Source organism: Muntiacus reevesi, chromosome 1 (genome assembly GCF_963930625.1).
Source record: "Muntiacus reevesi chromosome 1, mMunRee1.1, whole genome shotgun sequence".
Classification (NCBI taxonomy): Eukaryota; Metazoa; Chordata; class Mammalia; order Artiodactyla; family Cervidae; genus Muntiacus; species Muntiacus reevesi.
In genome coordinates, this window is record NC_089249.1 from 146,463,549 (window position 1) to 146,535,637 (window position 72,089).

At 38.6% G+C, this 72,089-nt stretch overlaps 1 protein-coding gene across 4 annotated transcripts; it reads left to right on the forward strand.

The window, feature by feature from the left end:
- Nucleotides 1-9,831: 9,831 nt before the first annotated feature.
- MYSM1 (Myb like, SWIRM and MPN domains 1) lies at nucleotides 9,832-49,179 on the forward strand. Of its 4 annotated transcripts, none has more exons than XM_065912085.1 (20): nucleotides 9,832-9,916; nucleotides 13,975-14,050; nucleotides 15,684-15,754; nucleotides 17,697-17,774; nucleotides 17,865-17,888; nucleotides 18,994-19,072; nucleotides 21,946-22,044; nucleotides 24,017-24,783; nucleotides 28,877-29,007; nucleotides 30,169-30,272; nucleotides 31,741-31,818; nucleotides 33,443-33,531; nucleotides 35,989-36,043; nucleotides 36,384-36,434; nucleotides 37,155-37,229; nucleotides 38,004-38,192; nucleotides 38,830-38,962; nucleotides 46,791-46,896; nucleotides 47,074-47,131; nucleotides 48,122-49,179. In XM_065912085.1, exons 1-20 carry the CDS (start codon nucleotides 9,852-9,854, stop codon nucleotides 48,287-48,289), a joined length of 2,496 nt encoding a protein of 831 aa, XP_065768157.1. In that variant the 5' UTR covers nucleotides 9,832-9,851; the 3' UTR covers nucleotides 48,290-49,179. The 4 variants fall into 4 exon arrangements, with proteins under 4 accessions (XP_065768157.1, XP_065768174.1, XP_065768184.1 ...); XM_065912102.1 differs by having other exon boundaries at nucleotides 47,077-47,131; XM_065912094.1 differs by having other exon boundaries at nucleotides 9,841-9,916; nucleotides 13,978-14,050.
- Nucleotides 49,180-72,089: the final 22,910 nt, after the last annotated feature.

Sequence of the window (72,089 nt, forward strand, 5' to 3'; positions counted from 1 at the left end):
TCAGATGGTAAAGAATCTGGCTGCAATGCAGGAGACCTGGGTTCGATCCCTGGGTCAGAAAGATCCCCTGGAGGAGGAAAAGGCAACCCACTCCAGTATCCTTGCCCAGGAAATCCCTTGGACAGAGGAGCATGATGGGCTTCAGTCCATGGGGTCGCAAAGAGTTGGACATGACTGAGCCACTAACATTTTGAGACAGCATGACACGATAAAAAGATAATAAGCTATATTTCCTGGATAAATTGGTTAACTATTCTGAACCTTAGTTACCACATCTGAACATGGAAATAACCATTTCCTTACCTCAAAGGGCTGTAAAGAAAGAATGCATGTAAAATGCCTGGCACACAGTAGGAGCTCATTAGTGTTGGCATCTTTTCTTTTCCTTCCAAATAATGTCAGATGGATGTAACACTACTGTAATTAAAGTGGAAGAAGTGCATTGGCAGACTTTCCTTACAACATATTGGGAACAGCTTTTTCAGTAGCTATCTTATGTGATTTCAGGGAATTGGGGAGGGAAAATAAAATAAAATGCAGCCTGCTTTCCTGGAATAATTCAAGCCATATCTAATGCTTGCCAAGTGTAGCCTATAATTCTATGTCTGCATTCATCTATTATCTCACCTCTATTTAGATAAAGTGGTTTTCCTCCCCACTAACTGCCCATTTTATTTTTAAAATGGGAGCTCTTTTGAATCCCTGGCAATCATTTAGCTGACAGTTTGGATCATAATGTAATAATAACATTAGTGAGCAGTTGTATGACACTTCCCGCTTTTAAAGCACTTTACAAATCTGAGCTAATTAGCATGGATATTAACATGCCAGCTTTTTTTTGTGGCTTAATATTGCCATTATACTCTGCTTTTTCAATAAAAAATGCAGTAATCTTTTTTCACCAGAAATGAGGGAAAAGGAAATGAATAAGCTGCCTCTCCAATGGACTCAAACACAATGTAGTGGAGATATGAGACAGACAGTTAATTGACTGAAAGTTCAGGAGGATTTACAAGTATGGTACCTCCTGCTAATTCTGTTTTAGGATCAACAAAGGGAATAGAGTGTATTAATGGGGGACAGAAAACTTGTAAACCCAAGACAGGTTTCCAGCCTTCAGAATACACTTTCTACTCATTTCTAGGCCTAAACACCTAAAAGAAGAACCTGATTGTGATTTATTCTTAAACCAAATGAGGAAAATATCAATTCACACAATATTGCAAAATATCCTATTCTTTCTATTGTAAATGAGAATGTAACAAAGTAAGTGTAGAGTGAGAAAGACTTGGCTTGGAATCCCAGCTCTGGCACTCAGCTATGTAACTGCATCTGAATCTTGGTTTCCTCATCTCTAAAATGAAAGTGACCATACTTATTTTGCAGGATTCCTATGAGGTCTAAAAAAGATCCTGCCTTTCGCACTCTTCGGGGTATAATAGGTTGTCATGTTAGCTTTGATTCACTGTTTGTCTGTAACTCATCTTCCTCCCTTTCCCCATCTAAAATTACTTTGACATTCATTCAGTTTATAGGAAAGCAGAGAGTCATGATAAATTAAAATGTTCTTTCCTATATTCATGTTATGTATTTTTAAACAAATAATTAAAATTTATTTTAATTATCAAAACCACAATGAGGTACCATTACACGCCAGTCAGGATGGCTGCTATCCAAAAGTCTACAAGCAATAAATGCTGGAGAGGGTGTGGAGAAAAGGGAACCCTCTTACACTGTTGGTGGGAATGCAAACTAGTACAACCACTATGGAAAACAGTGTGGAGATTTCTTAAAAATCTGGAAATAGAACTACCATATGACCCAGCAATACCACTTCTGGGCATACACACTGAGGAATCCAGATCTGAAAGAGACACGTGCACTCCAATGTTCATTGCAGCACTGTGTATAATAGCCAGGACATGGAAGCAACCTAGATGCCCATCAGCAGACGAATGGATAAGGAAGCCATGGTACATATACACAATGGAATATTACTCAGCCGTTAAAAAGAATTCATTTGAATCAGTTCTAATGAGATGGATGAAACTGGAGCCCATTATACAGAGTGAGGTGAGCCAGAAAGATAAAGAACATTACAGTATACTAACACATATATACGGAATTTAGAAAGATGGTAACGATGGCCCTATATGCAGGGCAGAAGAAGAGACGCAGAAGTACAGAACAGACTTTTGAACTCTGTGGGAGAAGGGGAGGGTGGGATGTTTCGAAAGAACAGCATGTATATTATCTGTGGTGAAATAGACCACCAGCCCAGGTGGGAGGCATGAGTCAAGTGCTCGGGCCTGTTGGGCTGGGAAGATCCAGGGGAATCGGGTGGAGAGGGAGGTGGGATGGGAGACCGGGATGGGGAATTCGTGTAACTCTATGGCTGATTCACATCAATGTATGACAAAACCCACTGAAAAATAAAAAAAAGAAAAAAAAAAATTTAAAGGGACCAGGAATAAATGAGTTCATTTTGATGGGAAAAATCTAAACATGATTACTTGAAAGCTTTTCTTTTAACATAGTATGAAAATGTAGAGATATCTCAGTTAAATTTGGTCATTTCATCCTGTGCTCTTTTCTCTCTCTCTCTCTCTTTTTTGGCCATGCTGCGAGGCCTCTGGGACATTAATTCCCTGACCAGGGATCAAACCTAGACCCTCTGCAGTGGAAGAGCAGAGTCCTAACCACTGGATCACCAGGGTATACCCCCAGAGTGTGTTCTTTGTATGAAATTAGTAAAAAGTAATGCAAAGAGGTGAGAGAGTGGGAAGGCTGCGTGGGACAGTTTTACCTGTCAAAGCTTCCTTGAGCCCACTTCAATGTCTGGCTTATCTTCTCAATGTGCAGAGTGGTCAGACCCGAGAAGCTGGCTCCCACTCCTAGGAAGGCTTGCAAGATTGATGTGGCCACCAGTCTGGGTAATTGTTCCTTCCGTTGAACAACTTATAGACTGTTGCACATCTATAAATCTCACATCAGCATAATCAATCCAATCTCTTGTTTCTGTGGGAAGATCATTCACAAAAGCTGAAGGTTGCTATCTGAGAGGAGAGTTAAGTATGTTTTCAATGTAATGGTTTTGTACTATTAGTCACGGCCTTGTGTGACCATTTACTCAACAGAAAATAAATGCCTGTAAACCTTTTCCTTTTATTGCTTAAGAAAATGATACAAATAACAAACAAATTTTCATTGTTAATGTTCAAACTTTGTTTTGTTATTATAGTGATTATTTTAGGGTTTATGCTATACAACCTTAATATGTAACAATGACAGAATATTCAAGTGATATTATATCACTTTATAAAATAACTTCACAATAACATACAGACAGACTTCATTCTATTGCACTTCACAAGCATTGTATTTTTTTACAAATTGAAGGTTTGTGTCAAGGCTGTGTCAAGCAAATCTATCTGTACCATTTTTCCAATAGCATTTGCTCACTTCATTTCTCTCTGCCACATTTTGATAATTCTCACAATATTTCAAACTTTTCAATATTATTATACATTTATTATAGTGATCAGTGATCTTTGATGTTACTATTGTAATAGTTTTTTGTTTTGTATTTTTTAAATTATATATTTTTAGACATAAAGCTATTACACACTTAATAGGCCACCATATGGTATAAGCAAAACTTATGTGCACTGGAAAACCAAAAAATTTGTGTACTCGCTTCACGTAATATTCTCTTTATTGTGGTGGTCTGGTACAGAACATGCAGTATCTTTGAGGTATGCCTGCACTTGCATCTCTCCCTTTTGAGATTTTATATTATTGTTCTCATATATTTCACTCATATATATGCTATTAATCTCACATTACATTGTAATTACTTTTGTTTAAACAGTCAAATCTCTTTTAAAGAGATTTAAATACTGATAGGAACAGACTGAAGGGACAAAACAGGCAATTAAATAGTTAATCCCACTAGGGGATTGTAAGTAGAAAAATACAGGAGATCCCTGTAAGTTAATAATTACTCAAGAAAGCAGATTGGCTTAACCACAAAACCAAGCAGGCTTGCGTAGCAACAAAACCTTGCAACAGAAGCAAAGGACATTCCCCCAAACAATAAAACAGTGGTTGCGTAAGACCCACATACTGTCCAGTGAGCTCAGTACATTAATGATTCCTAGAACATGCTCTCCACACACATAAAAAACAGTAATTTGTGGACCTAGATTGACCACAAAGGGACAAGAGAACTCCCCTTCTCAACCTGGAGGAGGAGCTGATGATGAAAACATTCAGTTCAGTTCCGTCGCTCTGCTGCTGATGTCAGTTGTGTCCGACTCTGTGTGACCCCGTAGACGGCAGCCCACCAGGCTCCCGTCCCTGGGATTCTCCAGGCAAGAATACTGGAGTGGGCTGCCATTTCCTTCTCCAGTGTGTGAAAGTGAAAAGTGAAAGTGAAGTCGCTCAGTCATGTCCAACTCTTCGCGATCCCATGGACTGCAGCACGCCAGGCCTCCCTGTCCATACCAACTCCTGGAGTTTACTCAAACTCATGTCCATTAAGTTGGTGATGCCATCCAATCATCTCATCCTCTGTCGTCCCCTTCTCCCGCCTTCAATCTTTCCTGCATCAGGGTCTTCTCCAATGAGTCAGTTCTTCACATCAGGTGGCCAATGTATTGGAGTTTCAGCTTCAACATCGGTCCTTCCAATGAATATTCTGGGTTGATCTCCTTTAGCATGGATTGGTTGAATCTCCTTGCAGCCCAAGGGACTCTCAAGAGTCTTCTCCAACACCACAGTTCAAAAGCATCAATTCGACACTCAGCTTTCTATATAGTCCAACTCTCACATCCATACATGACTACTGGAAAAACCATAGCCTTGACTAGACGAACCTTTGTTGGTAAAGTAATGTCTCTGCTTTTTAATATGTTGTCTAAGTTGGTCATAGCTTTTCTTCCAAGGAGTAAGCGTCTTTTCATTTCATGGCTGCAGTTGCCATATGCAATGATTTTGGAGCACCCCAAAAAAGAAAGATAAAGAAGGTCAAGAAAGACAAAGAAGGTCTTCTGCCTCTCTTTACTTTCTCTTTGATTGTAAAACTGTAGCCCAGTAAGTTCTCAGGGTGTGGCATTTCTAGCCACCCACGTGTAAGCCTTACAAGCTTCCTGTTCTAGTAAATCATTTTTTATATACCGCTTTGCTCTCATTCAATTCTTCTCTGCGCTGAGATATAAAGACAAGGGTATCAGAGCTCTTCAGAGACCCCTGAAATGACACTAATGGTTTTGATACAAAGAAAAAAATCTTATACATTTACCATGTCGTTACCATTCCCTGTACTCTTCCTTATTTTACATGGATTCAGATTTCCAACTATCATTTCTTTCTGCCATATCACTTCATTTCTTTCTATCATGTCTTTCTTTAACATTTTTTGTAGTAGATAGGTTGATGATGTGTTCTTTCAGATTTTGTATCTCAAAAAGGCTTAACATTGCCTTAATTTTTAAAAGACATTTTTACTAGATATATAGTTCTCTAAGTTGCCTCTTTCCTTTCAGTAATTTTAAAATGTTGGCTTACTTTCTTCCTGCTTCCTTGTTTCTGACAAGAAATTTATTGTCATTCTTATGTTTTTTCCTTTGTAGGGAATGTGCCTTTATTCTCTGAAAAGTTTGCTTTTCTATCACTGGTTTTGAGCAATTTGATTACAGTGGGCCTTAGTATAGTTTCTTTATGTTTTCTAACACCTAGAATTCTTTGATTTTCTTGGATATGTGAGTTTATAGTTTTCCTGAAATTTGGAAAATTTTTCCTTTTTTTCCTTCAAATACTTTTCCTGATCCCTACCATCCATTTTTCAGAGCCTTGAACTGAGTGTGAAGTTATCCTATAGCTCATTGACTTTTCTGCTTATTTAAAAGTGCTTTCATTTCTCTGTATGCTTCATTTTGGATAGCTCTTTGATTATATGCTCAAGTTCAGTAATCCTTTATTTTGCAGTGTCTAATTGTTACCTGTTTGATATCTAGTACTGTGTGTATGCTAACCTCCTAATTTATCCCTCCCCAACCATTCTGATTTGGTAACCATAGTTTGTTTTCTGTGTTTGTCTTTTTCTGTTTTTTAAATAGCTTCATTTATATCTTTTTAAAAATTCCACATATAAGCGATATCATATGATATTTGTCTTTGTCTGGCTTACTTATTTTTGTATTCTTATAACTACTCTTGAGCTTTTTTGTCGGGGGAAAGGAAGATATAGCTAAATTTACCAGAAACAGTTTCACCATTTCAGATCCTGTCTTTAAGCTCTGTGTGAGTATCAACTTCTTCTAATTTTTTCCTATTGGTTCTTTCTCCACATTAGCACAGGGTCTTCTGTTTTGTCGTCCCTAGAATCTAGAGCAATCCTTTCAAATTTTAACTAATCAATATCCTCAAAAATGTGGTATAGGAGAGTATTTATTCTGGGATAAGTGCCACCCCCTCTGATCCTAGAAGGATGGAGAATGTATTAATAGAACTTATTACATCATCTTGAAATTGCATGTTTGGTAGATTTTATGAGAGCAGTGAATGAGTCCATCTTGTTTAATGCCATTTCTCTAAAACTGAGTACAGTGGGAATATAAGTATTTGTGAATTCTGAATTTTTTATTCTATTTTCAAAAGGGTGAGAAAATAGGTCTTTAAACAAATTGCAGAGGTGTTTTTTTTTTTTTTTTTTTTTTTCAGAACTCTAGAACAAGGAATTTTAAATAATAGACGGGGCCTCAGGAATCCACTGAGGTTACATGTGGGGTTATAGCTGTATTTTGTAGGTGCATGCATGAGTGCTAAGTTGCTTCAGTTGTGTCTGACTCTTTGTGACTCCATGGACTGTAGCCCACCAGGCTCCTCTTTCAGTGGGATTCTCCAGGCAAGAATACTGGAGTGGGTTGCCATGCCCTTCTCTAGGAGATCTTCTGGACACATGGATCAAACTCATGTCTCCTGAAGCTCCTGAATTGCAGGTGGATTCTTTGGGGTTGGGCTAAAGCCTAACAGAACCTGTTTCACATAAGTCAGCAAAGTAGGAGCATAGTGTGGGTTATGTGTAGGGAGGCTTCAGGCTAGTCCCCCTATTTAGGAGGCCTTTACATCTAGAGGCCTTGGGGCATGTTTGCGTTCTGTGCAGGACTTCTTTTCCTTCTTTCCACGTATATTTTAATGCCTACTGATGGTGGCACTGGGCCAGAAAGCCTTCAGTTCCCTGTTGCAAGAGATGCTGTCCTTATGGTATTCTGTGTCATGGTCTACGTCATTTGATATCATGATTATCCAAGGTTCCCATCTGGCCTGCTATGTAAAGATCGATAAAAGGCATCTATATTCTTTTGATTATCTGGGCATGCCCATCTTTCTAACTTACCATAAATCACATCCAACAAATACCTCAGAATGCCTACTCTGTTACAAGCATGCCAGCTACCACTAGAACTGGTCACTGGATAAGTCCTTTGGCAACAGGTAAAGCATCCTCACATGCAGATGACACCACCCTTATGGCAGAAAGCGAAGAGGAACTAAACAACCTCTTGATGAAGGTAAAAGAGGAGAGTGGAAAAAACTGACCTAAAACTCAACATTCAAAAGAGAAGATCATGGCATCCGGTTCCATCACTTCATAGCAAATAGATGGGGAAATAATGGAAACAGTGACAGACTTTATTTTCTTGGGCTCCAAAATCACTGAAGATGGTGACAGCAGCCATGAAATTAAAAAACGCTTGCTCTTTGGAAGGAAAGCCATGACAAATCTACACAGCATATTAAAAAGCAGAGACATTACTTTGCCAACAAAGGTCCATCTAGTCAAGGCTATGGTTTTTCCAGTGGTCATGTATGGATGTGAGAGTTGGACTATAAAGAAGACTGAGCACCAAAAAATGGATGCTTTTGAACTGTGGTGTTGGAGAAGACTCTTGAGAGTCCCTTGGACTGCAAGGAGATCAAACCAGTCAATCCTAAAGGAAATCAACCCTGAATATTCATTGGAAGGACTGATGCTGAAGCTGAAGCCCCAGTACTTTGGCCACCTGAGGTGAAGAGTCAACTCATTAGAAAAGACCCTGTTGCTGGGAAAGAGTGAAGGCAGGAGGAGAAGGGGACAACAGAGGACGAGATTGTTGGATGGCATCACCGACTCAATGGACATGAGTTCATGCAAGCTCCAGGATGTAGTGAAGGGCAGGGAAGCCTGGCATGCAAAAGTCCATGGGGTCACAGAGTTGGACATGTCTGAGCAACTAAACAACAACAAAGCATCTGCAGGTTGACCTAAGGATGGGGCACTATACAGTTTCAGAGCACTGGACATCGGATCTTCCTCTTTGAAAAACTTTCCCTCATCTTCTGTCGTCACATTCATAATACAGCTCATCTATGGCTTGAGCATAAAGAAAAGTGAGATGGAAAAAACTCACGACAGTGTCGGAAGAGGACTCATTCCATGAATTGATTGACTCATTCATCAGTATAATATTTATTGAGCACCTACTGTGTGTCAGACACTTTGTTGAATGATGATAGGATAAGGACTAGTGCAAAGACTACTAGATACAGTGCTGTCCTTAGTGATTTCATCAACTAACAGTGGAGGCAGACAAGTGAATGAACAGCTACAATAATGCAAGTGATAGACGGTAAGGGAGAATAATACATAAGACCAATATCTAATTTCTTGTAAAACCATAAATTCTTTGAGAGAAATGGCATTTGTCTTTCACAGTTCCCAACTAAATGATGTATAGAGGGTAAGCACTCAGGAAAAAGTCCAAAGGCCTAGATTCTGCTCCCAGCTGTCTTTGACCAGCTATCTATCCTTTCCATTAGTCATTTCAGTTTTCTGAGCCTCAGGTTCCTCATCTGTAGAACTGTGACTGATAATATCAGTCCTGATTAACTCACTGTGTAATTGTGAAGATCAACGGTCATGAGAATGATATTTTAATTAATTGTAAAGATCTCTAAAAAATAAAATATGCAATCATAATTTATATCCTTAATTTTTAAAATAAAACAGATGCTCAGCACTTCAATAAGTACTGAATAATTCCTTAAAAAAGAAGAAAAAAGAAAGGAAAGAAAATCAGCAGGTAAGGATCACTGTTGCCACTTTCACAGTTCAAAGTAGGTCTAATTTGATATTTTCAGCACTCGAGATAAAAATTTTAGGTCTTCCCTGATGGCTCTGACGGTAAAGAAGATCCCCTGGAGGAGGGCATGGCAACCCACTCCAGTATTCTTGCCTGGAGAAATCCCCATGGACTGTAGCCCACCAGGCTCCTCTGTCCATGGGGTCGCAAAGAGTCAGACATAACTGAGGGACTAAGCAGCAGCAGATTATTATTTTTACATTTTACAAATCAGAGAAGTGAGGCGCCAAAGAATTTATGCAAGAGCAGAATCTCTTCAAATCCCAAGCCTGGGCTGCTTGCCAAGGCTTTTTTGAAGCTTAGTCTAAGTTGTGCCTGACTATTTCGGGTGACCCCATGGACTGTAGCCTGCCAGTTTCATCTGTCTATGGGATTTCTCAGCAAGAATACTGAAGTGGGTTGCCATTTCCTACTTCAGAGGATCCAATGTAGGGATCGAACTGGCCTATCGCAACCGGATTCTTTAGCACTGAGCTACTCCTCAACAAAAGCCAAAAGGATCGAACTCCAGAACTCCTTAGCCTCTTTTCTCTGAAACCCCGCTTCCCCAGCTTGGAAGGAGCTGGCCTAGGCGTCGACTCCGCCCCTTGACGTACATGGCCCCGCCTTCAGGCCCTCCACCTCTCGCGGGATCTCTCGGGAGGACGGCTGGGGTCAGGTCCCATCATGGCGGCTGAAGAGGCGGATGTGGATATCGAAGGGGACGTAGTGCCAGCGGCGGCACAGTCTGGGTGAGCGGTAGAGACTGGGCTTGCTGAGACCAGGGAGTGCACGGCTGTGAGGAGGTACCCTATAAAGGCCGCGGTTCCGGCAAGGGCCGGGGGAGTGGAAAACCATCCTCTGGGCCAGGGTCTCCTGCCGGCCAGAGAGGCGCGCCTCGCCCATCCCGTTTGTTGGCTCCTCTTGAACCCAGAGGGCGGGTACCGTAGACTAGCGTGGAACTTCCCTTTTAGCGAGATCCTGTGAGGGCGCTGATCGCGCCTGGCACATTGTATACTTTTAAGCGGTTAGATTGCTTCTTCCCTTACTGCCACCCCAGAACCCGCCCCTTTGTCACCGCCCAAAAAATAATTAGAACAAGGGCAGTCCCTGGACGGAATCGAGCTTAGGAATTCTTGTTCCCTCGCTTGCAGGCCGTGTGACCTTGGGCTTGTCGTTTTATCTCTACTAGCCTCTGGTTTCCTCATTTAGGTAGGGACAGTGGTGAAAAACTTCCCGACAGGCAGCGTGATCTAAAAGAAAGGAGTGGGACTTAAGAGTTGGACAGCTGTGTATTGACCCTGCTAGTTACTAGCAGTGTGACCTTGGGCCTCAGACAACTCATGTGTAAGCTGACTATCATGTTATGTACCTCATACGGTTATTGTGAAGATCAAATGAAATAATTTGGGGATGTGCTCTAGTGTAAGAGGTGCTCTGTAAGTGTTGTGTTCTTTACCGTCCCACCCACGGATGGTATTTTGAGGACCCAGTGCGAGGTCACCATTTAGTACCAGTTCCTGCAGAGCAGGCCAGTGTGATTTTTAGAAAGCAGCCTCCAGCTTGAGACATCTAGCTGTTTGACTCCTTGCTTGCAGAGAAAGAAATCGATACATGCGGTTTTAAAGATGTGCTTTCAGAATTCTCTTTTAGTAATAGAAGAGGCCTACATTGGTCAGGATCAGAAGACCTTAGTTCTCAACTCAGCCAGCTATGTTGCTTATAACTATGAACAGATTCATTAGAAGTCGCTACATTGAGCCAGGTTAAAATTGTGAGGCTTAGGCCATTTTTGACCTATAAAATAACAATTTCACATGATCCAACCTAATAATAGCACCTTTGTAAATTGTGAAGAAGAGCACCAACCCTGCCCATGAGGGACTGAAATAGAGCCCTTTAAAGTTTTCCTGAATTTAAAACACTATAAAAATGAGGAGTAACTAAGTCTCCTTCAAATGTTAGGCAAAACAGTACAAGTCTATACAAATGAACAGAAAGCCTTTGATAACAATCTTTCACATTTGTGTAGATTAAGTTAATCTTGACCAAGTGCTTTTGCATGCATGGTTTGGTTTACTTTCCACAATAAGTGTATGAAATAAGTGTGAGGGATTCTTACCTGAAGTTCAAGAGATGAACTCCCCTTGGAAACACTAAAGATTATCTGAGAGCACTGACTCTTCCCCTTTTTCCAAGGGTTTTTCTTTATTTTTACGATTGTGTTTTTTTTCTCTTTTTCTTTTTCCTTTCCTTTCTCTTATTATTCTGTCTAAGCCCAAAGTCTACTGGTGGCACTTATAGTCACATTAGTCTCATGAAACCAGTAACCAGTTGTTGGTTCCTCACGGTTGTTGTCATTGCCTCACACAGTTTTGTAGAGCAGCATGAACATTACAGTCTAGTGACAGTTGCTTCCTAGTGTTGGTACTCTAATCATGTGGAATTTGGTGTGAGTAAACACTTAGATGCCCCTCTGAATTGTTCATTTATAGCTGATCATGATATCTTGAAGATTAATTGAAAACACACTTTTAAATCCTTGGTAAGTGCTGGTTACCAAGGTTAGAAGATGCATTGAAATGTTTTGTTTCCCTTCTACCATTCTTTCTTATCCTCTGTTTCTTCTACTTGTTCTTTAAATCATAGCATTCCAAGGAATTTTTGTCATAAGACTCCTACTAACCATACATTCCATCTCTCAAGACTTAAATTTCTATCTGTTAAGTTGGACCATATGAAATTTTCCCAATGTTCCACCAATTTTGACCCACACAAATGAGAGTTAATCTTAAATTCCACCTAATAACAGGCCGATATTGCCCAAATCTGTCACCAGCTCAAATCTCTCTCCTGATCTTTAGATGCATTTATCCATTTTCCTGAATCTATTTTCCCTTGCGTGATCCACGAGCTCCTCAATCTCACTTTATAGAAACTTTCCTTACCCAGCCTAACTCTTCAAGTTCCCTAATTTAATAAATGGCACCATCCACCCAGTCATGCAGGGGAGAGACCTAGATTTTAACCTTTTTCCTTACCTCTCTCCTATCAGAGTCTGTTGATTCTGAGTATCCTCTCAGATGTGTTCACTTCTTTCTATTCACACTGCTTGTGTTTTAGGTCTAAGTTACTGTCACTTCTCTAGTATCTATGTAATCATTCCCTCTTAACTGCTTCTTGTCTCTTTGACCCTCTTCTAGTCTTCTCTGAGGTCTTTTCTTACATCCAGATCTGATGATGTTACTCTCAACTCCCTAGAGACCTGTGTGATCCATACCCCACCTACCTGTTCATTCAATCATTCAACAAATATTGATTATCATTTATATGCCTAGCTCTGGGTTTATAGCACTCATCCAAACTAAGTCCTTGCTCTTATGGAACTCACATTCTTATTGGATGAAACAGACAATAAACTTTATATTATAGCAGTTTCTAAGAGGTATAGCAGTTTGTAAGAAGTATAGACTGGGAAAAGTCACTAACTAGGAAACTTTTGTAACTTCAAAACATACAGAAGCAAATTTTAAATATAATTATATCACAGATTGGGCCTCCTCAAACTTTTCATATGAAGTAAACAGTGTGACTTTCAGTTCAGTTGCTCAGTCGTATCTGACTCTTTGCGACCCCATGGACTGTAGCACACCAGGATTCCCTGTCCATCACCAACTCCCGGAGTTTACTCAAACTCATGTCCGTTGAGTTGGTGATGCCATCCAGTCATCTTATCCTCTGTCATCCCCTTCTCCTCCTGCCCCCAATCCCTCCCAGCATCAGGGTCTTTTCCAATGAGTCAACTCTTCCATGAAGTAGCCAAAGTATTGCAGTTTCAGCTTCAGCTTCAGTCCTTCCAATGAACACCCAGGACTGATCTCCTTTAGGATGGACTGGCTGGATCTCCTTGCAGTCCAAGGGACTCTCAAGAGTCTTCTCCGACACCACAGTTCAAAAGCATCAATTTTTCGGCGCTCAACTTTCTTCACAGTCCAATTCTCACATCCGTACATGACCACTGGAAAAGCCATAGCCTTTACTAGATGGACATTTGTTGGCAAAGTAATGCCTCTGCTTTTTAATATGCTATCTAGGTTGGTCATAACTTTCCTTCCAAGGAGTAAGTATCTTTTAATTTCATGGCTGCATCCACCATCTGCAGTAATTTTGGAGCCCCCCAAAATAAAGTCTGACACTGCTTCCACTGTTTCCCCATCTATTTCCCTTGAAGTGATGTGACCAGATGCCATGATCTTAGTTTTCTGAATTTTGAGAGCTTTAAGCCAACTTTTTCACTCTCCTCTTTTCACTTTCATCAAGAGGCTTTTTAGTTCCTCTTCACTTTCTGCAATAAGGGTGGTGTCATCTGCATATCTGAGATTATTGATATTTCTCCAGGCAATCTTGATTCAAGCTTGTGCTTCCTCCAGCCCAGCATTTCTCATGATGTACTCTGCATGTAAGTTAAATAAGCAGGGTGACAATATACAGCCTTGACATAACCAAAAGAGTCAGAAAGTTGAATTCCTGTATAGATGTGCATATTCATCAAAAGAAATCTGAAGTGTTGGTTCAGAGCCACAGAATATGTTGTGTCTGGTTGCTGTTTGGAGGTAGTTTTTTCCTTATGGAGTTGTTTATTCTTGAGAAACAGAAGTAAACAAACTTGATGTTTAGCAATTGAAATAGGATGGAGAAAGGAACTAAATATTTGTTTAACGTATGAAAGCTATCAGTCACTGTGCTGTGTAAATTGTATTCATTAACTGGTATAATTTCACTTTCATACTTATTTTCTCAATTGTTACAGAAGTGATGAAAATACAGCATCTCTTTTACAAGATCATTATCTCGATTCTTCATGGAGAACTGAAAATGGTCTTATTGTAAGTATTTTATGGAAATGTCAGGGATATTAAGCTGTTACTCAGTGCCCAGAGTGTCTCTTTTTTTTTTTTTAACTTGGTGCTAGTTCTCAGTGGTCACAGAAGTAATATAGTGAAACCTTTTTCTTAACTTAAAAATAGAAGGAATTTATTCTTTTTTCTTTTGACTGAAAAAATGGCCTTCTGGGAAACAACTTTGGAGCCAGCTAGATTTCGGTACAAATTGGTGCTCTACCAGTTTTCAGATTTGTGAACCTCAGTTTCTTCATCTAAAATATGGGGATTGTTGCCTGGTTCGTTTCTTCATTTAACAGTTATTTATCGAGTACTTGGGCTTCCCTGGTGACTCGGTAAAGAACCCCCTGCCATTGTAGGAGATGCGGGTTTTATCCCTGGGCAGGAAGATCCCCTGGAGGAGGACATGGCGACCCACTCCAGTATTCTTGCTTGGGAAAGCCCATGGACAGAGGAGCCTGGCGGGCTACAGTCCATGGGTTCACAAGAGTCAGACACGACTTAGCGACTGAACAACTATTGAGTACTTACTATATGCCAGACACCAAGCCAGGTTTTGGGGAATACAATGATAATCGAGATAGACATGGTGAGGGAAACTGAAAAGGTGACATTTAAGTTGAAAATAGGAGTAGGAATGTGAAGAGTAGAGGAAAAATACTATATGCAGAAAGAACAGCAGCACAAAGGCTGTTGTTGAAACCCTGTATCTAGAATATAGTAGGAAAGGGGGAGAGGTGACAGCTGTGACAAGGTTGGGGAGGCAAATGATGGCCCTGTCATACTAGTAGGAAGCAGGAAGAAAATAAAAAAGACTAGTTAGGAAACATTTCTAGGGATCTAAGCAAGATTTGTTGATGGCGTGGCCTCAGGTTGTGGCACAAGTTGACAGATTTGAATTACGTTTTGGTGGTAGAAATTCTTGTTATATTAGGTTTGGGGATTGAGGGAAAAGGAAAGAATCCAGGATGATTCCTGGGTTTCAGGCTGGAATAGCTTGGTGACTAGTCATGCTGCTTACAGAATTGGGAGGGCAGGAGAGAAGTTGGTGAAAGTTATGTTTTGGTAAATTTTGTTTTGACTATGTGAAGTTTAAGAAGCCTGTTAGGTATCCAAGTGGAAATTTTGAGTGGGTAGTTAGTTATAACAGTCCAAATAGAGCTTGGAAAAGAGACTTGGCTGAAAATGTTTACTTTTTTTAAGAGTTGAAAAGAAGTATGGAGAGATTGTGGCTTAAGGGGAAAAAAGGAATTGTGGTGAGTTTTGGAAATATTAATAGGTGAGGTATCTAGCAAAATCTTAATAGTATCTTAATAGTTGCTCATACTGGATAGCCACTATTACTTTATCATGAGTAGGAGCCAGAGCCTAGGAATCTAAGGTTCAAGTCTTTTCTTTCTCGCTTGAAACGTTAGTGAGTGCTTCTATCAATGCATCTGTGAAATAGTGATGCCTATCTCATATCAAGTATCATGGGAGTCCAAAGATATGTCTGCATGCTCAGTAAATGGTAGCTTTATTATTTGTAATCATATTATTGTATATTTTCATTTAACAAAACAGAAGTTGGTTTCAAAAAGCAGTAAATAAAAAAAATTATTCTTGCTTTTTTTAATAGCCTTGGACTCTGGATAGCACCATCAGTGAAGAGAACAGAGCTGTCATTGAGAAAATGTTGTTGGAAGAAGAGTATCCTTTATTGACTATGAGGAAAGTAAAGATTTCAGCGTTAAAAATCCATTAATGCAAAACTTATCTAGCACTGTTAGTTGCTAGATAAAATGCTAGTATATAATGTTACACCTACTTATTCTGTTTTACCACTAAGTCTGAGATCTGACCCAATACTTTTGAGTTTCTGTTGTCAACCAACTCTTTTTATTACCTTAATATTGAACAGATATTACAGAGTTTTTTGTTGTTGTTTGTTTTTATTTTTCATCTTTTTGCCATGCCACATGACTTGTGGGATCTTAGTTCCCAGACCAGGGATTGAATCCATTCCCTCTTTAGGGGAAGTGTGGAGTCCTAACCGTGGAGCATCAGGGAGTTCCCATAGAGTGTTTTAAATCAGCTAGAATCCTTAGTTGGAGTCCAGATTTTCTAGTCCAGACCTCCCATTTTCAGTTATATGAGATACTAATTCGTCCAACGACTCAGAATTAGAATATGTAAAAGTTATCACTTCTTCTTCTACCAATTTATAGGTGTTATTGGGAGCAATCTAAGTAAAAAGCACAAAACTATAGAATGAAGATTTTTTTCTCCTAGAAGTTGTAGGTCATTATTCACAGTTCAGCCACTGGCTTCTTGCCCTGTTTCTTTCATCTATTTGTGATATTTACAACTTAAATTGTGGGGAATTCATATTTTTTACATGTAAAATAAAAGGATTGAATAAAAAGTTTTCTGACTTATAAAGGTTATTAATATAACTCTAATAAGTAGTGAGTGGTTTGTTTTCAACTCATCTGTGTTTCATGGATTTTTATCTCCTTTTTAAGCCAGAATTTCTGTCCCTTTTACTCCCAGTTATTGCTGTGTTGTTATCAGGGTGTCTGTGAACCTTTAATTATCATAGGTAAACCCCTTTTAGGCTTTCTTACTCTCCAACTCTCCTCAGTCATTACAGCTATAGCCTGGATCATTAGTGCAAGTCACATATGTCATTTACAGTTTTCTAGTAGCCATGTTTAAAACGGGAAATTAAGTATAATATTTTATTTGACCCAGTATATTTAAAATATGTTTCAACATTTAATATGTAAGCACTGAGATGTTTTGCATTCTTTGTTTTTTACTCTTTGAAACCCAGCGTGCATTTTATATACTTAGAATACATCTCAGTTTGTGCTAACCACATTTCAGGTATTCAGTAGCTACACATGTGGCTCTTGGCCAATGTGTTGAACAGTGTCATTGTAGATTAATGAATATTTAGGTAGTCAGTGGTTCACTTCCAGACTTGGGAACAAAATAATGATAGTAAAAGCTATGTGAGCTCTTGGATAAACAAGGATAATGTTTTCTTCTATCCTTCAGCACCTAGTATCTACCATGGTGCCTCATGTACATGATACACAGTCAATATTTGTTAAGTGAAGAATCTAAAAGTATAACAGTATAGGCTAGGTTTAATGAGTCTGAGAGGTAGATTTGACCCAAACATTCGTTTTATTTGTTAGGGTAGAGAACAATCCTAAACTCTTCTCTATTACCTTCAGAAACATGAAAACAGATACTCCTGAATTATCCTAGATGACCAATCAGATTCATCTGTTAATTCTCCGTATGTGTTAGGAAAAAAAGATTTAAATAAAATATTGAGGATATATCTTTTCTTAACCACTTCTAATACGGAAGAAAGAGAAACTAGCATTTAGGTAGTACACATTTTGTGCAGGTACTGTGTATGTGTGACTTCACATGTAATATTTAATCCAGATAAAAACCCTATAAGATATAAACATTTTTGTTATAATTATTACACACCTGGAAAACTTTTTTAGAATTGGTTTCACTTGAGTTTAAGTGTGACTTTCAGGATATGTGAGTGTCTGCTTTATACAGATTGCATAAGAACTTATAGGACTTTATTGTTGTTTTAAAAGTTTCTTTAATAATTATACAGATATTACTTATCCAGTAAGTCACTTCCAGGAAAATTCTGGCTTGATCAAAAGGAAGATGACAAAAATTACTTGAAGAGGTAAAATCAATTTATAATACTTTTAAAAGTCTGAATTGTATTTTTAAAAACTTCACAAACTTCCTTATTTTCTTTTTTCATGTGGTGCAGTCTGCAGAAAACAGCAAAAATCATGTATGTACTTATGTTTTATACTTTAAAATCTTCTTGATTAGTTAAAAATGGGAAAATTAAACAAGAAGTTATAGTTGGCCTGTGGAAAAATCCTCTTGACCTTGGATTTACAAAAATAGAAAATCAAAATTTCTTCTACAAATGTTGGAATATTACAAGATAATTTTGTTATATTATTTTTTTGTCAGAATCTTTATGGCCCTACATAGGCAATTTTATTAAACTATGGAAAAGGTGGTTTTCTAGGGATTTGTGGGGAAATTTTTTTAAGCTGCCCTCTCATAAATTATGAATTGACTTGACTTCTGTTGCCCTGTCAGTTAATTTTCATTTGTTTCAAATAAAACTTTAACCTGAATTTGTAGTTTTTAAAAATTATCTAGAGAAATTAAGACATCCTTTCCCTATAATTGAAGAAGGTTTGATGTTATTCAGTGTTTCTAAGTTTGCATGTTTATAATCCCTTAGAGGGTGGACTTGTAATTACTGAGAGTTTGAGCACTGAGTAGACTTTGGCTTTTGCATTTTGCTGAACAAGCAACAACAACTAAAAACTGAAGTTAAAGAAAAGATTAATGGTTCACGTCAATTAAATTAGTTGGCTTCATCTCAATTTTATTTTTAATTTCTTAATGTCCTGCATTTCAAAAGCAGTAATTATAATGTCATAGTACTTTTACCTCTTTTCCAGCTTGATATTTACACAGATTTACATAGAAGAATCAGATGATATTTCTGGAGCCAGTTTTATCTCTGACAAGCCTCTCAGGTTTTGGAGATGTGTTAACATTTGCTGCTTTGTGTCCAATCTAAAGACGCCAATTTGTTATCACACTGACTTCCTTTGATGTCTTTTAGTGTTATCTTCACTCCGAGCCAAGGATTATGTCTTTGGGGACTCCTGTCCTGAGCTAGAGAAGTATATAAGACAGGGTAAATCTGGTCCCCCAGGTGGAGGCTGAGGCCTGCTTTTTCTTCTCTTCTTTTTAATTCTTAGACTCAAAAAGTATTAAGTTTAGCCTATGACTATCTATAACCTTTAGCTGCATAAATATGGAATGTTCCATTTCAGAAATTTTTTTGCAATTCCTCTTTTTCCCCTCAGGGTACACTCTCCTACAAAACCAGCCAGTTACTCAGTAAAGTGGACGATAGAAGAAAAAGAGCTGTTTGAACAAGGGCTGGTAAATAGAGCAATTTTTAATTTATAGTGAAATAATTCTAGAAGCAAATATTGATAGAATTATAAGGTTAAATTAATTTATAGAGACTGAAAATTTCATTTTAATTACAGTAATCACATTTATAGTTTTTCTGTAGTTAAATGGTGTAGTTAGTTAGAATGGTTATGTTTAGTGTAGTATGAGAGAATTCCTTTTATCTCATACTTAAGTTACTAAAATATTAAAATATTAATAGACTTGACTCAATATTTTAGATAGTTTTTCACCCCTTTTTTGGTACTAATAAAACCCAAGAAATTGTACTGTATCTTTATACGTTTTACCAACCACCTGGATTGAAAGGCAAACTTATTTAATTACCTGATCTTTTCTCTTGGGGAAAAAACTTGTATATTTGGAACAATCTGGGTGATCAGCTGAGTTTTTTTCAATTCCGATTTTGGCACTTGGGCACACAATCTAAATATTTTAGTGGATATAGTTAAAGACCAGAAACATTCCTTTTGCATGAATGTTTCACTGAGATCTATTTAAATGTCCACAGTTGCATAATGGAAAAAAAAATATACACAAGTTTCTAATTATGAGGAAGTGCCTTAATATAATGAAACTTAACAAAATATGCAGGAATTTTTTTAACTGTCTATAGTAGATTATATTTTTTTCTTTAAGGTACATATTACCCAATATTATATTAATTAATTTTGAAATTATATATATTTATATATTATATATGTAGAATATTTATGTAATATTATGTAGTATTCATGAATGTAAATTGAAACATAGTTTAAAAACTACAGAAACTATTTTGAGGGTTATATCTCCTGAGATTTTTCTCCTTTACTTTTGATGCTTTCTATACTGATATTTTAGTCCGTTGTGTGATTATCATTTCTATAATCTGATTAGCCAGTCATATATTTAAGATTGCTGACAACTTTGGTGTTTGGTCCATTATCAAAGATCAGAATATACACACAAATGGATTGTGAATTTTGGGGTTGTTATTGTTGATACTGGTGGTAGTTATAGAGGCTTAGCTCCATGGTTCAAAACTCAAATGGCACCTAAAGTTGTAGGCTGTTAAGTCTCCTTCTGACTCCTATCTCACCTTTAGTTTTCTTTGCCTGTCACCTGTTCTTGTGAATCCTTCCACAGATAATTTGTCCCTATAAAAGCAAGTGTCTTTATTTAGGTACATATGTAGATATCTATATCTATCTATGTATATATAAAGAGATATTTTTAACCTAAAATATTTTCCCACAAAAATACATGGAAACATTGGTTGTATTTTCAGCCTTGGTAACCCATTAGTAACATTTGCTTGTAATCTGAATTCTCTCAGGCTTGAGAGTAGGAAATTATGTGGTACTGAATGATGGAAGATTTTTTCCTTCTTGTCCCTTTGCTCTATTTTTAAATTAATGAATGTTTTCTTTGCTTCTCTTGTTAGTGTCCCCTCTCCAATTTTCATAGTGCCCAAGCCCCTAGAGTCCTAACTAGTCACACATTATCCAGATCTTTCCTGTTTCCAAAAGTGCTTCATGCTACCAAATTACATGTTGGCCTTCATTACACAGTGTGTGCTCAGTCACTCAGCTGTGTCCGACTCTCTGCGACCCAATGGACTGTAGCCCGCCAGGCTTCTCTGTCCATGGGATTTTTCAGGCAACAGTACTGGAGCAGGTTGCCGTCCTTCTCCAGGAGATCTTCCTGACCCAGGGATCAAATCCGCTTCTCTTGCACCTCCTGTATTGGCAAGCAGATTGTTTACCACTGCGCCACCTTGGGAAGCCCTTAGCACATAATACAGATGACTAAATCTTCAGGAAGTTGATCTCAGGTGTTAGTTAAGAACTATCGTAAGTTATTAATTTATACTTACTGATTTTCTCAGAAGTACTTTCAGTTTTAAGAAATTGTCCATATGTCAGATTTTCTATTAAATACCAGAAATAAGTATGTACGTTAAGGTTTATCATTTAGGTCAGGACAATTTATTGCCATTAGTCATGATTCTCTGGCATGTAAATCTGGCCCTGAAATCAACTTCTCTGAGTTGTTATATTTTTTTTTTTTTTCTTTAGATAGTTTTAGGAAATCTCAAAAAAGATTGTTGAGCTTCTTTGGAAAATGGAGAGTATCTTGTGTTAGAGATAATGTAAAGGAGATTTATGTATCAAATGATAGCCTTGATAATTAAAAATACTGTCTAGTTTTAAAATTACACTGCATTCCTGTCTGTACTTGAAAACACACCAGAGCTCCCTCAAGTTCTCAGTTTTTCCCTTCACAGTTTCAATGTTAGTAGATACACAGCCTTTGAAAGTGAAGGGATGTAGGGAGGTGTTGGCTGAAGATCACTTTATTTGTGATTCAATCTTTTAAGTCAGTTTACTGTGATATCTGAACAGTGTAAAAGTTAGAATATGTAATAGATATTTTAATATGGAATCTGAGTAAGAAAATTTTTTTGAAATTAGTGTTGGAACATAGTCAATTGATTCTATAATTGGAAAATAAAAAATACAACCCATCTCCCTTTCAATGCACTTTTTTGTTGAGTTATCCTTAATTTTCTAACATCATAATGTAGAATACTAATACATACTGTAGAAGTACATAGAAGTGATGGATCTTCATTTAGATAGCTATAAAAAGAAATTTCTAAATCATCTGGCTTTCAGAAGGCAAGATTCAAAGAGAAGATTGTGGGCTTTGATTTTAAGGGTCTTAACTATATATGAGACTTGTGTGCTTCAGAAAACAAAAATAGATCATTTTAGTTTTTTTTTTTAATATGGCAGTAATTTGGAATGTTAATTAAGCTAATCAAAAGCAATTTCTTTTCCATTTTGATAACATAGGCTAAATTTGGCCGAAGGTGGACCAAAATTGCAAAGCTAATTGGAAGTCGCACTGTTTTACAAGTGAAGAGTTATGCCAGACAGTACTTTAAAAATAAGGTAAGCAGGATATAAATATCAATGTATTGAGTATTCCTGTTAAATTGGTATTATTATGTTACTCCACTTAATTTCATGCAGTTAAGTAGGGCAAATTTTAGTTGCTCAAAAACATCCTACAAAGCAAATAGTATTCCAAAGAGAACACTTTAGAGGTCATTGCTTCCTGGAAAATTTTTTTCCTTTTTAAATATTTGCATTAAACTTTTAAGAATTATTAGAACTTAGGGGCCAAAAATGCTAACATGATTCTAAAATCTTTTTAATAGCAATGAAACTTGTACAATTATTATGAAGAACTGTCTGAAAACTCTAATAAACTGCAGTGTTCGAAAATGTACAGTTACGGTCTAATTCCTTAGTCTTGAAAGTAATTTGTGCTGTATTCAACCATGTACTGCTGATGTTTAGAATTTCTCTAATATGTTCTGCTTGAGTACTGAAAGCATAATTATATAGAATTTGAAAGTGTCTTAAGTGAAATTTGGTGCTTTCTTTTCATGTAAATTGGGTTGACCCTTGAACAAAACAGGCTTGAACTGAGCTGATCCACTTATATGTGGATTTTTTTCAATAGTCAGTAATACAGCACTGCACAATCCACTGAGGTGGAATTGCAGATGTGGGACTGCAGATACTAAGGAACCACAAAAAGTGCAGGCCAACTTTAAGTTATATACAGATTTTCAACTGTATGGAGGGTTGGTGCCCCTAACCCTCTGTTTGTTCAAGAGTCAGCTGTATTGGGTTTTACCTTGTATACAAGACTTATCTAATTTAGTGTCATTTGGTCATAGGCAGTAAGTAATGGAATGAATTCATTGTAAATCAATCAGTCTGCTTCCTCTTTTAATCAGCAAAAGCATTTTCCAAACAGCCTACTAAGGTCAAGGTATTACGAGACAGAATAAGCCTAATTTAGTTACTCTTACCCATGCTTCTCAGGCTGGTATGTGTAGGACTTCTTGCAGTGTCAGTTTTATTCTGAGGCTTGAGATGAAAGGGTACATTTTAATATTAAAAGAAACATTGATATATAATGAAATAACAATGCAAAATTTTGTCTGAAATTTTAAGCTAAAAACAAGAGACTTCAAATAAATAGCCAGGTTGTTAAAGGCTATTTCAGGCTAAATGTCCAAATTTCCTTTTCCCTCCTGCTACCCTTTCCTTTTCCTCTACATAGTAAGCCAGTTAACTACAAATACAGTATCCTCGGAGTCTGTTGTGATAAAGGATCTATACATAATCTCTTTTCAGGAGCTGTTATATTTTGGGTGTGTTAGTCATTTGCATGATTTTTCAAAATTACATGTAACAAAAGATTTTATTTCAAATCATATGTACTCGTTAGCATTCATTTTCTTTTCCTTATTGCATTACAACATATTTATGTTTATAATAGCAGATATGATAGTGTCATGTCTTAAATTATAAGCTCTATAATATTAGAGCTATGTTAAATGAACATGCAAAAGCCAGTTTGTTTCTATTTGTATTTAAATGAAAGATGATTTTAATTTACTCAGTAAATATATGTGAGTTTAACTAAAAGGAGTTTTTAGCATTATAAAAAATGATCTGCTGAGGTATCAGATATTCTGAGAAATAAACCTTCGCAATATCTTAAAAATATCTTGTATGATGGTTTTTGGTTAATTCTCTATGGTTGATCTGAGGTAGATTCCCATTTTAAACTTCATACTGAAAATTAAGTATTAATAGTAGGTCATAATTATTTGATTAATCAAAGTCACCAGACCATGAGTGAGTCAAGTATATTTATGGAAATTTGAAATGATGATCTTTTACATTTAAAATGTAGTTGTAACCCCTTCAGAAAAAGCTCAGTAAAGATATACCATTGACATGTACTCAGTTTAATAACTTTGTATCTTATTTTTTGTGTGTGCCAGTGATGACATTTTAAAAATGTTAATATTATGGAGATTTTATCTTGATTTTTAATAAGGTAAAATTAGATGGTCCAGAAAAGGAAACACCAAACCAGAAGAATAGCAGTGGCTTCCAGATGAAAAATGAAAATGAAGGCACAAAGGCGTGGACACCATCAGGTTTAAGGGGACATGCTGATCCCAACTTGAATGCTGTAAAAATTGAAAAATTATCCGATGATGAAGAAGTAGACATCACAGATGAGACTGATGAGTTGACTTCACAAGGTCCCCAAAAGGATCTTAGCAGTGATCTCTTGTTAGACATCTCTAATAATAAAAGATCTGAAACCAGTAAAGGACTGGTTTCTGACAGCCAAGAAGATCCCATTTCTAAATCTTCCAAGGAGTATCTTCAGAATATAAAGCAAGGTGAGATGGAAACACTTTCAGGCTCAGGAATTAGACTTTGGGCTGAAAATTACAACACCGGTGACCAAAAATTAACTGAATTAAATGATGAGAAATGTGATAAGCTGATGAAGAACTGTGATAAACATGATGGGAATGGAATACTAGATGATGCCAGACAGTTGCCTTCTCCAGAGCCTTGTGAAATTCAGAAAGACTTGAGTGATAATGAATTGCTTTTTCATTCTTCCTGCCAAATGGAGGAGGAGAGCCAAGAGGAAGAAGAGCTTAAGCCACCAGAACAAGAAATAGAAGTTGATAGAAATATCATTCAAGAAGAAGAAAAACAAGCAATTCCTGAGTTTTTTGATGGGCGCCAAGCTAAAACACCAGAACGCTATTTGAAAATTAGGAATTATATTTTGGATCAGTGGTAAGGAAAAATTGTATTTTAGATGCTATTTTAAAGCTTATGATACTCTAAAGTATGTACATGTGCCTATGCGGAATTTAGTATTTTACAGTCCTAGTGTTCCAGAGAGCTTTAACATATTAATACATTTCAGTAGGCAAGACTTGGTTTCTTATAGTAAAACCGTTTGAAAGTTTTGGGCAGTGTTGTCATCTATAGCTATCTTAACCCATCTGTTACTTCATTAGAGTCAGTGGTCCTAAAAGAAAAGGGATAAATCATTACCTTAAAAAGCAGTTTCGTAGGACAATGTTAGGAAGATATAGAAAACACTACTGAACTGGAAGAGGGGAAGAATGTCTATCTTAGTGTATGGTTTACTTTGGAGTACAAAGAGAAAACTTTGGTGTTAAGGATAGTATCACTTAATGTGGCTTGATTTCAGAAACTATTCTAAAAATCTGCCTTAAATGCTTTTGACTTTGAACTTGTGACATAATGTGTTAATAATTCCTTTATCAGAATATAGGAGTTTTTTTATATATTCAGTATACCCTCTAAATTGTCAGTACCTTTTATTTGAGTTACTTAGTGAGGGATGGGGAACAAGCCAAAAAACTTTCCACCTTATTGGCTTAAGTGCTCTGAAAGTGATTTGCATTTTTCGTAATAGTTTAATTAAGACATCATCAAACATTCATGATTGTTACTGCTTCAGGAGCTATGAAATTGTGTAGAGCCATCTTTACAGAGGGCTTCTGTTCTGACCTAGGAAGATTACCAAAGGAAAAAACCAGTAACTTTCATTTTACCCACATAATATTAAGCATTTTGACATCTAAAGAAAACCCTATTCTAAAAGAAAAAAATTTTTTTTCTCACTCTTAACTCTTAGTTATTTTGCAAATGATTGAGGTTGGGAAAATGCTAAGTGAGGGTGGTATCAAAATAAAAGAATACCTATAAGGAACCACTCCTGACATTTACATAGTGTTTTATAGTTTACAGAGAGCTTTTCTGTATCTGAGTGCTCACAAAATCCTGTAAACTAGGCAGGTGGTGTTTTCTCTCTAATATAATGAACTTGAGACCAGGAGAGGTTTAGGGACTGCCTTGGATTATACAGACGGGTTGTTGACAAAAGAAGGACTTCAATGCAAGTCTCGACTCTGTAAATCACTCTTTCCATTATTCTACATTACCTAGTTCACATTTAAAACAGACAAATTAAATTAAATCTCCCCTGGTATCTAATTTTGTTTTTGGAAATAAGAGCATGAATGGCCAAAATTGAAGTACTTGAAAATAATGGCTAAATCAAAAGTGTCTATGTAAATTATCAAAGACAATTTAATGTTACTTTAATCAAATTTCATTTGTTACTTTGAATTTTGGATTTACAAGGCAGAATAATTTATATGGGTAGCATAAATTATATGGCAATAGTTTCCTAATGTCATTGCCTTAGTTATGAAACCAGTTAAATATTGCTGTTTCAGTACAATGATTTAGCTGAACAGTATGAAAGCAAAAAGAAATGTTTTGAACAGGAACTCAAACCTATTCTCTTCAGAAATAGAACAGAGTATTTAGAGACTGGAGGCGGTGTTAAAAAAAAAAAAATTGAAGTGTTCAAGTTTTAAAGATAAAAAAAGCCCTGCTAGATTTGTTTGTAGCTAGAAGATCCTTTCCATAAAAGCACATGCAATTGACTCCCTGTTTAGGGGACTATTTTATTAAAATAGTAACCAGTATCATTGAATACTTACTAAATGCCCTACATTGTATTTATCTCTAGTCCTCTTTGACAGCCTTGTTCTCATGTTACAGATGAGAGAAATGAAGTTGAGAGAGGGAACAGAGCTTGTTCCAGGTCACATTAGGTGGAGGTGATTCCAGAGAATGCAGTCTTGACCTATTATTTTCACACTTAACCACTCTGGGCCTTGACTGACTTTTCACACTGCCTGGAATGCTTTTCCCCACTGGATTTTGGTGAATCTCACTTCCTCTTCTCTTTCAGTTCTGCTCAAGGGAGATTAGACGCCACCTTTCTCTACCCTGAGTCTACAATAGCTCACATATCTCCTCCCTCTCATTCTCTTACCCTGTATTTTATATATCTTATAGAACTTTCTTACCAGTGAAAATATTATGTTTTTATTTGTGTTTTGTCTCGCCTCTCCCCACCCCCCATGATAAATGTAGGCTCCATGTTCATTGTTAATTGTTTTGTCTCTTCTGCTTAGAACAATGCTTGGAATACAGAGATAGATTGAAAGAATGAATCATCATTATATCATAAACAGATATTTCTAGAGGCCTTACCATTTGTTCAGTGCTGCACTAATACTAAACTCTTTGTTGAAAGCCTTTTGATTTGTGTAATATTAATTAGACCAGTATGGTTTATAGATTGATGGTTTTTTGGTCTCTAGCATACCCTGCCCATTCCAGCTTTCCTGCCTTCCTTTGTGTAGTGTGTTTACTTTTCATTCAGGACACACTGAAGTCCCACCTTATTGGAACTTCTGGTATCCTCCCCCATCCCAGATGATCAGTACTTTTACCCTCACTGACCTTCAGAATTTATGATTTTAAACTTGGTTTCTGCTTAGGTCTTTCTTGACCACCCTATCTAAAATAGTCTGCACCTCTCTGCCCTACTGTATCCTCTTATCCTTCTTCTGTCTTGCTAGCACTGTTGCTGCCTGACAATACAGTATATGTTATTCATTCATTTATTGACTTACTAGAATGTAAGGTCTGAAACTTCAGAAACTTCAGATTCATCTCTGTATCTGTGCCTAGAACAGTGCCTGATACGTAGGACACAAAATACATATTTGTAGCATAAAGATTGAGGAATTCTATGTTGTGTAATATATCTGAACACTCAGTGTATAAAGTCTGTGTTTGAATCCTGTCACTTCCTTAACAAAGTGCTTCAATTTCTGTTACCTTCTTATTTCTTCATCTCAAAAGTGAGAATAGTACAATCTACTTTGTAGAGTTGTATATAACCCTGAGTCTGGCATCTGTTATAAGTACTCAGTAATTGCTTGCTACTCTTACTAAGTTCCATTACTAAGACTTTATGTTGTACCATCTAGCGTGGTGATTTAGTTGTTATTCAGTCGCTCAGTCGTGTCCAACTCTTTGCAACACCATGGACTGCAGCATGCCAGGCTTCCCTGTCCTTCACCATCTCCTGGAGCTTGCTCAGACTCATGTCCATGAGTCGGTGATGCCATCCAACCATCTTGTCCTTTGACCCCTTTTACTGCCTTCAGTCTTTCCCAGCATCAGTGAGGAATGTGAAAGTGAAAGTCACTCAGTTGAATCCAACTCTTTGTGACTCCGTGGACTGTATACTATATACAGGCCAGAATACTGGAGTGGATAGCCTTTCTCTTCTCCAGCCGATCTTCCTGACCCAGGAGTGAAACCGGGGTCTCATGCCTTGCAGGCGGATTCTTTACCAACTGAGCTATCTGGGAAGCCCTCCCAGCATCAGGGTCTTTTCTAATAAGTCTCCTCTTCATGTCAGGTGACCAAAGTATTTAGTAATTGTTTTATTATGTAAGCCTCTTCTTTCTTTCAGTCCTTGGGTGTTTCTTGATTCTTGAGCATGGAATATAGTATCTTTTCCACTGAGAGCACTTAACATTACTGGCATGATGATTAAAACTAATATATAACTTTTAAGCATTTATAACATAGCTTGTAATTAAAAGATGCTGTCCAGCAAAGTTAAAGTAGATGAGCCTAAGCAATGTATTAAAATTTGGAATGTCTAATACTAAGCATTTTCAACATATTATAAATGTGCCCTTTTTATTCAAAGATTGAGGCTTGCATTTGGAGTTTAATGTTGGGGAAGAAATGATACTTGTAAAAGTCACACTGTACTTGTTAATGAGTGTATCATTGAAAAGTATTTTATTTCAAAAAAAAGTACACTTGGGTATTATGTATTAGTGTTGTATTTACTACACATTTACATATTGAGAAGGGGGTACACTTTAAAAATATTTCAAGTATTAAAAGTTTCCCCCAGAAGTCTTCTTTTATGTTTTTATTCATCCAAAATAATTGTACTTCCATCTCTTAGGGAGATATGCAAACCGAAATACTTAAATAAGACCTCAGTACGTCCTGGCCTGAAGAACTGTGGGGATGTTAATTGTATTGGACGGATTCATACATACCTCGAGTTGATAGGAGCAATCAATTTTGGATGTGGTAAAAATAAAAACCCAACAACATCTTTTTACTCAACGTTTTTTATCCTTACAGCACCCATTAATTTCTTTGATAGTCAGAATTCAAGTAGATTTAGTATTGATAGAGAGTACAGAAAGTGTATAGAATAAATGTGTTTATACACATTTATAGAATAAATGTGTATAAAGGTGTTATAGAATAAATGTATTGAGATTTTGTTTTAAAACAGATTTTTGTTGATAAACCATATTTCCTTTTAACCTGCAGTCAAAATTGGTGATTTTAAAGGAAAAATATTAAGTTTAAGTAGTAGAAATGATTTACAGATGCACTTCTTTGTCAAGTAAAGGAAATTTTATAAAAAGTCCAATCAAAGCCCATTTAATTTGGAAATACTGTATTACTGCTAGACATATTGTCTAGCGGTATTTAAATAAAATAATTTATGTGCCTTTTTACTTAAATGTAATAAAAGTGCCAAAATATTTTTTGTGGTAGAAAGTTTCTTTCACCCTAGTTTTTCTCAAATGTAAAATCATGCATATTTTTAATGTATTCTGCCCTTTTATTGAATTAACATGACATAATTTTGAAGAAAGATAATAGTTATAATAGTTGGAAAGTGATAAGTTAATTAGAATGTTGTAATCCATGATTTGAGTGGAGTATATTCTGTGTTCTGTGTCTATGAAAAGACAACCAGAAAACTTCCTACCAGAGATTATTTCATTTCATGTAGAGATAGATAGAATTTACAGTCTGCCCTGGGATCTGTTCTTCATTTCAGTGTCTTTTCTTGCCTAAAACAAGGTACCAGGACTGGCTTTATAGGAAAACTAAGATGTCATAGCTTCCCTAGCCACGCAAAGAAAAGTGAAATCATGTTTACTGTATTAGAATACCAAAATTAGCAAAGTGGGCTTAGCACTCATTTAAACAGAAATTAAACAACTGACCCATTTCCTGAGTGTTTCATTTTATTGATATTTCCCTGTGAGAACAGCATTACTTTCATGTGAGAACTACCAGGAACACATCAGATGTGTACTGTGGAATAAGATAGAAACACAGATACGTAAAAAAACTTAGAAATTGGCTTATAATTGTAGATGTGTCTTCCCATTGGATAAATAATTCTATAAAATAATAGATTATTGTGTTTTTTCTGGATTCCAACAGAACAGGCTGTGTATAACAGGCCACAACCAGTTGACAAAGTACGAATCAGAGACAGAAAAGACACTGTAGAAGCGTACCAACTTGCCCAGCGTCTGCAGTCTATGGTAAGCAGTCCCGTGTCTCCCTAAATGATGGCTGAGTAAGCTGTGCCTACTTCTCTTCACCTGTCCAACAAATGGCCATCTAGTAGAAGATGTTTTCTTTCACCCAGGCCATTCACTTTTCTGTCTTCATTCAGTTTCATGTTAATTTGTAGGCAAAAAACAAAACCCCCAAATCTAAAAATCATTCACAAACTTTACACAGAAGTATGATGTTTTGCTTAAAGTGGTCTTAGACTGCTTCATTTTGATATCCATATCTAACATATCTTTTAAAACCATACATTTAAGCTCTTTTTTTTTTTTAAGCTCTTTTTTTCTTTCCATTTTCTTTTTGTTTGCTTAAAATTCTTGCCATAAGATTTAGCTTTTTGGAAGAGCTGTTCAAAATATTTTAGTCTTTTTTAATTCTTGAGGTTAATGAGTTTTACAGGCTTCCATGGTGGTTCAGTGGTAAAGAATCCGCCTGCCAATGCAGGAGCCGAAGATTCAATGCCTGGGCCAGGAAGATCCCCTGGAGAAGGAAAAGGCAACCCACTCCAGCATTCTTGCCTGGGAAATTCCATGGACAGAGAATCCTGGTGGGCTGCAGTCTGTGAGGTCACAGAAAAGTCAGACATGACTGAGCAGCTAAACGGCAACAAGTTTTACAGTGTTTTAAAATGCATGCATCTTATTTTAAAAATAGGTGATCCAACAAGTCTCCCAAAAGGCAGAGTCATGCTGTGGTCTTGTTGGCTTTTACTAATTGTTGCTGTTGTTTCGTTGGTAAGTTGTGTCTGACTCTTCTGCTACCCTATGGACTCTAACCTACCAGGCTCCTCTATGGGATTTCCCGGGCAGGAATACTGGAATGGGTTGCCATTTCCTTTTCCAGGGCTTTACTAATAAAATAAGTGAAATTGGTAATAGGTAAGGTAAATAGAAAAGAATAGAAGATGAAAGAGCAGGTTTTTTTCCTCAGAGTATTTAGGCTATAAAACATGTCTACCCTAGATTGTTTGTTTTTGTTTTTTTTTAAAGAAAGGATGTTTTCATGTACAGTTGCTGGAGTTGATGCTAGTCATACATATTCCTAAGTCTCAGATGCAATTATTTTGCTTCTAGTTTTCATTATTATACCTCTAGCTGTGTGCTCTTGCTAGTCTACTATGAAGTCATTTTTGTGGTGGTTCTTCTTGGCCCTAAAAAATATTCTTTTCCTATAGTGTAACTCCAATATGGTGAAAGGAAATGAAAATTAAAGGAGAAATCAGAATAAAATTTCAAAAATCATCACTTATTTTTGAGCAGAATGCTAATAACATTGAACATAATAAAATATAGTCAGGCATTGCTGATCAGGGATTACAATAATTTAATGGAGAAATTGATGTTTAGAAAATTATCGTTTTGGTTTTATATATTAATGTGCTGTGATTTCTCCAAGCTAATCTTGTTACCTTTTGCTTTATTTTTAATTTCATAACAGCGCACAAGGAGACGCAGAGTCCGAGACCCTTGGGGAAATTGGTGTGATGCAAAAGACTTGGAGGGACAGACGTTTGAGGTAACTTTGATCCCTTCAGGTGACTCAGAAGTAAAAATTGTTTTGTCAGTATACATTTGTGTATCTTCAACGTCACATATTACACTTGTTTTATATGTCTCCATGTATAGGTCTCTTTCCCATGTTAATTTGTTTGTCTAAAAGTCATCAATAAACAACAAAGAAAAAGATATTGAGGATGCAGTTAACTAGAAGTTTGACTGATTTTCAGAACTGTCATTATCTGTCCCAGTATTCTGGTCTTTAGCTCCAAAATATCTGTCAACATGCCAGGGAGTTGTGCCCTGTTCATTTCAGTGAACAGTTCTTGAATGATGTTCTGATATACCAATTAAAATGTCGTTCCGAGCATTAGACATAAATTGAATTACAAATATTGAAGTATTATATCTACTAACAAAACTTATAGTTCTATAAAGAAACATAGGCAGTGAATTATGTATATACATGCGTGCACACACACACCTTCTATTACTATATAATCTGTTTGTGAACAGCCAGTGCACGTTAAATGGGAAGAATGTATGAATGTGTATCACTGGCTTCGTTATATTGGGTAACTGTATTGAATCTCAGGGTTTCATTTATAATCCCCTCAAAGGTTGAATTAAATGAAATAAAATGTATGAAGGTCCTAATACTCAGTATCAGTAAGTCTTACATATACCAGGTATTCAATAAATGTTAGTTCTCTTCTTTCTCTCTTCCCTATTCCCTGCCCCCAGCCTCACACCTGAGCATTATTCTAGGCACAGCAATTGGTCACACATGGTCCCTGCCTTGAAGGAATTTACATTTCTAGTAGGAAAGATAAAACCTTTGGTGAGTTCCAACAAATTGGTTCCAAGAAATAAAAATTGACTTAACAGGTATGATCAGGGTAGGTTTCACAGAAGAAGTGATGTTTCATCTGTTACTTAGGGAATGAGCAAGAGAATCTCAAAATGTGTAAATGTAGATGAGGGACTCTTGGCTGAAAGAACGTCTAAGTAAAGGTATAGACATGTACCAGACTTGGGAAAATACCAGATATAGTCTGGAAACGGTATGTAGTTCACATGAGCTGGAGTATAAGACTGATACACGAGTGTGTGCTTAGTCGTTTCAGTCGTGTCCGACTTTGCGACCCCATGGACTCTAGCCTACCAGGCTCTTCTGTCCATGGGTTGCTATGACCTGCTCCAGGAGATCTTCCCAACCCAGGGATCAAACCCATGACTCTTGTCTTCTGCACTGGTGGGTGGGTTCTGTACCACTAGTGCCACCTGGGAAACCCAATAAGACTGGTAGTAGATATGAAATGAGAGTCATTTTATTTTATATTTTTGTAGGATTTACTATGTTAGACACTACTCTCAGTGTTTCACAAGCATTAATTCATTTAGTCTTCACAGTAACATCATAGTGGTGTTATTATTATTGTTCCCATTTTAAAGATGAGGAAAACAAACACAGAAAGCTTCAGTAACTTGACCAGAGTCACCCAGCCAGTGTGAGGCAGAGCCAGGCGTTGTCTCTGCAGAATCTGTGCACATTAGCTTTATGCTGTGATGTCTCTTTATTAATTCTCCCTTCAGTGGTTGATGGATGCTTTGATCAAATGGTTGCATTTTTTTTTTTTTAGCATCTCTCTGCTGAGGAGTTGGCAAGAAGAAGAGAAGAGGAAAAATGCAAACCTGGTAAACCTTCAAAAGTACCAAGACCAACAAAAAGGTATAATGTGACAATATGCAAGTATGATTTTGTTAATAATCATAAATGATTAGAAAACATATGGAAGGACTATCTGATGTTGCAACATTATTTTGTTCACTTATTAAGTTTAAAAATACTGCTGAAATTTAAGAATTTTTTTATTTCACTGATTGTTAATTTGGGAGACCATAAGCAAAAGTTTTAATTTATTCATGTTCAATAAATATAGGATCCAACATATGTTGTGAGGGCCTTGTTTATGACAGGTGGTTATTTAACTCCTTAGACATTATAAACCAGTAACCTCATGAAATGACTAGTTCCCTCTTTGGTTGGTGCTGAATGTTAGTGAGGGTCTTTTTTTTTTTTTTAATATAAAATATGTAGTTTGTAACATTAAGGGTCGCTGTATAAATTAAATGCCTTGATTTTCTAGACCCTCACTTCTTGCAGATGACCCATGAAACAGACTAGTTTTGTCAGTGTCCCTTTTAAAACAAGATATCCAGGAACACCTCTTGGTTATTTTCAGTGGAAAGAGCCCTAATACTCAGCAGTTAGATGTTCCTGAGTAAGTTACATAATGCCTTTATAAGCCTAAGGTCCTCATTTATAAAATAATAACTTTAACAATTAGCACTGTTAGCTATGTTTTAAGCATATCATATATATTAACTCATTTAATCCTCATAACAACCCTATGAAGTAGTTAATATAATCATTCCCATTTTATAGATGAGGAAACTGAGAGGCACAGAGAGGTTATATAACTTGCCCATGCTTGTTAATAGTGGTGGTGTGATTTAACCCAGGCATTAAGGCTTAAGAATCTGTGCTCCTAACCATTACATTATATATCACTTCTCTAAAATTAAAGTCAAACTTTAGAATTGTTGTGAGAATAAATTAAATGAGATAAGCTATAGTCATCCATAAACTAGGACTCCTCATCTCATGTCCACACACTTGATTTTCTGAATCTAAATGTGAAACATACTTACTGTAATTTTCAAGTCATTCTTCCAGTTAGGATCTTTTGGAATCCAGATCCACTTTTTTTCATATTAGTCTTCGTAGCTTTGAATCATCAACATTTCAATAAGCTTGCCTTTTCCACCATTGATCACTGATTAAAATGTTTAACTGAAATAATGCGAACCTCTGACATCATTGTTGAATCAGTTATATATTACCACTTAACCCAATTAACTCATTCTTCATCTTATGCAGAAGAATAATCATAGCAGATGTCTTGCTTACATTTAATAACTGAGTCTTTATGAGTCTGCTAGTTTCTAGCTTATCATTGCTATCAAAAGTGAAATTTAGGTGTACCTCTCATGACTTATATTTTCATGAACCGATTATTCTTAGTCACCTCTTCACTTGCTAAAGGCTTGCAAGGCAGTTGTTAAATAACCTTTTCTAGAATTTTCCTCTGCTTCTTTTTTGGTGTTTTGAAAACAGGCCCAGTAATTGCCTATTCCTGATCCTCCAGTAATTTTCCATTCTCTGCAGTGCCTCAAAAAGGGTTGACGGTGGTTTCAGACGATGGTTCTTCAAAATGCTCTGGGATGTAAATGCTTTGTTTCTATTTTCCTAACTCTCTTGACCTTTTTTTTTCTCTTCATTTTATTTGTGTTGATTAAGCACTTTCTAATTTGAACATCTTCCTCATTCAGCAAACACTTTTTAAATGCCTACTGTTCTCAGTATTTGGAATACAGTATTCAGCAAAACTAAGTATCTCATCTAGCACTAAGTCTGGTAGAATAGGAACTAAATAGTTCTGCTCTTTTCCGGTTGATAACATCAACGTATTCCTTGTTTATTTGCTTTCTCTGGGTGTAGCCTAAGAGTTTTTATTTTTCTCAAACCTCAGTTCTTTATTGGTCAAAGCCTTTCTAATATTTCTCTCATATTTACACGTTTTTGTATCTAGCTTTGGTTAGGTGGCCCTTTTTCCATCTTTTATACTTCATTTTAAAAGATGGTTTACCACAGAACTTTGTATAGACATTAATTTCTTTAACAGAATTGTTTGTCATTTTTCATTCAGCAAAGATTTACTGAGTGCTTCCTTTATCCTGAACACATTGTACTGACAGAAATGTTTCTGAGAAACGTCTGTCTTTGAACTTCCTTTCCTATCTTATGTCAGAGTTAGGTTTTCATTGAAACCTGCTTTCAGTGTAGGACACGTCTGACCATTTATAATGTTCTCTTTGGGTGTTAAAAGAAATTAAGACAAGAAAATTACTTTCTCAAAGGTCCTGTTGTTTCTCAAATTTTTAGTCAAGTTCAAAAGAACCATGCTTCTTTCCAAAGGGTTATATCATAAATTCTCCTAGTTTATTATTTTCCACTTGAACAGAATTTAGGTTTAGATTATTGGTATACATTTTCAAATTTGTAAATAAATTATGTTATTGAAATTATATTAGGAATGATTTTCTTTTCTTTTTCCTTTTCCAGCTCATTTGATCCCTTCCAACTGATACCTTGTCATTTTTTCAGTGAAGAAAAGCAGGTACTATTCATTCATCACAGAATGACCATAAATAATACCCTCCTCTCTGACATGAAATATTCTTTTTCTATGTGTGCAAGGCTTGTGTATATGAAAGGTTGGATAAGGTAGGGTACACTAAGGGTCAGATGAGTGATACAGGTGGAAAATGAGAAAGAATTTCTCCATGCTAGGGCTTTGAATTATACATATATTTCTTTAAAAGTCTGATTTGTGCTGAGCCTTGGTTGGTAGTGAGAACTTGGTGTGATAGATAAAGGAGAAAAGGATGGACATTCCAGTTAGAAAGAATAAAATCTCTATTTTTATGCTCCCCCATTTTTTTTTTCTTATATTTCAGGAGCCATTTCAGGTGAAAGTAGCTTCAGAAGCACTTTTAATAATGGATTTGGTAAGGATATTACATTGTGTTTACTTAGTTATTCTGATTTCCATTCTTGTGTATTTTTATTGCAGGCATAAGAGAGAGTATGGAAGACGTGTATTTTGGATCTTAACTATCCTCTTTTACAAGGAATCTAAAAATAAGTCTTTTCTTTTGGAGAAAAGCCAAACAATTGCATGTTTCCATATTTTAGAGAAAATAAATTAATGTGAGTTTTTGCAGACTGTTTCTCATCATTAACCCTATTTTAATTTCCTAGTATCCTTGTCTGCTGCCTTCTAGATAACTGCAACAAAGCACAACTCTTATAATTTGGAGACTTCTTGTTTTGTACTAAACTACTGAGATCTCCAATAGTTGTGTGTGTGTTCATGGTATTTTTCTATAGGAGGACCCAGAGTAGTTTTACTTTGTATCCTTATGATACCTTTCCTGTGTAGGGAGAGCAAAACAGTATCTTCATTTTGTAAATGTAAAAAATGGCATCTTGGAGTGTTTGAATGTTTGGTTCAGTTTCTCAGCCAGCAGTAAAGATAGGTCTTAAATCCTAAGTCTGTGTATGCTGAGCCTAGCATCTGGTTCCTCTACTGTGTTAATTCATTTTAGAAAAGTATAATTATCATACTTGTAAATGACTCTCCTATGATGAGTGAGATTTGTTCTGGTATTTTGTCAGATGGATTTAGTTTGTATGTTTGGACTAAGTCTATCTTGTATTTCTTTTAGCATGCTCATGTTTCTATGGCAGAAGTGATTGGTCTGTTAGGAGGAAGATATTCAGAAGCTGATAAAATAGTTGAGGTAAGTTTTCTCTTAACATTTTAAAAATTATTTAGTCTTGCTGCTATACCAAGTGTTTTTATAGATTTCAGTGGATATAATTAACATATAAACTTTATGATATAAATGAGAATATGTAAATGTAGAAAGTTATTTCTTCCCTGGGACTTCCCTGGGGACCCAGTGGTTAAGAATCTGCCTTGCAATGCAGGGGATGCAGGTTCGATCCCGCATGCCACGGGGCAGCTAAGCCTATGCGCTGCGCCACGCACAGCCACGAAAGAGCCTGCGTGCCACAGCTAAGACCTGATGCAGCCAAATAAGTAGATATTTTTTTTTAAAGGAGAAAGAAAGTTATGTGTTCCTGGAGGTGACTGAACATTCCATGTATTGAGCACCTGTTTCCCTTCTCCACTGTGAAGGAGGGAACTCTCAGGCCTTGGTTCCATATTGCCTTCGCCAGTAAAAGCTTCAGCTCCTAAGAGGCCGCCTTATAATTGAAACTCAGTATACATCATTTGCTAGAAATTACCATAAATAATAGGGGTCATTGAATGACTTTTTACAAACATTAATATGAACTGACCAACACTTCACTTGTCTGAGTAGAAAAATGGATTTTGAGTTCCTAGCATATAGCCACACTTTTGGAGAGTAATTCATTTGCAAGTTAAAGGCTAGCTACGATAGAGACAAATAAAAGACTTGGCTTTAAAAAGTTTCTGTTCCTGTGTATGAATTCTGTGTAGAATTAACAGGATTTCAGTATAATCATTTAAGGATTAATCTTTATAGGTCTGTGCAGCAGAACCATGTAACAGTCTGAGTACGGGACTGCAGTGTGAGATGGATCCTGTCTCACAAACACAAGCCTCGGAAACCTTGGCTGTCAGGGGCTATAGTGTTATCGGATGGTACCATTCTCACCCTGCCTTTGACCCTAATCCTTCCTTACGAGATATTGACACTCAAGCCAAATACCAGGTGTGTTTATAGGTCTTTGTGTGTATAGTCTGTAAATAATTGCACATTCTCTCCCCTCTCATTATTTTCTATTAATTAAATACGCTTTTAACATTTCTAGCAAAGTAATTACAAGAGTAATATATGTATTTTGTTTAATACAGACAAACCATCATAGTAATGTTAATTCTTCCCAGAGCCTTTAAAAATGATGGGGCTGACTAGAACAGAGACTGGATACAACTGAAATAATTGGAAATATCATGTATTTTGCATCTCTGGAAAAAAGTTTTGTTTTATTCTGCAGTTTTGTTTGCTATCTGGGTGTTTTTGCTGTTGGCAACTGATTGTAACTTGTTACCATTTTGGTAAAGATTACAGCTGAGGGGTAGTGAATTTAATTTATAAATATATTCATGGAAAATGTCGATTATGTAAGCCAGGTGATCTTTTCGGGTTGGGTTGGACATGTTTTGGCCTGCAGAGTTTAGGGTATGGAATAAACTTCATCTAGTTGCTGTTTGGAAGTGAAGTTTCTAACACACCTTTGCATTCCCTTGTCCTCTATTGGGTGTGTAAAATGTTGGTATGGATAAATACTGATTTCTAAGTTTATGTAGTTGAAACTAATTACACTTTTTTTTTTTTTTAATTGTAGAGTTACTTCTCCAGAGGCGGTGCAAAGTTCATTGGGATGATTGTTAGTCCTTATAATCGAAATAATCCTTTACCTTATTCTCAGATTACCTGCCTGGTTATAAGTGATGAAATTAGCCCAGATGGCTCTTATCGTAAGTTTTCAACAAAAACAGTTCTACTTGTACTTTCAGTTTTTTGAATCTTACAAATCACAGAATTTATACCTAGGCAGAGCAATTTGATGGAAAAATTTGTGTCCTCAGCTAGGGAATCAGTGTTCACATACCATGTAGTACAGCCACCCTCTTTCCTTTTATGATTTCCTTCTACAGTAAAATCCCCACTGTGTTACCGTGGCCACTGGGCAAAAACATTACAATGTAAAGATAACTTATGGCCAAGTAGTGTGTATATGAGGTCCTGGAGACATTGCAGTAAGCAAAACAGATAAAATCTCTTCTGTTTTCTTGAACATTTTTTGATAAATACACTTTCTTTCTCTGCAATGGCATTCAAATGAATAAAAAGATAAAAAGAACAGTGACCACCCTACCACAAGTTCTCCATGATCTCCCAGTTTAGGCTCAACAGTGCTTATTTTTATATCTGTCTCAAAGAATTTGGTTGGTTTAGCCCATCATGACTTGGTTCCTTTGGGGCTTATGTCCACTGCTCTTCCAATCAGTTCTGGCTGGATAGGGAATTAGACCAAGAAAGTAGGAATGTTTAAGATGGGAATGCAGATAGAAGTGAAACATTAGAGGAAACAATTAACTTTTAGAGCATATTCTCTTTTCATCCTGATACCACTGCTCTAGTTGACTATACTCTATGGATGCTGTCACTCTACATTGTTTTCTTTCCCATTAGCTCATGAGCCCCTTGAAGATAGATACTATATATATATATATATATTTTTTTTTTTTTTTAGACGAAAGCCGTTTAATTGACAGTATACAACTTTCCAAAATATATTTTTGTAAGAAAATGGCAATAAGTAATAATTTTTACAAGCAGGTTTCTTAGTAAATTCCAGTGTACTTTAGACTCCTGTCCACTAAAACACAGCTCCCCCAGTCTCCTGAGCAAACTCTTTTAACATTCACTAATTTTTTAAAAAAGACATGGAGCAAATAGTAATCCCCTCCTGTGACTCAGGGTAGGGTTTTCACCAAACTTGAGTTAATCAGCTAATGACAATGATGAAAACCATTGCTTTACTTTTGCCCCCTCTGCCTTCCTATCTTGTTCCCTTTGATCCTTAGCCCTCTATGTAGAAACTATTCAAAACTATTCTTGGAAGAACATAATTGTTCATTTAAGTCTTAGACCTAAATAAGCCACAGACCAGTAAGGTTCCTGTTTTTGTCTTCATGCTCTCCCTACCCTTGCTGCAGATCTGTCCTTGGTATCACTCTGCTGCCTGCCCTTCATTAGCAGGCCTTAATTTGTTGGTTTCTTCCTGAGGCACACAGCACTGGACAGTTTTCCAGTCCAGGTTTTAAGTTTTCTGTCACTAAATATGTGAGTTTCGCCAGGTCACTTTATCTTTCTGGGCTTCAGACTCTTCTTCTGTTAAAAAAATAAAGATTGGACTGGGTTCTAAAACCCCTCTTCCCAACCAGGTTGTATATTGACTACAACCCTTATTGTAACATGCTGGGACTTTACAGGGAGGGGATGAGGACCATATTTAAAAATAAAAATGCCCAGTCTGCAAGACAAATACTTCATCATCAGCCTATCTCGTATTTCATTTTTCATTAAAGAAAAACAAAAGCTTGTTATTTCTAGTAAAATAGACATTTACATTCCTGTTTAGAGGGAAAAAAGCCTTCTCTCTTAACAAAGGTTTTTTTGAAGCATATTCACTCAAAGCAGTGCAGGGTGGATTAACATATGGCTGCTGTATTTACATTATCAAAAAATACGTATGTGTGTATCAGCTGGAACTGGTTTTTCAAAGTTTCTCCAGTATATTGTCAAAAAGATAAAAGCTCAAGAAGTGATTTAAATAAACTTTCTGCTAGCTTTCCTTATCAAGAAGGGAAAGAACAGTCTTGCGTCTAGACTAAACCCATATCTTGTCCTATGACGCAAAAGAATATTCTGTGCCCCCTTCATAAACATTGCTGCGTCTGTCCCCCCTGATATGACAGTGTGCTTCCCCCTGGATTTCGTCCAGTCATCAGATTCATGGTTTCTGGCCTTTCATGAAGTTTAGGGAAACCAGTGTGCCACCGAAATAAAAGAGTTTATAACCTCTGGCACAACTTGTTTCAAGTCAATGCTGAATTCTCAGCTTTCTTCTCTCTTCTCAGTCCCAGAATCTGAATAACCAGATAGCATCAGAGACCAGCAGAGATGTGGGAAGAAGATGACCACTACAGATGCATGGCGATATGGTCTTTGACATAAGTGGCAAGAGCAAGCCAGGGCAAGTTGCCCAGAAGGCTAGAACAATATGGTTCAGATGCACTCAAAGAAGGAGCCTCTGAGCCAGCCCAGAGTTTGTCAAGGCTGACTGGACAGAGCCACAGTCATTCCTCTTGACCAAGCCTCATTTTTACTCTCTGGTCCTTGCCAGTCACCTTCTCGCTCTCCAAGAGGCCTGTGGGTTATGGCCTTTGATTAGTTTCCAGAATGTATTTGCTGTCTCTGTCTAAACCTGGCTGGTGAAATGAGACTCAGAATCAGCAAAGGAGTAATCCAGGCTGGCCTGTCCCACGGTGGCCATGATAGAAACCCACTGGGTAGAAAGAACCAAATGTTGGGTAGGAAAGAAGCAAACAGATCTTTTCCCAGTGAGACAGCATTTTCCTTTGCTACTGCTGCTAAGTCACTTCAGTCATGTCCGACTCTGTGCGACCCCATAGACGGCAGCCCACCAGGCTCCCCGTCCCTTGGATTCTCCAGGCAAGAATACTGGAGTGGGTTGCCATTTCCTTCTCCGATAGATACTATATTGTACTCATTTTTCTACTCTCAGTTTCTAGCCCAGCGCCTGGCGTAATGTAGATTTAACAAATTAGTTTCTTCATTCTTAATGATGTCACTCAGATGCCCTCTCTCTGGTAAAGACCCCAGCACCACTACCCTCTATCTCATTTACTATTAGTTTCTGTTCTTTATGCACCTACAATACTTGTTTCCTGCCTTCATGGTTATTTTCATCTTTTATTATAATTTATTTAGCCTGTCTCACTAAACTGTGAGCCCCAAAGAGGAGGAACTACATCTTCGTGTCTCCTGTAACACCTAATCACTTGCCTTACATGTAAGGAGTGGTCAATACTCTATATAGTTTTATTGAATGAGTAATATTGACATTAACTTTTTCCAAAATGCCCATTTTGAACATAGCGCACGTGTGCGCGTGCACACACACACACACACACACACACACACACACACGTGTATATGTATCATTCTTTACCCCAGCATAATTTTATAGAAAGTTACAAAAGGAAGAATCACAGTAAAATTGTTCTCAGTTTAAATCATGTTTTAATATCGTATACTACTAGATTTGGGGAGTGAATCTCTACTGTGCTGTCTAATACATTCACCTGTGGCCTACATATGATGACTTAAATTAATTAGAATTAAATGAAATTTAAAATTTAGTTCCTAGAATCCTACTTCTGGGCGAAATGAAGTAACAAGGACCTGTCTGATACAACTGAAAAACTGGACAAAATATAGAAAACAATGGGATTTATAATATCAAGCAGTGAAGGATTTGATTGCTGAGAGATGGGAAGCATAAAAGTGAGCCCAAGTTACCCTGGCTTATTAACTTAAAAGAACTTCCAGGTATGGCACAAGGAGGAGAAACTCACCCAGAGTCTAGCTGACTCTGAGTTGACATGATTGAGATAAGACTAAGGAGACCAGGGCAACTAAATTTGTAGGACAGAGTACCAGAGAGTAGAATGCCACCTGGAGAAACTCCAGAGATGTGTAGAAGGTTCAAATTTAGTATTTAGCAAGATAAAGACCACTGCATGTGTGTGAAGAAACTACCCCAAATGAGAAGGAATCACCCAAAAGATTAGCAGGCCCAGTGCTGGAGGCTCACATAAGCTACTGTCAGACAGCACACAAGTGTCCATGTAAACATCACTGCAAGAAGTTCTCTTGAGTAGAGCCGCCTCTTCCATTGTTAACACTGCTTATTAGGTCTTAATCCTTGGTCCTTTGCTCCTCTTTGAAACTTTCTGGTTCAAGAGTTAATTAAAATTTCTCACAAGCCATGGGATACCTTGTATTACTTTGAACTGGGTGCTTGACATATTTATTTGTTTATTCATTTATTCATTAATTTATGTCTAATGGCTAATCATTTTCTCTACTTGTAATAGGCAGGAAATATACTTAGTGATTAGTTTTATTCTGACACTTAAGTGGATAAAAATAATCAGTGCATATATGTGTAATTGGATCATTTTGCTGTATACTTGAAAATAGCACATTATAAATTAATTATACCTCAATTTTAAAAAATAATAAGCCTATCAAAAGTAATCAGTACAAAAGGAAATTTTTACTGGTTTAGTGCCTTTTTTTAACTTATAAAATACTCATTACCTAATGGAGATGTAAAATGTGTGTGTGTGTGTATTTTCTTTTTTATGAGTACAGACTGAAAATGCATTTATTTATTTGCCTTTATTTTAGTCTCATTTTTTACTTCCATTAAGAATAAGAGTTGCTTACCTGAATTCAGATCCCAGCTCTGATATGTTTTTGTTATTTTACCTAGGGCAGGTTACTTAATATTGCTCATTCTCCTTTGCCACATCTGTAGAATGAGAAAAAATTATTACCTTGCTTACGAGGCATTGTAGAGACTGTCAGTAATGCATGTAAGTGCTTAGTAAATAATAAGTCTAAAGTAGGTAGGTAAAATTACTGCTGTAGCCTGTTCTTACTAGGTAATGAAAACATATCAAGTAAATGATTGTTATCACAAAAGGAGTTTCGGTAGTAGCTTATGTACTATAATGTGTCACTCTTCTTAAGTTCTTGGAGGGGGAAAATGAAATGGAAGAGAATTGAGAAATGAAAAAAATCAGCTATCATCATGCTGTTCCCTTCTCTCCTTCCATACACCTGGAAAAAAAAAGGGGAGAAAAAGCCATTTTAGAGCATACTGACAAATTATGTTTACATTGTATGGAAGTATAGTTATGATTTTTTTTCCCTAGTACCTTCTGATTTGCTGGCATTTTATTTACTTGAAAAGCTTTATGATGGCAAAAATGCAAGTTGAGAGGCAGTATGATGTAAAGGTTAAGAACATAAGCTTGAGCCAAACTGCCTGACTTCATATCCTGGCTCTCTTTCTTGTTAGTTATGTATTAATAAGTCCAAGAACAGATTATTTAATAGCCTCTCTGTGGCTCAGTGTCATCAAAAAAAAAGGGACTAATACTGGTAGCTAGTTCATGTGGTGTTGGTATTAGTTGCTCATTCATGTCCGACTCTGCAGTCCCATGGACTATAGCCTGCCAGACTCCTCTGTCCGTAGATTCTCCAGGCAAGAATACTGGAGTGGGTTGCCATTCCCTTCTCCAAGCTAGTTCATGTAAGTGGCCTTTATTGTTGTTATTTAGTCACTAAGTCAAGTCTGGCTCTTTGTGACCAGGTTCCGCTGTTCTCCATTGTCTCTCAGAGTTTGCTCAAATTCCTGTCCATTGAGTCAGTAATGCTATCTAACCTTCTCATACTTTGCCACCCTCTTCTCCTATTGCCTTCAGTCTTTCCCAGCATCATGGTCTTTTCCATTGAGTCAGTTCTTTTCATCAGGTGGCCAAAGTATTGGAGCTTCAACTTCAGCTCAGTCCTTCCAGTAAATATTCAGGACTTATTTCCTTTACAATTGGCTGGTTGGATCTCCTTGCAGTCCAAGGGACTCTCAAGATTCTCTACCAGGACCACAGTTTGAAAGCATCAGTTCTTTGGTGCTCAACCTTCTTTATGGTCCAGCTCTCATTTCCATACATGACTACTGGAAAAACCATAACTTTGACTAGACTGACCTTTGTTGGCAAAGTGATATCTCTGCTTTTGAATACGCTGTCTAGGTTTGTCATAGCTTTCCTTCCAAGGAGCAGGCATCGTCTGATTTCATGACTGCAGTCACCATTTGCAGTGATTTGGGAGCCGAAGAAAAGGAAATCTGTTACTGCTTTCACTTTTTCCCCTTGTATTTGCCATAAAGAAATTGGACCAGATGCCATGATTTTCATTTGAATGTCGAGTTTCAAGCCAGCCTTTTCACTCTCCTCTTTCACCTTCATCAAGAGGCTCTTTAGTTCCTCTTCACTTTTTGCCTAGTATGGTATCATCTGCATATCTGAGGTTGTTGAAATTTCTCCCGGCTGTCTTGATTCCAGCTTGTGATTTATCCTGCCCAGCATTTTGCATGGTATACTCTGCACAAAAGTAAAATAAGCAGGGTGACAGTATTTAGCCTTGTCATACTCCTTTTCCAATTTGGAACCAGTCCATTGTTCCATGTCCAGTTTTAACTATTCCTTCTTGACCCACATGAAAGTTTCTCTGGAGAAAGGTAGGGTTTTCTGGTACTGCCATCTCTAAGAATTTTCCACAATTTGTTGTGATCCACATAGTCAAAGACTTTAGTGTAGTCAATGAAGCAGAAGTATATATTTTTCTGGAACTCGCTTGTTTTCTCCATGATCCTATGCATGTTGGCAATTTGATCTTTCATTCTCTGCCTCTTTGAAACCCAATTTATACATCTGGAAGTTCTTGGTTTGTGTACTACTGAAATCTAGCTTGAAGGATTTTGAGCATAACCTTGCTAGCTTGTGAAATGGGCACAGTTGTACAGTAGCTTAAACATTCTTTGGCATTGCCTTTCTTAGGGATTGGAATGAAAACTGACCTTTTCTAGTCCTGTAGCCACTGTTGTGTAAGTAGCCTTACATCCATACAAAATGTACCTCTGGGGACTTTTCTCGTGGTCCAGTGGCTAGAACTCCATGCTCCCAATGCAGGGGGCTCAGTTCCAATCCCTTGTCAGGGAACTGTATCTTGCATGCCATAGCTAAGACCCAGTACAGCCAAATTAATTAATTAATTAATTATAATACCTTTATATAAAGCCTGGCACATAGTAAGCATTATACTATTGTTACTATTATTGTATTGGCCTTTGGTAATGAATCACCTGAGCTTTTTAAATATATCGCAAATATAACTACACGGGGATTTTGAAGGATATATGAGAAATTTCTAAGTAGGCTCATTTCTTTGTATTTTTTCCTTTCTAACTTATGTAAGTGATATATATCCTTTGGACTTGTTTCCTCCAGAGTTTATTGTGACCCGAGTGTACTGCCTCTCCAGAATTAAATCTAGTCCCTCCCTGGCTAGTCTTAGGTCAGCACACACAGTCAGGCAAGAATGCTGGAGGCTGAAATCCAAGCTCTTCGCTTTACCAGCAGAAACAGCTTGTTCAACCCATCCCAGCCTCAGTTTTTTGTGTTAAATAGGAATAATGCTACCTATCTTATAGCACTGTGTTGATAACCTGTGTTTTAAAAAAAGTCAGTGGGATGGAACATAGCTTGGTTTGCTTAGGTCAATTCCTGTTTAAGCCTGTGGTTCTGGCACAAGTGTATATAAGTGCCCGCTTTCCCTCCAGAAGCCTCGTGGTTTGGATGATGATTTATATGATCATCTTACCTGTCACAGTTCCCTGCATAGAATTGTCATGCAAATGGCACTATTACTTTTCTTTATTAATTGTTTGGCATTAATAGGGTTTATGGACCAAGTTCAGCCAGGCAGTGCATAATTAATGAATGCCTCTTATATTTAAAGTGCTGCTTAGCTGCTATGCCAAATTGCGGTTGTGAAAAGACTGATGGGAATTGTAAGTAATTAAAAGGAGATTGGAGATTCAAGGAATAGTTGGTAAAAATATGCTTCTTTATGCTTTTCTAGGTTTACCTTATAAATTTGAAGTACAACAGATGTTAGAAGAACCTCGGTGGGAATTAGTGTTTGAAAAGACAAGATGGATAATAGAAAAATACAGGCTATCCCGGAGGTATGTGCTGTGGTTTGAAAGGGTTGCACATCTGCAGTGTTCTCATTAAATTATGTTTTAGGGAAAGCCCAAGTTAAATATAAAATTGTGATGTATGGCATCAGTGATAGTTTATTACAAAACTAATGTGTTTATAGTGTTTGTTTCACTGGTCTGTTTTCATATTTCTTCCAACAGCAGTGTCCCCATGGATAAGATCTTTCGCCGAGATTCTGACCTGACTTGTTTGCAGAAAGTAAGCCTCCTTCAGTTTAATTGGTTTCATTGTTCATAGACTCTAAAGCTGTTCATCTTGATGTGTTTTCCCATGATGCCTGATGCTTTGTGGATGCATTTTCTGTGTGTTTCTTTTATTGCTTTTTCCTTTCTAAAGTTAATTTCTAGGAGATAATTAGTAATGTGTTTTGTTGCTCATGCTTGCATATAGAAATAATATTGTTTTAGAACAAAATTTGTCAATGTTGGCTGATTATTATTGTACACAATGGAGAGCATTTTTCTTATTTTATTAAATTCAAAAGCACCATGTTTCCATTTAGCTTTAACAATTGATCATTTTTAAAAGTGGTAGTGTAAATCTAACAAATTTAAATGGTCATTTTACTTAACTTCTGGTAGAAAATAAGAGTCTTGAATTATTTTACTTCACTTCTAGTTTTGTTTCTATGAGTGTATTGAGAGATTGGCAAGATTGGCCTTTCTTTTTTTTCTTTTGGTAACAATTTGGAAATAGAAAATTTTAACTTATTAAGTTTCTTCTTTAATATTTTTTACCCCTTCCTATTGTAGTCACTTTCTCTTTGTTCTATCGGAAGATGAATATACACATTTCCCAGGAACTAGACTCTAGCATCCTGTATTTGAAATGGTAGAATCTTGTATTTTAATGTACATAGATTTTTATCCCATAGGATTCTTTGCTTTGTAAATGAAACTACTTTAAAAAGCAAATCCAGAAGTTTGTAGAAAGCATGATACATACAGGCTCAAGTTTATATCCTTATATAAAATCAGAAAGAACTAACCTAAGCATTCCTCAACAATGGTTTCCTACACTTCAGCTGTGTGATTATTAAACACAAATTTATCCTCAGCCTCTTTTAAGGAGAATGTTTCTAATTTAAGCACTATAAAATAGGAGATTTGGAAAGGGATAAAATGAGTAATGCAAACCCTCTTCTTGTACTTCTGTGTATTTAAATATAAAACTTTTCTTTTCAACTAGCTTTTGGAGTGTCTGAGGAAAACTCTGAGCAAAGTGACTAATTGCTTCATTGCTGAAGAATTCTTGACTCAAATAGAAAATTTATTCCTTTCCAGTTACCAAAGCAAGCCAGAGAATGGAGTGGCTGAAGAGAACTGTACTGTGGGGCAAAAGGAATTGTTAATGTAATTATCTTAAAGTAAGATATTTTAGTCTTGACATAGTAGATCCTACTTTCAGAGTTATAACATTGAAATTATTGTTTAACCGTGGTACAATTTGGTTTTTTTTTTTGCTAGTTCATGAAATCCAAACTTGGCCACATACACCATGTGGCAAGAGAGAGAGCTGGACTTGTTTTCATGTGTGGTGCTCAGAGTATTGTGTGAGGTGGGGTCGGCCGGCACGCTCAGTCCTCCACGGCCAGTCGGGGCCTGAACTGGAGGCCGCCTCCCTGCTGTCTGCAGGTTGAGAAATGGATTGTGTCTCGAATTTTTGCCTCCCCTGAACTAGTCGTTCCAGTTTTGCTGTCTCACGTCTCACTAGGAGCAGTTCCATCCTCTTCATGTGTTTTGTGAGGCTTGTTTATGGCTGCAGATGAGATACAGGTGGGTGGTCACTGAAGGAATGAACATGGTTGAGAACTGCTGGTTTAATGAATCTAACAACATGCTATGCGAGGCCAGGGGAGGCCTGGGGAAGGGACCTAAAGGAGAGAATCAAATTACCAGCTTTTTAATTACAGATTTGCTTCCATTTTACTTTATAACCGCACTGCTATAGGATATGCCATTTTGTCAACTGTAACATTTTGTCAGGCTTTCAGATACATAGTATAATTAGCTTCAAATATAGGTGCCACTTATACTAGTGTTTGTGATAAAACTTAGTTAACTAGAACACAGGTAATCATAACCCTTAAACTAGATTTTTTATATTTCCTCTTACTACCTGCTATGAGGAGAAAGAGGCAAATTACAATAAAGCTTAAATAAATCAGGTTTGATTTTAAAAACAAAAAATCCTTCCAGGACATATTATGTATTCAGCCCAGTTTTGTATACTTGCTGAATCCAGAACAGGGGTCAGTGGACCTTTTATGTAAAGGGGCAGTTAATAACAGGCTTGGCAGACTACATACCATCTCTGTCGGTCATTATTCTTTATATTTTTTAACAACTCTTTCAAAATGTAAAATCATTTTTAATTCACGAGCCTCACAAAAGACAGGTTGCTGGCTGTTGTCTTCCAAACCCTGCTCCAGAGGATTGCAGATATTTCGAGTTTATTTTCAAGTGCATTAGCCTGAGCCACTGAAAGGTCTTGCGTCATCTTCATCAGTTTTATTGCATCTAATCTGGGTATGATTCTATAATTTCGCCTTTTTTTGGTTTAATGAATATCCAAGGAAAATAAGTCAGTATTGGAAGGAGCAATGAGCTAGTTTTAGATGATCTGGGCCTTGACTCAGTCTTGTGAATTGGGGGAATATAGTCTGCCTTCTCTGGGCCTAAATTCATGTGTAACTGAGGTCTAAATTATCTTCCCTGCATCCTCCCAGGTCTAAAATCTTGTGATTCATTCTAATTGTGGGACTTACAAACCTGGAGCTTATATTTTGAGGTGGTACAGTTCCAAAATTAATTTTAAATGTTTTTTTAAGGAAAGTGGTAGTATTTTCCATTTTTCTATATGCGTTTAGGATAAACAGTGAAACATAACTTAAGAAAGCAGTTACTTTGGGGACCAGGGATATTAGAACTGTAGACCAGAAATAGGAAACCTGAATTCTTACCTAATTCTCTTACCAGCTTTGTTGTGTGACAATCACGTAACCTTCTGGACCTCAGGCTCCTCACCTGTAGTTCAGGGGCAGAAAGTGCGCTTCTGTAACAGGTAGTGCTTCATTCCTTCGTACTCTTCCTTCTGACATGTTTTCTTCATTATACCTCAGGAACAGATCCTAGAAAGTGGTATTAATTAGCTTTCTTAATTGACATTTCCCTGTTATATTGATGAATTGGGGTTGGAAAATAGTGAAAATTAAGAATTCTGTTCTCAGTCTGGGTCCTCTGCATGCTTGTGGGTTACTGCATTTAGTAACCTAAGCCATACTATGAGGAACTCAAACATGGTACTGTTCAGAGTTTAATGCTTTGAGAGCACAGTTTTTTTAAGTAATACTTACTGTTTTTTTCTGATGGTAAGAGTACATTTATCTTTTTAGAAGATAATTTTTAAAAAACAGAAACCATAGTTAACATTGTAGTATAAACCTTTCATTTTTTTTAACATCATGTAATTTTGATTATAATCTGTGATATTTTCCTCCCCTCCTCCCTCATTCATTCCTTTACATTTTTCTTATGATAGTCTTAAAACATTTTTGCAGCTCTCGGTGCCCACATTCCTATCACTGCCAACCTTGGCCTGCTGAGGGCAGTAGGAGTCAAGCCTTGAGAAGCACAGGAAGGCTCGGCCTGAGTGGCAGTGTGGAAGTTTAAGAGGCAGGGTCTCAGAGGGAAACCTATCTCTGGCAGTGTTTACAGAGTGGAGATAGGACTTGAAAACATCAGAGTCTCTTCATCCTGATTTGGTCCTTACTTTTGTGCAAAGACAATAAAATGATGAGCTTAGTTTTGTTTTGTTTTATTTTTTTCTTTTTCCAGCTTGCCTACTGGAAATTGACATTACAATTACTTCTCTTTTACAGTCTCATCCCAAAGTAATATTCAAAAACAGAAAAATCAGTGAAATCAGATCCACAAGATCAGAGGCTGTCCCCTGTTAATTTCAGCCTTGGGTCATTGGCCCTCAGTGCTGTGTTATAACTTTCGTGGGCCTTGGACACTTTTGCCTTTTTGACCGTCTTCTTCCACAGAAAAACTACTAAAAATTAGTGTTACAACTGCATTTGTATAAAATGAATTTAATATTGTATATGCATACATCCTTCCATCTGAAAGTGTTTTTTGTGTTATAAATTTAAAAGAAATTAAAACATTTGGGAGGGCCTCTAAATGTATTATAAACATGAGACCTGGTGCTTAATAGCTCAGTTGGCCCTACCTATATTCTGTTACCCCTCCCCTATAAACCGACCTCACAAACCGTAGCAGAGCTTTGCCACACAGCCAAAAACACTGCAGTTCCTGTGGCTTTAGATCCACAGACATGAACTTTGGTCTTTACTGACTCCATCAACATTCAGGACTTGGTTGGAACCATTCATTCCCCAAAGAAAGATGGGCTGCAATGGCTAATTTTAGGTTTCAGGTGGATATTTTGTTCTGATTCTTAATACTTAATAAGAGCCACGGCTCCTGCCACCTTTTTTTTCTTCCTGCATTTCCCTCAAGCTCTTTTTTTCCATCCCCATTCCCTCACTTGTCACCTGTCAGTGTGTAGGTATGAGATCCTTCATTGTCATGTGTTGAAAGCAAGGTCTGACGAATAGAGTTGAACAGAAGCATTCTTGTTTCCCAGAAGCGGACTAGTGCTGCCCCAGCCTTCTCTCCGTAACTTTCCTCCCCCACACGAGTGGGGCAAGGGCTGTGACGCGCAGATTGTTTGGGCAGCGAGGAGCCTGTGGCCTCGGCCGCCACCCTGAGTGGGCCTCCTGCTCCGCAGTTTACCTTCTTCCTGCTTCTCTTGCTGGGTCCTCCTGAACTGAGCTGGAGGACCTGGAGAAACCGATACAGGCAGGAGGCCCTGGGACTGATGCTCTCTCTGCCCCTACGCCACCTGGAAGGCAGCTCCCATCTCAGGACACACACAGTTGGTGTTACCTATACTCTTCTCCACCCAGAGCTAGAGGCTCAATCTAGAGTCACACATTATGACATTTAGGAAAACTTACTTCACACAAGCACAAAGATAAAAAGACATACATCTGTGTCATCATCTGTTCCATCAGAGTTAATACAGCATTTAACAAAGAAATTTGATCATTTCCAGTTTACAGCAGTTTAATAGCTTTCTTACAAGTTAATATCATATTTTGCAATATTTCCAGAAAACCACTGTGGAGAATAATGTAATATGCTTTAACTTAAATCCTTACCTTTTCTTAAATGGTTTTTAAGCATGCTCTTCCCCCAAACTCTGTTTTTTCATTTAACCTATAATTTGGGCTTTCTGGTATTTTATAAATCTTTTCTTTTAAGCTTCCTTAAATCTTTTCTAGAGCAAGGCAAAGAGTAAGTATGTTATCCCAGCTAAGTCAGGAGAAAGTCAAATATCCCAGAGAAGCTGTGATTATGCCAGGGGCTCTATACCAAACCAAATCTGAGAAGGTAAAATTAATTCATGATATGTGGGTTGTTTTATTCCTTTGACTGTATTTATGAATATATTCATAAGAACTCCTAATTTCTGCCAAAAAAAGAAGCCAGATCTTCCATCTTTGAGGTTTCCTGGAGTACTATCTTAGGAATTAAGAAGTATGTTAACTATGATCTTATAGTTTGTATTCCTGTTTCATAGGTTACCATAGAACATTTGTTTTATATGAATTATAAAATAATATTTAGATTCTAGCATGATTTAAATAGATGGGTCACATATATCTTTAAATTTATGGATTTGATGTGTAAATTGTGTATTATGTATAAGTTTACTATGATTATTGATAACCCTGTTGCTGTTGTTTTCCCCAAATGTTATTAATATCAGTGTTTATGGAATTTCTTTTATTAGTTTGAATCTTGGAATGTTCTGTACTAAAATATAATTTAAACCATTTTGTACATTTAAATATGATGCCATGTTGTGTATATCTGTATTAAAGAATATTGTAAATATTAATGTTTGTACAATTATGAAACCTTTTCCTCCAAATAAGTGAATTCTCCACCTTGTACTTAAATTGTGACATAAAATATCTGGTTTTAAACTTTGGGGTTTTATCTTATAAAAATTTAAGGGAAATATTGTAAAGATTCTATATAAAAATAATTTTGAAAATAAAGTGGTGAATCATTTGGTCTCTGTCTAAATTATTAGCAGCATACATGCTGATTACAAACAATGCCCCCATTAATTCAGCAAATATTTGTTGAGCCTTTTAGGGACACAAAGGTGAATAAGGTCTTGGTTCCTTTCCACAAGAATCCTACTACCTAATTCTACTACCTGAAAAATGAGAAACATATAGAACCTGACATAAGTAGGTAAGACACTAAGATAAAAACTGGAACTGATTATAAATGCCTGTAAGATTTCAAGGAAGGGTAAGAGGTGTGTAGATAAATGAGAATTCTTTAGAATGTAAGCAGTGAGATTGATTACCTGGAAGAGATCACCTTTAAACCTTAATGATATTTGGGGAAGATGTTCCAGGGAGAAGATGTTTCGGAGATAAGTGACCTTGGAGCATAGATAGATATGCTATGGGTTTAAGAGAAAAGTCTCACTGCGGAATTAACTCATTAACTAATCCTTAAATTTCCCAGTTCGTTCTTTCTGCAAAGCCTATCAATTTGAATAACAGAACAACAGGGTCAGACTTATGTATTCAGTACATACATATCTTCAATGTCTGTCCTTTTATTGAGGACTTCTTTCCATCTCAGCACATACACATCTACTCATTCTTTGCAAGCAGTGCATAGCACTGTATGTACAAGTTTGCCATTATCAGCTTTGAACTGATAAACTTCAAATGTTCCCATTTTTCTATGAAAAGTTATCTAAAACTTCTCTGAATAGATTCCTAGATACTTCACTGCTAGATGAAGATCTGTGTACCCTTTATATTTTGTTAGTAATAGAAAATTTTCAATTTCTACAAGTGAATTTTTCTCATAGTAGAACAGTTCATTATCTTATTTACAAAACCAATTTGAATTCAGGCTCCTAAATGAAAATAATTTAGGTAGTGAAGTATAATCTTAGGAGTTCTAATTCCATGAGGCATTTTATTTCATCAGATGTTCATTCCTGTGTACAGCTGTTACGGATTCCTGCTAATCAAGCATTTGCTATAGTTTTGATTGGCCAGCACCATAGTCTGTGTATGGTCCAGGCCAGAATGGTCCACAGACCTATTTGTACTGTAATAATGGTTTTTCTAACTGTTGCTGATGTGTTTCTACATCACTGATTCCCAATTATCTTCCCATAGAATGCTAGCTTTAAAGAAAATAGTATTTGCAGCTGCTTCTGCTAAGACACTTCAGTTGTCATGTCCGAGTCTGTGCGACCCCATAGACGGCAGCCCACCAGGCTCTGCCGTCCTTGGGATTCTCCAGGCAAGAACACTGGAGTGGGTTGCCATTTCCTTCTCCAATGCATGAAAGTGAAAAGTGAAAGTAAGTCACTCAGTTGTGTCTGGCTCGTAGCGACCCCATGGACTGCAGCCTACCAGGCTCCTCCATCCATGGGATTTTCCAGGCAAGAGTACTGGAGTGGGTTGCCATTGCCTTCTAGTATTTGCAGAGTTATAACTAAATAAAAAAAAACAGCTTTTGTCTTCTGTATTTTTTCTGCTATCAAAAACAAGCTTTTATCAGTTAATAACTCTGATACCTGTTACCAGGTATAATCAAGGATTCCTCGCCCACCTTCCTCCATTAACAAGTTAACCTCAAAATGTAGACTTGGATAGTTCTGAAAGCAAGTTAACCGCTTAGATTATTTTACCCAGATTAGTGATTACTGAACTTTCTTGTGTTCCAAAACACCTGTTAGCTAGAACTCAATAGTAATTATGGTATCTTTAACCATCAATAGGCTTCCCCGGTGGCTCAGATGGTAAAGAATCTGCCTGCAATGAGGGAGATTGGGGTTCGATCCCTGGGTTGAGAAGATCCCCTGGAGAAGGAAATGGCAACCCACTCTAGTCTTCTTGCCTGGAGAATTCTATGGACAGAGGCTACAGTCCATGGTGTCGCAAAGACTGAGCTTTGAACCATCGATAAATAGGAGATTGTCCACATCAGGCTCCCTTTGTGTAACAAAATAGTTTAAAGGAAATCTTGATAAGATGGTTTTCTAGAACAGAATTATCTTCCCAATCACAAAAAATGAGTGGACTAATCTTCCCTGCCTCTCCTCAAACACGCACCCTCCCCTCAAGATAGTTTCCTTTTGTGCAAAATCTAATTAGATTGCAACACAATAGAGTTGGAGGGTATGTTAGGAAAATTAAAACTAGCTGTTGTAACATCCTCCCCCCTAATTTTCAATGTCTTAACACAGTAGGTTTATTTCTCACACTGCAGGTTCTCTGCCTGGCTCCCCTGGGCAGCTCCCCTCCCATGGGTAATTCAGGTACCCAGATTCTTTCACACGTGGCTCTGTCCTTTGACTGTAAGTAGCCCAGGTGTCTTCCATTTGGGGACAAGTGGATAAGAAAGTCACACACGATAATTTACCTTGGCTTGGAGTATCCACATCATTTTTGCTTTCAGTTTTTTGATAAGAACTAGTCATATGGTTAGGTAGCTCAGACGGTAAAGTGTCTGCCTACAATGCGAGAGACCCGGGTTCGATCCCTGGGTTGGAAGATACCCTGGAGAAGGAAATGGCAACCCACTCCAGTAGTTTCGCCTGGAAAATCCCATGGACTGAGGATTCTGGTAGGCTAGAGCCCATGGGGTCACAAAGAGTCAGACACAACTGAACAACTTCACTTTATTCACTTTAGTCATGTGGTCCCACCCTGACACCAAGAGGGGCGGCTCAGTAGAGTCCTGACTCTGCCGCTGCTTCACAAAATTCTACACTGTGGAAGGAGAACATGAAGCTTTGTTAGTGACTAGCCATTTCTGTTACTCATGGCTAGGGTTGGTTTTTTAAAACATTATGAATCCATCTTCAAATGGGCTCTAAATTATCGTGCCAGAACCCTAATATTAAAGTAGAGGGCATTACCTGGTGGTCCAATGGTTAGGGTTCTGGGCTTCCACTGCAGGGACAGTGGGTTTGATCCCCAGTCAGGCAACTATGATCCCAAAAGCTGTGTGACATGGCCAAAAAATAGAGTGGGAGGGAGGGAGGAAGGAGGAAAAGAAATGGATGACTTACCCCCCTCAGATCAAAGTTCTTAAAAGTTAGAAAGGACCTTGGAAATGTCTGGGCTTAGATTCCTACTTCTAGTATGAATAAACCAAAGTTCACAGAAATGAAGCAACCTGTCCAGTCACACTGGTCAAGTTTGTAGCAAGGTTATTTCTAGGAAAACTCCAGTTTTGCTATTGCACCATCCTTTTGAGTGATTCCAAATTATTTTTAACTTCACAGCATAAAGTACTATTCTGAAGATTTTATGTGCAATTTAAATGTTCAATATAATTTATGTTTTAATTTAAAATATAATTTTGTCTTTTAGAACTGCAAATTCTAATAAACGCCCAGAATGTGAATTTTATGGAAAAGTTGACTAAAGAATTACGATTAGAAGTGATATAATTAATGACACTTTATTGGCTTTATGTAAGATTAGCTTTATTAACTTTATCTAAGATTAAAGAACACCAAATCTTTGCTGTTTGCTTATAATCCACAAAGCTACGTTTGTTCCATCATTTTAATGAGAATGTTAATATCTAAAACCACTAGAGGGCGCTCCATCACAGTCTATGAACTCGATAATCTCGGTCCTGTAGTGTTGATTGGCTTTGCAGTCAGGGAAAGTTGCACATCTGGCTAAACTTACAAACACTGTAAAGCATTCACTTGTCTAGTAGCTTGATCCTGGGGTGAGTGTCCTCGTTTCATGGTATCTCCAAGTAGCCATTTTCATTTTTGAAATTTTCATTTGGAAGGTATTACAGTAATAGCTTGCATCCTTCTAAATGCTATACATATAATATCACATTTATTACCCACAACATCCCTGCAAGAAGTTTTATTATTCCCATTTTAAACTTAACTTTAGGAAATTCCCTGGCGGTCCAGTGGTTAGATGGAGAAGGAAATGGCAACCCACTCCAATATTCTTGCCTGAAAAATCCCATGAACAGAGGAGCCTGGTGGGCTACAGTCTATGTATGGGGTCACAAAGAGTCAGACACAACTGAGCACACACACATGCCAGTGGTTATGACTTGGCACTTTCATGGTCAAAGGCCTGAGTTCAATCCCTGGGCAGGGAACTAAAATCCCACAAGCCGCATAGCACAGCCAAAAATAAATAAATAATAAACTTAGCTTTAGAATGTTTAGGTAACTTGTGCAAGGTGTTGCAATGAGAAGCAGCAAAAACAGAATTCAAACTGTTCAAAATCAGCTCACTAAACTATCATGTTACTGGTTTCAGAGCTGCAAGAAACCTAAGAAACAATTTAGTTCTTAATGAAGAATTAAATTTAGTTCTTTAGTTTTAGATGAGAGAAATAATACCTGAAGATGAAGAGTAACTTGTTCAAATCACAGATTCAGTCAAGGCCAGATTGAGAAATCAAGGTCTTCCCATTGTCAGGGTTCCTGGATCACATCATATGGGAATCCCTGCCTTCTCTAGGGCAGTCAAAGAAATCCTGTGCTCACAGACGCTGCACCATGCTGCACCCTAACATGGCAGATGAAGTCATTGGATTAAACATATAATTGTCTGTTGCCTAGACAATAGGGCTTCCCAGGTAGCTAAAGAATCCACCTGCAATTCAGGAGACTCGGGTTTGATCCCTGGGTTGAGAAGCTCCCCTGGAGAGGGAAAAAGCAACCCCCTCCAGTATTCTTGCCTTGAGAATCCTATGTACAGAGGAGCCTGGCAGGCTATGGTCCATGGGGTTGCAAAAGAGTCAGACATGACTTAGTAACTAAACAACAACCTAGACAAAAGAAATGGACCTCATGGATAGAAATTTGCTCTAGATGGTTCCCTGTCTTTCCTATTACAGCCAAGTCTGGAAGAAGCAAATTCATAAAAACACCTTGCATTTTCAAAAGTAATTAATCTCTCTGCCTCCAGTAGGTACCGCTACCTCCTCCGCACTCCAGAAGGATTTTCTTTCTCATAAAGCACGAATCTGAAGCATGTCCTTTCTCTGCTGAAAATTCCCCAGTGGCTCACCAAGCTTTCTGCACCAAGTCTAGCTCAGAAGACCCTTATCCATCTCACCTCTTACCAGTCCTCCTGCCCTTCCAGTCCAACACACAGACAGACAGACAGACAGACAGACAGACACACACACACACACACACACACACACACTCGCACTCTTTGCTGTAGTCATACTGAAGTGAAGTGAAGTGAAGTCACTCAGTCGTGTCCGACTCTTTGAGACCCCGTGGACTGCAGCCCACCAGGTTCCTCCATCCATGGGATTCTCCAGGCAAGAATACTGGAGTGGGTTGCCATTGCCTTCTCCAAGTCATATTGAACTATTGGACAAATCCATACACGCGCCAGCTCCCCTGCCCCCTGTCCATGCCGTTCCCCCTATGTGGGACACCTGCCCCTGGTCCCACTGTTGTCTTACTTCTGTGAAAACTTCAAACTCAGAAACCACTCCTGCCTAGACACCTGTTCTTCACTCTTCTACTCTTCCCTCCAGACTGGGCTGATCCTGTCCCCTGAGCCCCTCTGACATCCTGTTCTTACAGGCACGCTGGATCTCACTTGTCTCTGTACTTTTCTGCCACCTTTGCTGGCCTGTGAGCTTCTGAATAGCATGGACTTAACTTTTTAAACATTTTATCCCCAGTGCCTATTACGATACATAACATGGATTATCAAGGCACTGAGTGGCAGTCTGATGGATGAATAAATCAGTGAATGAATGAAAGAAAACCAGAAGCAAAAAAGGAAGGCAGATCTCTTGGTCGAGGGTGGAGGGGGAGTCAGTTCTTTAACACTCAGATACCAGGTGTTTTTGTTTCCTACTATAAGGAGGGGGAAAGAACAGGCAGGACTGTTTGTTCTGAAAAATGAGCCCCAGAATGGAGTTGGGGTTGGGGGTGGGGGGAGGAGCTGAGTGCCTGGGAGAAGCAGCATGTCTTCATTAGCCTAAGTGGCGCTGAGAGCTTCTGGAGACAAGAATCAACTGATTAGCGAGGGCCGCTTTCTCCAGAAGATGTATCCTCCTGCAGTTTCTTCAGAAACACAAAGACAGGTGAGATTATAATGCTATAAACATAATTGCATTTTCTAATCAAAAGTGCAACAGAACTTGGGTAATTATGAGCCTTCAGTAACTTAACCATTTTACATTCTGGGTATTTTCATCACTGAAAGCTGCTGGAGTGGGGTGGGGGGAGGTGGGATGGTGCTCAGGCATTTTGATCCATTACTTTGTGTTCTTTTCTGCAGCATCTCCATGGAGGAAACAACTCACAGGGGAAGAGCCAGCAACGAAGGTATCAACCATTTCAAGATGACAAAAGCACATGGGTAACTCGAGGCCAAGCAGTGAAGTGGGCTCCATGTTCTGGGGGCAACTGGTGTTTCTCTGTTGGGCCAATGGGGGCCACAAGGGCATCATCTCAGGCCATATGAGTGGAGCAGGAGAGGCAGTGCCAGCTAACATCCAAGCCCTTTCTCCACCTTGACGGAAGCCCTTTAACTGCACTATCTTCCCATCCAGGGACTCAGCACAGCGCTGGCAACAAATGGAGGGTGGAGTGTGCTCTGGGCAGACCCAGAATGGACTGATCTCTACTCTGCTGGAGAGAGAAGGGCGACAACAAAAACCAGAAGAACAAAAACACAAAACAGGCCTTTGTGGAACTGGAAGGCTCTTTTGATGGCTGTAGAAGGAAAAGAAAAGCATCCCGCTGAATTTTGCTGGTGGTCCAGTTGTTAGGACTCCATGCTGCCACGGCAGGGGGCATCGGTTTGATCCCTGGTTGGTCGGGCAACTAAGAGTCCATGTGCTGTGGGGTGTCGCCAAAAGATTTTTTATAAAAAAGAAGAAAAGGATCCTGCCAAGTCCAACTCCTCTCCCCAAGGTTTAGGTATGCAACAGCACTTCCTCCTGGCCCTCAGACACAGGACCCAACTGTGAGCCTTGCAAGGCTCCGCATAGCAGGCATTTTTTTGGTTTTGCAGAGAGGCAGGGCCACATGGAGGGAGCCCTGGAATTCCAATGAGATGTCTCTGTAAAATGGAGCACAGTCAGAGAAAGCCATTCTGGGCAGAAGGTACTGGGACAGCAGTGACATGGTGATAAAGAAGACAGTGCCATGTGGGGTGATGTGATGGTTCCATGCAGTTAGTACACACAGTGTGTAGGGCCATGACCCAAGATGTGGAAACGGGGTCATGTCTTGAGGATGTCAGATGCCATCCTAGAGAGAGGTGTATCTGTGATCCTCGTGAGAAAAGATTCAGGCCGTCAACAGTCACCATCTTCAAATCCCAAAATGAAAGGGTTCCCCTAAGTCAGTAGTGTTCAGGCATTTTTTTTTAGGTGGAGATGTTAAAATTTTCAGGCTTTCCAGGTGACTTAGTGGTAAAGAATCCACCTGCCAGTGCAGGAGATGCTGGTTCGATCCCCAGGTCAGGAAGATCCTCTGGAGAACGAAATGACAACCCACTCCAGTATTCTTGCCTGGAGAATTCCATGGACAGAGGAGCCTGGCGGGCTACAGTCCAGGGGGTCACAAAGTTGGACATGACTGAGGCAGTGAGCACACACACATTTGAAGGCTTACATAAAAACCAAGCTCAAAAGTAGAAATAATCAATTGGCCATCCACTGGAAAATGGATAAACAAAATGTGATCAATCCATACAATGAAATGATATTCAGCTATATAAAGGAACAAGATACCAGTAGACAGTACAACAGAGATAAGCCTTGAGAACGTTGTGTTCAGTGAAAGAAGCCCGTCATATTCATGCATATGAAATGTCCAGAAAAGGTCAATAACAGAAAGAGAAAGTAGATAGATGGCTGCTAGGGGCTCCAGGGAGGAAGGAATGGGGAATGGCTGTAACAGACACAGGGTTTCTTTCTGGAGTAATGAAAATGTTCTGGAATTAGATGGTGATGATGATGATGATGGTTGAACAACCTTGTGAATTTACTAAGAACCACTGAATGTACTAAATCCCGTACTTTAAAATGGTGAATTGTATGGTATGTGAATTTTTGTCTCAAAACCAAAACAAAACAAAAGCCAGATAAAACAGGACTGATGTGGGCGGAGGACAGCCTGTAGCCTTCACAGCTGCTTTGACCATTTTGTGTCTCTGCCCATCTCCCATCTAGAGCTTTCAAGCCTGGCTTTCAGTGCCCTGGGGAGCAAAGTAGGGGGAAAAGTGGGACTTGTAAAATTGAGAAAGGAAACTGTCACTTAATTTTCCTGTTTTCCTCCAATCCAAAGAAGTTCTGGTTACCTAGTCTGCTTTCTCCAGATGCCAAACAGGCAGTGACCTAGTAGGGCTGCGGAGGGTCAGTTCCCCACTGAGGAGGGAGCAGGAAGGCACCAGTGGGTAACTCTTCTTAAACGGCTTCTTCTTTTTATGTTTTTTAAGCTGGAGTGGATTCCCATTTCCTCCTCCAGGGGATCTTCCTGACCCAGGGAATGAATCCCTGTCTCCTGCATCTTCTGCATTGGCAGGCAGATTCTTCACCACTGAGCCACCTGGGAAGCCCCCTTAAACTGCTTCTTGAACTTCTCTGGTACTTCCTCCCTTCTCTTCTTAGCAGCCCCCCCACTTTTAGCCCCATCTCCATCCCCAATTCCAGGTGTGCTGGGTGCTGTAGATTCCTGACCCTTGAGGGGTTAGAGAAGTTCTACAGGTAAATGGGTTACTTCTTGCCTTTCTCTGACTTTCCCTGGTCTGCTAAGTCAGGCTTCTCCTATTTATCTTCTACATCACACCTGTCAGTACAAACCAACCACCACCACTTTGCTGTGCTTTTCTGATGTTCCAGGGGAGATCAGAGATAAACTGTGCACAGTCACACTTTCATCTTTAACCCAGAATTAAAGCCATGGCTTTCCATATTTCTTAAAGTCCTTTCAATTAACACACAATTTTATAGTTGAAAAAAAGAGAGAGGAGAAAGGTGAACATTTTGGAGGTCAATTTGAAAGCACTTGGAAACTGCAAACAGATTTGAGAGTGAGGCAGGAGTCCAGAAAGACAGGAAGGCAGAGGTACCATTAGCAGAGATGTGGAGTTAGATTCCAGAAACAGGTTTGATGCGATGAATCAGAGTTATGTTTCTCTGATCTTAAGGGAGGGATCCATTTTTGAGCTTTGACCACAGGACACATGGGGAAAGACCAGCTTTCCAGAAAAAGCACTTGGGTGTGCAATTCCCCAGCTACCCCTGACCTTGGAAGTTGGAGCCGTGTGACACCCTATAACCTTGAACACAGGCTCATCCCTTCCCTATATCCTGGAACTAGTTCTAACTCTAGTGGGGGTGGGTGAAATACAGGCCATCCTGGGCTCTGGAGCATTTAGCATCTGGGAAGCCCAGCCACAAATTCCCCTCCGAAAGTGAAGTCACTCAGGCATGTTCGACTCTTTGCAACCCCGTGGACTATAGCCTACCAGGTTCTTCCATCCAAGGGATTTTCCAGGCAAGAATACTGGAGTGGGTTGCCATTTCCTTCTCCATCTCCAACTCACACCTCAACTCTAATAACCATCCAGTGGAAAAGGCCCCAGCTCACAGCCCAGTTCTAGCACCAGCCTACCCAAACATATTTCCAAATCTGTATTATCTGGGCCTGCTACTAAGGACTAAAATCAAAGCCAGAACACATACCCTGTAGCTAGATCCTTGTTAACCTGCGGTCAATAGTCGCTGACACGCCCTTTGACGATTCTCAAGACCTCCTACCCAACTTCCATCCAGAACCAAAAGCTGCTTCACCCAGGCACATTCATGATCAGTTAGGCAGTTAAAGTAGCCAACATCATCTTCACCCCTGAAGCCTTGGGGTCAAGACTCAGGAGTAAGAGAAAGAAGCAAATCTTATCTCAGTCAGCTGCTCCAGGCTTACCCTCAAGTGGATCTCAACCCCTGGGCTAAGTCCAGACCTGGCCTGTCTTTCCAGAGCTTTCTGGAGCACTTAAAAGCTTCATGATGAAAAGAAGCTCATTATTAGAGAAATACAAATCAAAACAACAATGAAGTATCACCTCAAACCAGTCAGAATGGTCATCAGCAAAAAATCTACAAACAATAAAAGCTAGAGAGGGTGTGGAGAAAAGGGAACCCTCCTACACTGTTGGTGGAAATGCAAATTGATACAACTCTGGAGAACAGTGTGGAGGTTCCTTAAAAACTAAAAATAAAACTACCATAAGACACAGCAATCCCACTGCTGGTCACACACCCTGAGAAAACCATCTTTCAAAAAGCACATGCATCCCCAGTGTCCAGTGCAGCACTATTTACAATAGCCAGGACATGGAAGCAACCTAGATGTCCACTGACGGATGAATGAATGAATGAAGTTGTGATACATATATAGAATGGAATATTACTCCACTGTAAGAAAGAAATGAATTTGAGTCAGTCCTAGTGAGGTAGATGAACCTGGAGCCTGTTATACAGAGCGAAGTAAGTCAGAAAGAGAAAAACAAATATCATATATTAATGCATATACATATGGGATCTAGAAAACTGGCACTGCTGAACCTATTTGCAGGCAGGAGGAGAGGTGCAGTCGTCAAGAATGGACTTGAGGACACAGAAGGGGAATGAGAGGGTGGGACGGATTGGGAGAGTAACAGCGACATCTGTACACTGCCACGTGTAAAGTAGACAGCCAGTGGGAAGCTGCCTTAGGCACAGGAAGCTCCACTTAGTGCTCTGTGATGACCTGGGGTGGGGTGGGGGCGTCTGAGGAAGGCTCACGAGGGAGGGACGTGGATTCACAGCATAGAGCACAGCAGCAGCTGACACAGTATAGTAACGCAATTATATTCCAATTTAAAAAAAAACAGATTCAATAGATTTAAAAAGGAAAAAGAAAAAAAAGCTTCACGGTTTCTTCCCAATGACAATAGATATATTTTCTTGTTGCCCAGTTTAGACCTGGGAAGGTCCCATCTAGAGCCTGTGTCAGCCAGTTTTGCAATGTAAATTCAGAGGAAAGACTACACAGGAACCATAATAATAAGACTGCATTTTCTATTATAATCGGATCTTACTGGTTCTCCACTAGTAATTACAATAAGTGCTTTTTAAATGGTTAAAGCCAGTGAGGGGTCAGGGAGTCCTGGGATCAAGTGCAAGAAACAGACAAGATATCTCAGAAAGACATCTTCCTGGCTATTGTCATTTTTAAGGCAGTGCACAGGTTTAAATCTATGCCATCACTCACTTTGCGTGTGACCCTGGGCAATCATTCTGCATCTCAGTCCCCTCTACTGCCTGACTCATATGGTTATTGCAAGCAAGAAATGAGTTAATACATGCAAAACACTTAGAACAATTCCTAGGATGAGGCAGGAGCTCCATAAATATTAGTGATCATCATTATTGATTTTATCATTCATATTATGATTATAAATGATGTTGGTATTATTTAAATACAATTATTTCTTTATTGTGTGTGCTAAGTCACTTCAGTCACATCTGTCTCTTTGCAACCCCATGGACTGTAGCCCACCTAGCTCCTCTGTCCATGGGATTCTCCAGGCAAGAATACTGGAGTGGGTTCCCATGCCCTCCTCCTGGGGATCCTCTTGACCCAGGGATCAAACTTGCCTCTTTTATGTCTCCTGCAGCGGCCTCTTTATCACTAGTGCCACCATTACTATTATTCAAATCACTCAACTTTCAGTGTGGGAAACAGAAACCACTGTAGGTGTTTTATGCAAGAGGGGATTTAACACAGGAAATTAGATGCTTACAAAACTACTGGAAAAGAGCTGAAGGTGTAGGCGACAGCCAAGGCCTCCAGGCATGACCACCAGGTGATTGGTCAAGGTTGCTAGAACCTCTGGAATTAAAATCCCACCACTGCTGCTTCCGCTGTCTCTGAGTGCTGGGAGGTCTTGTCAGCCACCACCCAGAGGATAGGACGCTGGTGAAGGAGCCCTTGTCAGCAACTGATGGACAGACAGATGGTAGATGCACAGAAAACTCTCATCTCTACACTTGCAGCAAAAACATCCCAAAGATGCAGGAAGATGGCTTTCCCCTCATGTCTACCTACCAGGTCTTCTGAAAGAATGTCCAAATGACAGGATCTGATTAGCCTGTGGAACTCTAAGGGTCTGGAAGTGAGGTTGTTTGTTTTCCAATTGTTCCAATGAGAAGAAACAGGAACAGAGGTAGGGAGAGACATCCAGGCAGGCAGGCAAATGAGAAGAATGTCCTAAGCAGAAGGCACCCCTCTGTCCAGAAAGTGGGCCTCACCTGAAGGGGAGGCCATTCCTAGCATTGGTGCATCAAGCCAGATGAGGAGGGAGTCCTGTGGCAGTCCAGTGGTTAAGACTCCCCACTTCCACTGTAGGGGGGACGGGTTCAATCCCTGTTTGGGAACTGAGATCCTACATGCCATGCAGCATGGCCAAAATTTAAAAAAATATTTAAAAGGGAACCCTCTTACACTGTTGGTAGGAATGCAAACTAGTACAGCCTCTATGGAGAACAGTGTGGAGATTCCTTAAAAAACTGGAAATAGAACTGCCATACGACCCAGCAATCCCAGTGCTGGGCATACACACCGAGGAAACCAGATCTGAAAGAGACACGTGTACACCAATGTTCATCACAGCACTGTTTACAATAGTCAGGACATGGAAGCAACCTAGATGTACACTGGCAGATGAATGGATAAGAAAGCTGTGGTACATATACACAATGGACTATTACTCAGCTATTAAAAAGAATGCATTTGAATCAGTTCTAGTGAGGTGGATGAAACTGGAGCCTATTATACAGAGTGAAGTAAGTCAAAAAGAAAAACACCAATAGAGTATATTAAAGCATATATATGGAAATTAGAAAGATGGTAACGATGACCCTATATGCAAGACAGCAAAAGAGACACATGTAAAGAACAGACCTTTGGACTCTGTGGGCGAAGGCGAGGGTGGGTTGATTTGAGAGAATAGCACTGAAACATGTATATTACCATATGTGAAATAGATCACCAGTCCAGGTTTGATGCATAAAACAGGGTGCTCAGGGCTGAAACACTGGGATGACCCAGAGGGATGGGATGGGGAGGGAGGTGGGAGGGGGTTCAGGATCCAGAACACATGTACACCCATGGGTGATTCATGTCAGTGTATGGCAAAAACCACAATATTGTAATTAGCCTCCAGTTAAAATAACTAAATTAATTTTTAAAAAGACACCTACAGATGAGGATAGAGAAAGCATGTAGGTATGAACAGAGGGGGTCTCAGTCTCCTGGCCTTTACCATGAAGTTGGATCCGTCATGAGTAGAAATATTATCACCCAAGAAAACACAGGAGAATGTTCTTGGAACATTTGCCTTTCAGGCAAAGAACAAAATTCAGAAGCCACAAGAAAAAAGACTGATCTATTCAACCAAAGAAAAACCCTAAAATAGAAAGACAAGCGAAAGTTTGAGGGGAAGTATTTACAATTAAAATAAACAGTTAATATCCACACTATATCAAGAGCTCCCATAAAACAATAGGATTCAAAAATTTGACTAGAGCAGGTCACCGAAAAGCTTTTCATAGGTTGGTGGGTTGTGTAGGCTGTGTCCTCTGTCAAGAGTACCTTTTCCCCCTACCCACCTGGAAAAATCTCTATTACTATTGAGACACTAATAATATCCTCTCTCCTTGACTTATTACCTGACTTGCCCTCTGTAGCGGATACCATGGTGTACAGCCAGATTTCCTTCAGAATGGAGACATCATTGTCCTCAGCTACAGGGTAGCTGAGTCTTATATAGGAATTGCTCTTGGCAAAAAGAAGTTGCCCTCCCAAGTCCACATCACTGGCCTGGGGGGCAGCCTGTATCCAAGATATATCCATATGTCCAGAGCCCTCGGACCACTGAGACAAGCAGTAGAGCCATGTGAGCTCCAGAGATGCCCAGAGGGAAAGCTAAGGCTTCTGTTCCTATTTCTTGTGTCCAGCCAACTCTGCCTCACTCACCCCTCACAAGTACTGGTCCAGAGAGCACTTCCCAATAAACCTCTCACATACAAATCTAAGAGAATTGAAATCTGTTTTCCTGGGAATCTGATCTCTGACAATCTCCTATTGATGGCTTATGGATGTTTCCATAGTGATACGTGTTGATTTGCTTTAATCCATCTTAATAGCATTTTATTGTCCAAACATACAACAATTTAGTTATTCTTCTCTTTTATGGATATGTAGTTCATTTCCATTTTTTTTGCCATTACAAGCAGTGCTTCTATTAATATCTTTTTATGTATCTCCATGATCACTTGCAAGTGTCTCTGGGATGCACGCTGGAGAGGTGGAGCTGTAAAATCAGCAATACATGAAGTTTCAAGTTTAGAGATATCACCAAGTTCTCTGCAAAGTTGTTAATATCCACTGACACTCCTACCAGCCTTGCATCAGAGCTCCTACTTCTCCACACCTACCCAGGTGTTGTCAGACTTCTACATGTTTGCCAGGCAAATGGGAGGGAAAGGGCATTTCATTGTTGCTTGAATTATAATTTCCTTGTGACTAGTGAGCTGGAGCATCTTTTGTGGAGGGTGGTGGCATAGTCCTCTCTAGGAATTACTTGTTCATACCTTTGACCTGTTTTCATATGAAGTTGTTTGGTTTTCTTACTGATTTTTTAAGAGTTCTTGAATACTTAGGCTAAATATGGACCATTTGTTGGTCAAAGGCATGACAAAGTTACCTCCTTCTCTAGATTCTCCATTAGTTCCTTAGACCTATTCACATATATAATTTTTTCCAGTCCAAACTGCTATCCTTCACTCCAGGCCCTGTTCCAGACATCTGGCATGACCCACAAGCCTTCCAAATATCCTGTCTCCAGAAAGGAACTCAGTGAGCTCCCATCCCCACTGATCAAAATCAGAACCTGCTCATCCTCCAGAATTGCCCATCTCAGTTCACGGCACCACCACCTACCTAGTCAGCGAGGCAGAAACTTGCATGACAGGCTGCACTCCTCTCCCTCCTTCCCACATACCTTTTGTCTATGTAGTTTCCTTGCAATGCCGTAACTCTCAAATCCTCTTCTCCAAACCTCTTCTTGCGGTGTTAACTCAGGCCCTCATCACATTCCTGGGCTAGTGTGTTAACATGGATGCTATTTCGACCTCCTGTCTTCTCAATCACACTCCTACCCTGTCCCAGCTATAGTTCTCCTCCCTTCTAGACTACACATTGGTCTCTATAAACACCAATTTAATGGTAACCCTGTTCTCCTTTAAACCATTCAATGTCTCATTATTATAAGGACAAATTCCAAAATCCCTTAGGTTATCTTGACTCCTGTTTTCAACTCAGCTCTCCTAACTTGCAGGCTTGATCCCAATCTTACTCAGCTATTCATGGCTCATTAGTGTGCCCCATCTCTCAAGAGTCCATCCTTATTGCTATTTTGTTCTTTATGCCTGAAATTTTGTTCCTGCTCTTTCTACCTGACTGATTTGGCATCATCTTCTCCACCAAGTTTCACCTGTTTTCCCTGGTCCCAACACAGGACTAAGACCTATAGCACGTTTGAGTTCCAGTGCTTACTGCTTGGATATGAATTGTTGCTTTGCCTCTTTTCCACTAGAGGATTTGTCCTTGGTGGCTGAAATTGCTCACCCCCATCTCTAGGGTCTAGTAGAGTGGTTGGGTAGATGGGTGGATGGAAGGATGAATAGGTCCCCTGTTCAAGATGGCATAGTCAGCAGATAAAATGATAAAGCCCCAAACCAAATCTTATCGTATTCTTACTTCTGTAGTGCCTATCTTTAGAACCTGTTCATCAACTTTCCAGTTTTCCCAAATTACACCTTCCATTGCAGGCTGCTACAAACGACGATGATATGCCCTAAGAGCTCCAGTTGTTCAGACGAAGGGCTCTATGCCCAGTGGGTACAAAGTGGTAATTTGTCCAATGGGCTTCTGATGTACTGGACTGAATGCTGAAGAACCAGCTAATGAAACCTACATTGTAATTAGGCAAAATATTCCTGCAGCAGGTTGGAGAGATAATTACTGCCTAATTGTATTTTCCCCCAGTATTTTAACCCAATGGTCTAGAAAAAATAATTTAGAATCATGATTTTTATAATTATCTTTTTTGAGAGGTCTGTCCAGAATTGTAATTAGTTTCTAACAGGTTTGAGAGCTAGCTATGGTTTAGGCACTAAAGGCCTGTCTAGTCAAAACTATGGTTTTTCTAGTAGTCATGTATGGATGTGAGAGTTGAACTATAAAGAAAGCTGAGCACCGAAGAATTGATGCTTTTGAACTATGGTGTTGGAGAAGATTCTTGAGAGTCCCTTGGACTGCAAGGAGATCAAATTAGTCAATCCTAAAGGAAATCAGTCCTGAATATTCATTGGAAGAACTGATGCTGAAACTGAAACTCCAATACTGTGGCCACCTGATGTGAAGAACTGACTCGTTGGAAAAGAACCTGATGCTGGGAAAGATTGAAGGTAGGGGAAGAAAGGGACAACAGAGGATGAGATGGTTGGATGGCCATCTCTGACTTGGTGGACATGAGTTTGAGCAAGCTCCAGGAGTTGGTGATGGACAGGGAAGCTTGGTGTGCTGTAGTCCATGGGGTCGCAAAGAGTCGGACACGACCGAGCGACTGAATTGAACAGAACTGAACTAAGGGTTTTATATGTATCGCCTCATTTGATTATCTCTAAAGCTCCATCGGGTAAGTCCTATTTTCCTTATTTTACAGACGAGAAATTTGAGGTTAAGAGGGGTCAAGCAAGTTGCCCTTGGTAACTGGGTTTCACTAGAATCATTTGCTGTCAAAGAACATGATCTTATCCACTTCTCTCTGCTTCTTCCACAGTTCCCAAAGAGTGCCTTTATTGAATTAATTTAGAAATTTTTTATCACTAAACAGTGGCAGGTCCTATTTTAGGTGCTAGAGATACAACAGGGAGCAAAACAAAGTCTGTATTTACATGGAGCATATGCTCTAGGGACAGAGGAAGGCAAATAATGAATAAATAAATGTGTGGTATATTATATATTGGTAAATGTTATGTAAAAAGGTAAAGAGAGAATGTGTAGGGAGAACTGTTTAAAGAATGGATGTAGGGCTTCCTGGTAGACCAGTGGTTAAGAACATGCCTGCCAATGCAGGGGACAAGGGTTCGATCCCTGGTCCCAGAAGATCCCGCATGCCACAGGGCAACTAAACCCGTGAGCCACAACTACTGAAGCCCATGCTCCCTAAAGCCCACGTTCCACAAGAAAAGTCACCATAATAAGAAGCCTGAACATTGCAGTGAAGAATAACCCCCACTTACCACAACTAGAGAAAGCTCGTGCATAGCAAGGAAGACCCTGTGAAGCCCAAATGAAAACATAAAAAGTGGGGAAAAGGTGAGAAAAAAAAATGAATGAATGCATCTAAATTCCAAATCAGTAATGTTATCAGAACTTAGTCCAAGTTCCCTAGAGACACACTCCAAGCCTGAGTTGGCCTGCAGAAGATTGACTGGGACATGCTCTCAGGAAAGGTCCCAAGAATAAGGGAATGAGGACAGCCAGACTGAGCTGGGGGAGAAGCTGAGCCAAGATGTGATTGCATCTGAGCTCTCAGTAGATGCTACAGAAAACTTGCCATTGTGGGTGTTCTTCAGGGTTGTCTAAGTCAAGGTAAAGGGAGCTGGGTCTTTGTGTTTCTCCATATCACCAGGCATTGACCCCTGTTATTGCTAGGGGGAAGTGAAACTTCTCCCTGTGGCCAAGTGCAAAGCCCAGTGAGAGGCATTTTCTGGAGTCCTGGGTGTTGTTCCTAGACAGTGGGTATTTTCCATCAAGTCTCTCTTATAGGGTTATTGACTGATGCCAAAGAATTATCTGCCCGAGTCTTCATCCTTCATCTCTACAAGAAAGGATAATAATATCTCTGTCAGAAAGGTGGCTGTAATGATTGGAATGATAAAATGATGATAACTGACCCTACAGAAATATAATAGAGATGAGATGAATTAAGGTCCTCTATACTGTAAAATCCAGCAGATGTTGGCAATTTGATCTTTGGTTCCTTTGCCTTTTCTAAAACCAGTTTGAACATCTGGAAGTTCACGGTTCACGTATTGCTGAAGCCTGGCTTGGAGAATTTTGAGCATTAGTTTACTAGCATGTGAGATGAGTGCAATTATGTGGTAGTTTGAGCATTCTTTGGGATTGACTTTCTTTGGGATTGGAATGAAAACTGACCTTTTCCAGTCCTGTGGCCACCACTGAATTTTCCAAATTTGTTGACATATTGAGTGCAGCACTTTCACGGCATCATCTTTCAGGATTTGAAATAGCTCAACTGGAATTCCATCACCTCCACTAGCTTTGTTCGGAGTGATGCTTTCTAAGGCCCACTTGACTTCACATTCCAGGATGTCTGGCTCTAGGTGAGTGATCACACCATTGTGATTATCTGGGTCATCAAGATCTTTTTGGTACAGTTCTTCTGTGTATTCTTGCCACCTCTTCTTAATATCTTCTGCTTCTGTTAGGTCCATACCACTTCTGTCCTTTATTGAGCCAATCTTTGCATGAAATGTTCCCTTGGTATCTCTAATTTTCTTGAAGAGTGGCTGGATGGCATCACTGACTCGATGGACATGAGTTTGGGTAAACTCCGGGAGTTGGTGATGGACAGGGAGGCCTGGCATGCTGTGGTTCATGGGGTCGCAAAGAGTCGGACACGACTGAGCGACTGAACTGAACTGACCTGACCTGACCTGACTGATCCTGTAAAATGCATGCTTCCCAGATGGCAGCAGTGGTAAAGAACCTGCTTGCCAACGCAGGAGACATATTAGACGTAGGATCCCTGGGTCGAGAAGATCACCTGGAGGAGGGCATGGCAATTCACTCCAGTATTCTTGCCTGGAGAATCCCATGAACAGAGGAGACTGGTGGGCTACGGTCCACAGCATCACAAACAGTC

What these genes read in the sequence shown, in the direction of transcription:
- MYSM1 (XM_065912085.1), top strand. Translation starts at nt 9,852, where the DNA reads ATGGCGGCTGAAGAGGCGGATGTGGATATCGAAGGGGACGTAGTGCCA. An exon ending in AAAATGTTGTTGGAAGAAGA is followed by an intron (nt 15,755 to 17,696) that starts GTATCCTTTATT and finishes ATAATTATACAG; the next exon opens with ATATTACTTATCCAGTAAGT. An exon ending in AGCTGTTTGAACAAGGGCTG is followed by an intron (nt 19,073 to 21,945) that starts GTAAATAGAGCA and finishes TTGATAACATAG; the next exon opens with GCTAAATTTGGCCGAAGGTG.